The sequence below is a fragment of the Coregonus lavaretus genome, assembly GCF_964263955.1.
Source record: "Coregonus lavaretus genome assembly, chromosome: 33".
Taxonomy (NCBI): Eukaryota; Metazoa; Chordata; class Actinopteri; order Salmoniformes; family Salmonidae; genus Coregonus; species Coregonus lavaretus.
In genome coordinates, this window is record NC_140020.1 from 37,425,665 (window position 1) to 37,497,753 (window position 72,089).

General features: G+C 43.8%; 1 protein-coding gene across 1 annotated transcript; it reads left to right on the forward strand.

Annotated features, from left to right (window-relative positions):
* Positions 1 to 7,889: 7,889 nt before the first annotated feature.
* On the forward strand, positions 7,890 to 38,585 carry LOC311108720 (prospero homeobox protein 1-like; the record flags this gene model as incomplete). The annotated part of the gene is made up of 4 exons (XM_084151442.1): positions 7,890 to 9,848; positions 13,527 to 13,634; positions 23,133 to 23,327; positions 38,400 to 38,585. The coding sequence occupies 4 exons, from the start codon at positions 7,890 to 7,892 to the stop codon at positions 38,583 to 38,585; spliced, it is 2,448 nt and encodes an 815-aa protein (XP_084007568.1).
* Positions 38,586 to 72,089: the final 33,504 nt, after the last annotated feature.

Below are 72,089 nucleotides of genomic sequence, written 5' to 3' on the forward strand. Positions count from 1 at the left end.
CCTAGTCTTCCTTTTCCAAACACAGTCTCTTTAAAGTCCCGGCCTGTTTTTCCATTGAGTGTATGCACCGAGGGCACCATGGGGAGATGAAGCCAAATTAACTGGCCAAGTTGGGGAGCGGGGACCGGGACACCTGCTTTGTAAAAGAGACTCCAGACACTGAAGTTTGCTGACTTCGTTGCCATTTATTCGTCCTCAAAAACACTTGCTTGCTACATGGAAAAGAGACGCGCCTTTCCTTTTTGGCATTTGACAGAAAGACATAGGAAAATCACAAGACTTCTCATTAAGCACATCGGAATCCTGTTTATGTAACGGATAGTTTTATTATAGCAGGCATAATGGACTGAAAAAAGTGGACTGAAACTTTTCATCTAAGGGTTTAAAAAACAGCAACCGTAGCTCCATAAAAATAGGTGCAATTTATAGCCTATTTGATTCAAGATAGCCCAGTCTCAGTTGATAAATACTTTTTAGTTTCATAAGCATTAGACCTAGGCTACATAATAATAATAATAATAATAATAATAATAATAATAATAATAATAATAATAATAATAATAATAATAATTACACTTATGTTTAAAGCTCCTCTAGAAATATAAATAATTCAGGGGACATATGTCTTCACATTGATGGATAACCACATTCCTGATTCCGATAAGATCGTATTAACAGTGACTTCAGTGCATGTGAAAGTAGCGTCCGCCACAATAAGAAGTAGCCTACACTGTAACGGAAAACTGTAAATTATAGGTTATTTGGGGTATTATCAATCCTGTAGCTCAGTTGGTAGAGCATGGCGCTTGCAACGCCAGGGTTGTGGGTTCGTTTCCCACGGTGGCCAGAATGAAAATGAATGCACTCACTAACTGTAAGTCGCTCTGGATAAGAGCGTCTGCTAAATGACTAAAATGTAAATGTAAAATACTCTGAAACGGTTTACGGCAGCATACTGTAAATGATGGTGCATTGTGAGAAAATGTTGTTTGTGGGGAAATAATTGCTGATGTATTTCGAATAGTACTGTAATTCCATCCAACAGAATATGGTACAATGCCATATCATATCTTTGGAGCAACGAAAAACCTTTTGACCACTAGTTGGTGCATGGTATTGTTGTTTATGGCTCATTAATATATTTTGAGGCTTGCCTTGTAAGAGGCACGTGAGAATCTGACCGATTTAACTCCTATGTGGTTATAGTGCCACATCAATTTGTATAGGGGACATATTGGAGTGGCAGCAAGTCTTTAACCTTAAATGCTTGAGCATTTTGCAATGTCCTTTAGGTCTGTTTTGCCCTGTAGTCACTGCCAGTTTGGAAGCCTATGTTAAGGCCTCTAAAGGTGCAAGTGATATATATATATATATATATATATATATATATATATATATATATATATATATATATATATCATTCATATGCTGTAATGTGTAAACACTTTACCTAGCAGACAACCTGGTTGCATCAATCCCTTGTAATTAAAATAAAATACTGTGAAATACAAACCCCTCCCCTCCCTCAATGAATTTCATTCATTCATTCTTTCCAATTATGGTAGCATTTTTAAACTGTATAATACAGTCAATTTTACGGCATTGTAATGTGTGTCATTAGACAGTACTTTCTTTGATACTGTATTTATATTGCAGTAGGTGTACTGTAATATGAAATCCTGAATTTTACTTGCCACCGAGCTGCCTGTAAGCTAGCGTCCAATATCCATTAACGTTGCAGAATGAAGGTCATGGATACACTGCAAAATATTCTGCATTAAGAGGAGCCTGTTGAAAAATGTTCCAACACACGACTTAATAAACCATTAGAAATCATATATCAAAATAACAAATAATACTATTCACACATTATGTTTAAAATATATAGCCTATGAACACATATGGAACTAGGGCTAATGACATTTGATTATTTTACAGAAGACGGGTTCAGATATTAAATGTACACTACAAACATGCGTGAAAATTGTACACTGAAATCATTAGGCTATAAATCACAAATATGTTGAAGTGGATAATATGCCTATTCAATTGATTAGGTGCTGGTTAGGTGTTTAGTTTGCAAGAGGTTTGCTGCAGAAAGATTTCACTTTGTCCTTTGGAATTCTTGGCCTTACTTTTTCCCCTCTGTATATTTTAATTTGAGACACCTGACTAATTGCCTAAATGTCAAATGCCAAATATCAAACATAATATGTGAGGATTAAGTAGCCTATAATTGATCATCTAAATTGACCACTTAAATGCATAGGCTATACTAAAAGACACACATTGATATTTGCTCAGTTGTAAATATAGTATTAGCCTAATATGCAGTGAAACAGAGAGATGGAATTTTGTCTCACTCCGTGACAGAAATACCTGTGAATGAAATAAAATGTAACATAAACTCATATTTGAGATGACTCTGGACAGTGTTATCAGGCAATAACCTAATAATTACATAAGCTACGGTTTGACATTCCATGATATAGTGTATTCAAACATTAGCATGTTGGTCTGTGGTCCGAAAATCAAACGAGGGTAGTGCTATATCGACATCATGCCTTTCTGAGCCCCAGGGCGCAATGTCACGTTCAACCCCTGGACTCAGGAGACGCACAAATGTAATCTTATTTTTGGTACAAGGATGATGTTGCACAAAACACAACTCAATAAGCCTAATTGAGACACGAAAATGAATCTCTTATCGAATGGCAAACTTGGGAATAAAAAACTAATAGAAAATATGTTGCGTAAAATTAGTGAGTAATGTGTGTTTTTAATGGATATCGTTAAACATTAGTTTATAATTACATAAGCACGTATTCGTGACATTTTAAATATAAATGTTGTGTCTTAAAATATTAACTATTATCATATGTCCACAATAATATGTCCATAAAATGAATGTTTATGCAAACATTAGGCCTATTGACAGTATCACAATACGATTAGCTAATTCAAAATGAGGTTTTCTTACATATTCAATCACTTATTTCTAAAGAAAGCTATAAGATATTTGTTTGTCTGTCGAAGTCCCATTCCTCGGTCAAGTTCAGTGCATTGTACTCCTCCGGACACGATGGACAGTTCTTATTGGTAGGTGAGATCCGTTACATCACCAAGCTTATGACGCGCCGTCTTCCTGTTTCCTTCAGCTGTGTCTTAAAGTGAATCTTGTTGGTGGAGGAGAGCTCGAGCATCAAAGCTCTGCTTTGCGTGCGCCTCCGCAAGCTGCTATGACATAATCACCACGGTCTTTCAGTCTCGAGAGGAGAGGATAGAGGAGAGCGGAGCAAAAGCTCTTTTATATATATTTGTTTATATTCTACGGTCGAGCTCATCACTCACTTTACTCCTGCTCTTCCTTCCCTGAGAAATTATAATATTCAACGTTTCACTGGGAAGACTCCGTAGTCCGTATTCTTTTTCAGCAGTAAAAGAGAGCTTGCCTTTCCCTTCATCTGCGGGTAAGTAACCTTGTCCTCAGATACCTCCCTCTTGTTCTTTTACGTCGCGTGTGTTCGGTGGGCGGAAAAACAAATCAAAACGAGAAACAAAAGACAACGTTAGCTGCCTTTTATGATATTATTAGGCTGAATTGTTTTTCTTTCACCTAAAGTGTGACAAAGTTGGTCATTTTAATGAAGATGATGTGCATATTAATTTTCTCCTTCTAAATCACAGACAGTTCATTTCTAACTTTTAAAAGTAAGTTACTGTCTTTTTAAGTTTGTTAATTTTGAATAAATGTTTTTTTTGGCATATAGGCTAAAGACGTTCAAGGTTGTCGGAGTTGGTTTGATTTGATCAAAGGCTGAAGTCCATTATCTTTGAATCTGTGTGGGCTACACCTTCAAGTCTTGTATATGGTCTTTGTTGTGTGTATTCTTATTCATTCAGTGTTATAAGCTTGTGAATCGTTTCAATGTTATCAAGCTTGGCTTTATCACTATTAATATCATATATATATATATATATATATATATATATATATATATATATATATATCATATCAGATAAATGTAATCTACTCATTGAATTGTAGCCTAGGTTTCAGTCTAATAGTGGGGTAACTGTTTCCCTCGTATAATTTATTGTGGTTCGCTGGCTGCTTGAAATGTTGATGATAGTGCCAAGAATGAGCAAATGTTGCTGAAGGAAAAAACGTCCAAAGTGCACACTATGGAGACAACAGGGATATTTGGCACAGACGCACACAACCTGGTCATGGCTATAAAGGAAACAGCTTTTGTCAAATGTCTTTATTATTATTATTATAATTATTATTGTTTTGCATTTTAGCTAACCCTAACCCTTTTCCTGACCTTAACCTAATTATCTTAACCTTCTACTTAAATTATCCTAAACTGCTGCCTAAGTTCTCCAAAACTGCTAAGAATAGTCAAATCTGGCTAAATCTGCAGCCTATCCCCACTGGGCACATACTGGTTGACTCAACCTTGTTTACACATAATTTCAAAGAAATTACGTTGAACCAACGTGGAATAGAAATTAAATTGACATATGTGCCCAGTGGGTCCTTTCTAGTCAAAACCACCCTCATCACCCCGCTCTCACAATTTTTGTTGGCTAAAGTCTAGCAGGCTATGTTATTGTCATATTTTGTATTTTCAGTCATAGACTTGCTTGAATAGTTACTTTGCTCTGTTACAAATCCAAAGGGTTATGAACATATATATATATTTTACCTTCATGGTTCCCCGTTCTCTCTCTCTCAGAGTTGTAAAGATCCTGGGGAAAGGAGCGAGGGGGGATTAAAAGGGCTCGAGAGATGAGTGTAGCTTATTGTTCAACTGCGCTCATATTTCCTTGAAATCGTTGAAAGGTATTCCAAGTAAAAGACTGCGCATGGGCAATGGGGGGCAGGTGCGCCATCGGAAACGACAGGTGCTGGCGGCTTTATTTACATTTTAGTCATTTAGCAGACGCTCTTATCTAGAGCGACTTACAGTCAGTGAGTGCATACATTTTTTTTTTCATACTGGCCCCCCGTGGGAATTGAATCCACAACCCTGGCGTTGCAAACGCCATGCTCTACCAACTGAGCTACACGGGACTAAAAGTTATTTCAAGCGATAACGACATGGCCCATTGTTAAGGTCTTGTGGCACCCAAGGCAAAGTTTCTTGGAGATATATCACCCTTGTTTGAACTACTGGAGATGGATGGATGGAGAGAGTTGAGCCAGAGCCATTTGTCATATTCAGACACAGGCATGCTTTTAATATAGACCAATATTTGTTTAGTCTGTGTAATATATTTCCTTTTATTTTGCCAGACTTCTTTCTGCAATGAATTTTTTTTTTTAATCTGTCAAGCTTCCCCAACCTTGTTTGTTTTTCTTTTAGTTTCACCAATAATGTGCTAAATACATCTTACTGCATGTTTCTCTTGTATTGCTTGATAATACAGTAATACGCCTATCTCAAACAGTTTGCTGCACTTGTAATGATAAAAGTATTATAACACTTGAAATGGGTGTGATATGTGGTTTGGATGAATACACTTACTGTATTATAGGGTCGTTCCATTTGATTTCAATCACTTTTTGACCGCTCCCTTTTGATTTGAACAAAACTTTCTATACATATTTGCCCATGGTAGAAGTGGTCAGAAAGTAACTTATTGGACCTGAATGCCAAAACTTTTTGGAGATAGAGGTGCCCCACCCTACCATGAGATATCCATGTCTTCATCACTGTAAAATATAAACGGCTGAGTTTTATATAATTTAAAAGCTTACAAACAGGGTTGTCAAACTATTTTATAATTTATTTAAAAAACTGTTTTTTGTATTCATTTTTTTTACCTTAAACATCAATTATCAAAAAGATTGTACATTTAACATCATCTGAGTTGTTTGTGTGGTGCCCACCATAGGTTGAGAGACAGCATGTGTTCAACTTTCAAATGGTAGCACAAAGATGGTTGGAGGTCCACACATCAGAGAATGTTGACTTGAATGGGAATATCAGTTATAAAAAATTATACTGTCAATCTTCCATAGGAAACCTATTGAAATCATAGAAATAAAGATAATAGAATACACATCCCCATTTAAGTTGACATTCAACATTGGGTGGACCAGCGGCCATCTTTGTGGTAGCAATTTGAAGTTCAAATTTGAATTCAATTAAAATGTCAATGAGGTACCAGCTAAATTCCAGTGATCCGAAGGGATATACAGTATATGTCATTCTATGAATTCTATTTCTATGACTTAAATTACACCCACCCATCAAGAGAATTCTGCATCTCAAGCGATTAGCGGACACAACACAAACACCTAAGATTATGTAAAACCGGGTCTAATCTACAACATGGGAAAAGGAAAAATAAATCGGACTTCATGCATTTTTTGATAATTGACGTTAAAGGTTAAAAAAGTACATATTTTTTATTATTATTTTTTATTTTTAAGAAATTACAAAATAGTTTAACAACCTTGTTTGTAACTTTTTAAATTATATAAAATTCAACCGTTTATATTTTCAAGTGATGAAGAAATGGATGTCTCATGGTAGGGTGGGGTATGCATAATGGTCAAACTTTGAGCACCTCTATCTCCAAATATTTTTGACATTCATGTCCAAAAGTCACTTTCTACCATGGGCAAATACGTATGAAGGGGGGTGGTCAAAAAGTGATTGAAATCAAATGGAACGACTCTATATGCACTAAATAGGGTGTCTTAATTAAGTGCATATAGGGTCGTTCCATTTGAGTTCAATCACTTTTTGACCACACCCCTTTCCATACATATTTGCCCATGGTAGAAAGTGACTTTTGGACGTGAATGTCCAAAATATTTGGGTATGGGCAACTTCTAATCTAAATTACTAAAATGTAGCCTAAAATGTAGCCTAAAATGTAAATTACCTACTGATGACTGAGGAGAAGAGATTGTAATTAAGACAGCAATAGTTCCACTGTGTTTACTGTGTCGTTGTGGTATACTTAATCCAACCTCAGCCTTTCTCTTTAGTCTTTGAGTTAATGGTTTTCTGTGCCGGCTTGAAGCGAACAAACATGGAAATGAGGACAAGTACTTAAGTAATTATCATAATTTTATGCAGCTTTGTGTTGCGTGGGAACTGGTTCAGTGTTGCACAGGCAGGCAGTGTGGAACAGGGGACAGACAAGGGAAAATGTAGGGTGTGTCTGAAATGGCACCCTATACCACAGTTTCAGGAGCTGGACAAGACACCCTATTTTTGACTGATGACTGACACAAGGGCATGTACATGATAGGCCTATCTGGCCTATATGATTATGATGGTGATAATGCTTCATTTTCTTAGTCCAAGTAAAGTGACACAGGATGGTCATAATGCTTCATGACAGTGTCATAAAGTCTATTTTCTGCAAGTTATTTAAAATATGATGAAAAAAAAACCATGACTGTAAAGAATTCATTACAACAACAACAAAGGACTTAAGAAATACATTTTCAAACGAAATGAAGCTTCTTGACAGGGAAGAAACACATTACAATAAATGTGGGTTTTGACACTCTTATGTAGGTGTCATAACAAGCCATAAAATAACACAATATATGTCACAACAGGTGTAAATATATGGGTCATGACAGTGTTATGACCATGTTATGACAGGTTATGACAAGTTATGTCAGCTGTTGTGACATATTATGACATGGTTATGACAAGGTTAACGTGTTACCGAAAAGGTAATATTTCATGTCATGTTTTGATATCAGACAACATGGTGGCATTTTAAAGGAAATGATTAATCCTCTTCAATGAATCAATAAATGTTTCCTTTATGTTTTCATTCTACAGGTGTCATTCAGCAGTGGTCCTAGAGGAGTGGCTTTGTGGGATATGGCCCAATAGCAGCAGCCCGTGATGCCGGACCATTACAGTGACTCCCTCCTGAGCAGACAGACCAAGAGAAGACGAGTGGACATTGGCGTGAAGAGGACTGTGGGCAGCAACGCCGCCAACGCAGCAGCCACAACCAGCGCCGACATCGCCCGTGCCAAAGCAGCCATCTTCGGTGCTATGAACTCTCTCAACTCCTACCACCATGGCTCCGATGCAGACTCCATGGACTGCTCCATGGTGCAGCCGCACGGCCACGCCGGGGTCATCACAGCAACCGACAGCGAGTCCAAGTCCAACGTGCTCCGGAAGCTCCTGAAGAGAGCCAACTCGTATGAAGACGCCATGATGCCCTTCCCGAGTGCCACTATCATCTCCCAGCTCCTCAAGAGTAACATGGCCAAGAACGGAGGAGGAGAGAGAGGGGAGAGGGGGGAGAGAGGAGAGAGAGGGGATGGGGAGTTCCCCAGGTCGGGCCTCTCCAGTGGGGGTTCCGAAGCTCCCCAGGAGGACGCATGCAGTAATTCGTCCCAGGACAGCCCCCAGGAGTGCCTGTTCCCCTTTGGCCATCCCCCAGCTCTGGGCGCCTTCGACCTGGAGCGCCTCAACGACGAGCACCTCCGGGCCAAGCGCGCCCGCGTGGAGAACATAATCCGGGGCATGAGCCACTCGCCCAGCGTGGTGGTGCCCACACGCCACCTCGGAGAGCGGGACCACGAACTGGAACAACGTGAACGGGAGAGGGAGCGAGAGATGGACGCTGACAGGGACAGAGAGATGGAGATGGACTGCCCCCCACAGCCGCCCAGCCCCAGGGGAGAATTGTGCAGCCGGGAGAACAAAAGGAAGCAGCGCCTTCCCCAGCAGCAGCAGCAGAGCTTCACCCAGCTGGTGTGCCAGCGTAAAGAGCAGAAGCAGGAGGAGCGCAAGCAGCTGAAGCTGCAGCTGGAGGACATGCAGAAGCAGCTGCGCCAGCTGCAGGAGAAGTTCTTCCAGATCTACGACTCCACAGACGACTCAGAGCACGACCTGGCCCATGACCTGGGCAACATGTCTGAGGACAGCGCCGGGAGGTCTGATGCTGGGGGAGATGATCGGACACACCGTTCCGACAATGAGATGTCAGACCAGGATCCGGGACACTTCCTGGACCGGGCAAGGGCGTTGCTCCAGGAGCAGGCCCTGCTGACTGAGGGGGATAAGCTCAGGAGAGAGGTGCTGGTCCGGGGGAAAGGTCCTGGTCAGGGCCCCTCCATGCATCATGCAGAGGGCAAGCTGCTGGCTGAGACGCTGAAACAGGAGCTCAACTCGGCAATGAACCAGGTGGTGGAAACAGTGGTCAAGGTGTTTACCAAGCCCCCGCACCCCACACCCCCCCAGGTCTTCCCGCCCCTCCCCATGCCCCCAGAGAGGTTTGGTGTCAACGGCAAGGGCTCCAACCTCCATACAGCCAACCAGCGCCTGCAGTGCTTTGGCGACGTCATCGTTCCCAATCCCCTGGACTCATTCGGCGGCATACCTGTGCCCGGCGCCAATGACCAGACGGAGGCGCTGCCCCTGGTGGTGAGGAAGACCCAAACGGAGCACCATCACCAGTCCTCAGCCGTGGGCGCCCACGGGGGCCATCACCACCCCTCCCTACACCCCTCCTCCCTCTCTGCCTCCATGGGCTTCAGCCCCCCTTCTTTCCGCCACCCCTTTCCCCTGCCTCTCATGGGCTACCCCTTCCAGAGACCTCTGGGCCCACCCTCCGGGGGTTACCCAGGGAAGGACCGCTCCTCCCCAGACTCCATTGACCTGTCCATGGAGACCACCAGCCTGCGGACCAAAATGTCATCAGGGCACCACATGGGGCACCACCACCGGTCGCTCTCTCCGACCCACCCCGGGAGCACCGCAGAGGGGCTCTCCCTGTCCCTCATCAAGTCAGAGTGTGGAGACATGAGCGACATGAACGACATCTCACCATACTCAGGCAGCACCGTATCCTTCACCACACTGAGAGAGGGAGGAAGGCGGGGAGGGAGGGGCATGAGTAGGAGAGAGAGTTAGAGATGCTATAGAAGGGCTGCTTGTTCATCTTAGATAGTGTGACTATTGCATATTATTGCTAAATCACCACACTTTCAGTTCTCTCAAAAACACCCCTCTTTTTTATTTGATCATACCTTTCGCTCTACTAAATGGTTAAAAGCACTCTAGTCACTCTACCATTGGTCAGATAATGTCTCCACGACATTTCTAGCCCTGATTCCCATTTGAAACATGACTGAAAGAGCCAAAAGCTATAGGAAGCTGAAGTTGAGCACAATGGCTGTCTATATTGACATCTATAGTTTAACCCCTGTGTACCCCAATCATGGGCTGCAGATAAAGAGCTAAGGTTCCTATGGGAGGATCACATTCAACCCACTGGGACTGGGCCTAATAGCCTCAACTGATCCGTTCAGTTAGCCCCATTCTCCTAAATAGGCTACCCCTCTACCATTCAGATCTGTCTTTGCAAAGACCTTTCACTCATGAAGCTTCCGTAGCAGTTATTTTGTGTGATTACTATCACTGAAAATGTTATATCAATGACACACACATATACAGTATACACTGACTATACAAAACATTAAGAACACCTTCCTAATATTGAGTTGCAAGCCCCCCTTTTGCTCTCAGAACAGTCTCAATTCGTTGTGGGATGGACTACAAGGTGTTGAAAGCGTTCCACAAGGATGCTGGCCCATGTTGACTCCAACGCTTTCCATGGCACACATACACAATCCATGTCTCAATTGTCTCAAGGCTTAAAAATAATTATTTCACCTGTCTCCTCCCCTTCATCTACACTAATTGAAGTGGATTTAACCAGTGACATCAATAAGCGATCATCGCTTTCACCTGGATTCACCTGGTCAGTCTATGTCATGGAAAGAGCAGGTGCCCTTAATATTTTGTACACTCAGTGTATCTATGGTATTAAAGGCTTGGACATGTTTTGGCTGTCTGACAGCAACTACTGAGAATTGACAGTGAGCAAGTTTTTATTTTACTTGTCTGTGTCTAAAAGTTAGAAATTGATGAATGCATCTAACATTGATGCTACTGTATGGCTACTGTATGTTAGTGCTGATGTGTGTCACCTCAGGGCTCGGCCTTTGTGTGTGTTTGTGTGTGTGTGGGAGATAGGGTTCGCCTGAGGACTCAGTAAAAACGTTTATAAATGTTTTATCTTTCTCACCCCCTCCTCCCTGTCTTTTCTTTGAAACGGACGTTAACAGGTGTTTGCAGCGAGCTGTTTTACTTTCATTACGGTGCCTTATTTTGTCTTCTGACCAAAGGGGGAGCACTTCCCAGAGATCCATAATCCTCTGCTACTCTGAGAGAGAGAGAGAGAGAGAGAGAGAGAGAGAGAGAGAGAGAGAGAGAGAGAGAGAGAGAGAGAGTAAAACAATTAAAACAATAACTTCATATGCCAGATGCTTTTTTTCTAATGTGGCGTTTATAATTATGGGGCATTAATAGATGTACTCACTTTAATGGGAAGAATAGTTAGAACAACACGGCCATGTGTTACAAATTCATTTTATTTTTCGCCACAGGTTAATTTCACGGCTCCAACAACTAAAGACGGCACAGATTGTCAGACATTTTGTGGGGTTTGTTAAAGTTCATCGGTGTATATTGTCCTTACACCTGAAATGAGGAAGTGGAGCAGCTATTTTCTCTCTTGACTTTGAGGTTTTGGGGAAGTGCTGTAGAGAATGATGATGACTTGTAGGATGTGCTCAGAGAACACTAGGCCAGCTGGTACAAAGGCACCAACATGGCTAAATAATAGCCGTGTGTCACCCCAAGTCCAATCACTATTACATTTGCAAGCTGTGAGAGATATTAATTAATCAAGATTCACTGTTGCTTGATTGTGTGCTTGATGGTGAAGCATAGGGAGAAGATCCTGTGTTTATAGATTTTTGCGACTTAAAAATAATGTATTTAATTATATAGAAAAGTAATCTATGTAATGATGTGATTGTCATTAGTTTTGAATTATTTTGATTTAGAAGCGAGAGCGTAGTAGTCTCATTGGGAAAGCCCAGTCTTATGGGACTGACATGATTGTGTCTTTACAGCAGCAAGCCACCTTGCCCGCTTCTCTCTCTCTCTCTCGCTTCTCTCTCTCTCGCTTCTCTCTCTCTCTCTCTCTCTCTCTCTCTCTCTCTCTCTCTCTCTCTCTCTCTCTCTCTCTCTCTCTCTCTCTCTCTCTCTCTCTCTCTCTCTCTCTCTCTCTTGCTCTCTCTGAGGGGCCATTGTATCCCTCGCTCTTGGAGCAGATGGTGTGGTGTGGTGTGGAGAGTGGAGGGCTGCTCTTTTGGCCAGGCCTGTCGGAATACGTTTAGCCTGCCAGGGTTCTCCCCATTGGCCCTCCCTCCCTATTGTTGGACATACATACAGACCTACAGAGTAGCCCTTTATTTGTCGGTTCAAGAGATAATAGTTACTACTGATTGCTTTCCGCTCGAGGACAGAGACCTTTTTCATTCTGCTCTGGGTTTTATATGTAGCTCATCTCTTTTCAATGTCTTAGCCCCAGATTGATATTAGCTGAATTATACAGCCGTTAATTCACCGTGGAAATGGCTTGGGCCCGTCCGCAGCACAGATGTGTTCCAGGGATGCAGCGCCTATCACTGGATGGGTTCACTGCCTTGGAGGCCCTCTTCCTCCTCCTCCCTCCTCCTCCTCCCAAGGTTTGGCAGCACTATGGAGGCTGGAGGCTGTGGGAGGAGCAGGGGGAGGAAGGGGGTGTAAATGAGGTTGAAACAACTCTATCGTTCAATGTGCCCCCCCAACCACCCCCTCCTTCCTCCTGAGACTTCCCTTGGAAAACCTTAGTTTCTAAAATCTATGACGTGTGTATTTTAAATGAATAAGGTCTACAGCTCTGTTATAGAGAGACAAGGCACTTAGAAACTTCGTACGGGTTGTCCCTTTAAAACCTTGTTTTTACATCAATATGAAGCCAATGTTACGTCAGTAGATCCTGTCTTTAGTTGTAATGTCTTGTCGCCAAGCCATTAGGCTCCTCTCTCATAACCAGTGTTAACTGCTTTCTTTGTCTGTGATATGCAAATTTCTCATTTGTTTCTTCCTTTTTTTGGGTGGAGGTTGGAGGGGGGTATGATGAGGGGAAGAGGGAAAGGCGTTTGCTTACTTTGACTGTGAAATGAGCTCCTTATGTAAAGGCACCAGCTGTGGCGCTGGCCAACGTTTTATTTACTGTGACGCGCTCACACCTGATTCGGAGTGGATGCTAATCGCAAGCAAATGGTTTGGCCCTGGTTCACTCACTACTCCCTAACAACTAACAACTGATTCAAGATCAGCCCTACCCTTCTCCAGTGCTATTGTTATCCTAAAACAATGAATGTTAAACGCATAATATTGGTTTGGCCTATATATATTATAGTCTTCAAGGAAAACAATGAACTAGCTAATTATTGTACATTAAGTGCATGTTAATTACACATTAGTTATATTAAAAACACATAATCTGAAATAGCAGTGGTTGTAGGTCAAGTTTACACATTGCTCAGATTGCAAGGTCAGCCATTTTAATTATAATTTCCCCTCCAAAGAACGGTATATTTCCTTGACGGCAGCCATGTTCAGATTCAGGAGGGTCTCTCCCCCAACCACCTGAAGAAGGCGAAGCTCATGTTCTTCTACGCTCGTTACCCCAGCTCCAACATGCTCAAGATGTTCTTCTCCGACGTCAAGGTGAGCCACACCCCGGCACCCCAACCTTTCACCTTTCACCTTTCCACCTCTATCATCATGAAAGGAGTAGGATGACGTAGGCCCTAGACTAATGTTGCTCCTTGAAGTAGAAGTTGCCCTTGGGCACTGATCTAAGATCAGTTTACCCTCCCAAAATCCTAAACTTAATTATTTACCCAGTGGTTATGGTAGGAATTTGGTGAGTGTAAGCTGATCCTAGATCTGCTACATGAAGCTCATGAAAACATACTTTGGGCTGGCACTCCTCTGTCTACCTGTAGCTGTCTCCATAGTTATCTACCTGTCCAGGTGTGTTCAACACCGTCTTTGTGTCTGTCCTTTGTCTTTCCAGCGGAAGTGACTGTCCTTGCCCCCGGTGACAACTGTAAAGACAGATCACCATGCCTGGTCTTTTCTTCCTTTTTTTTTGCTCTTGTGTTTTTCTATGCCTGTGCACTTACCTCAGACTACAGTTAAAAGTTGAGTGAAGCGATTACTCTTCTCACTGAGATGTTCTTCCAGGATAGTGCTGTACTAACGTGAAGTGCCTGTTGTAACATGCATGGTGTATGGAGTATGGAGTATTCTTGTGTGTCTTGCTGCAATGCTTCTGTATGAGGATCTTTCCCCTATTAAGTCATGGCTTTATGCAAAAGAGAGAGGATGAGGAAGTTGTAATAGGTAATATTTAGAAGGGAGAGGGACTGGGGGAGCATGTAAAAGGGTTGGAGAGGGTGCGATGAAGGAGGGGTAGACATGGGGTAGATGATAGGATAGCGTGCAGAGAAACAGGAGGGGTTATCTGAGCAGGTGTAAGGGTGGGAACGGAGTGAGGGAAAGAAGGAGAGAAGGACGGAGTAGGGAAATGGTAAGGATGAGCATGAGGTATGTGGGGTTAGAGGACAGGGCCAGGGTGTGAACAAACAAAGCACAAGTTAGCAGCACAACAGAGAACAATGCAACAAGGCTACACAAGAGATGTGCTGGTGTCTTGTTTGTTTTGTTGTTGTTGTTGTTGTTGTTTTTGTTCCGTCCCTCTCGGACCATAAGGAGGGTAAACACTGTGACAGATCCAGGTTATCTTATTCAAATCAGCAGAATAAGGTCCCTTTTTTTCCCCCAGCTGCCCCCTCTGTCACCATAGTGACCAACTACTAACCACAACCCCCAGGTCACGTGACAAGCTCCCTCGTCGAGTTTTAGGAGGGGCGATGATGTGTGTTTTGTGTGTTTGTGATGAGGGTGGAGGGGTGGGGGTGGCACTCTCACTGTCAAGGCGGGCATAGGCCGCTTTCACTCCCTGAGTTTAGATGATAGATAATAGAATCTCTGCCACAGTATTTTTTATGACTGGATGATAGTCTCTCCTATTTTTGTTGGTGGTCCAAAATTCACCTGGTATGGTAGCTAGTGCGGTTAGCACATTTGAACCCATTGTTTATCAGTATCCTAGTCCGACTAATTTCTTTTGAAGGACGTATCTCGGTAATACTTTATTTAGATAGTCCATCTGTAGATGCTCTACAGACCATCGGTTACATTTCAACTAACTATCTACTAACCCTAGCCCTAACCCTTATCCTAACCCTAAACTTAACCCTAACCTTAACCCTTACCCTAAACCTAACCCTAACCGTAATCTTATCAAGCATTTGCTTGTCAACAGATAGTTTGTTAATAGTATGAAAATCTGTAGAGCATCTACAAATGGACTATCCGGACTATCCAAATAAAGTGTGACCGGTATCTCAAATTGAATGGCATTACCATACACTTAAACAACAAGGTCAAATAGTTAAGGGGATTAAGATTGTAGTGTCTTTGTCTTGGTTAACAGTGGAGGACAATGGAGGTGGCATGGCTAAGATAGTCTCCATATATGGGAATGGGAGCTGCCAGTTCATAAACAGTCAATGAACTAAACAGACCAGACCCAGCTGCTATCGGATTGGTGCCTATGGGAGAGCCACCCCTTAATTATTTTCAATGGTAAACGGCATGAGTGGGACATCTTCATTCATCCACCATCTTTGGAGTCGCTAGTGACTAACTAATTAGGCATGGCCAGCTGATGCAAGGCAAGGAGAGTGGCATTATTAGACAAATGTGCTCTAAGAGCTAATAAGATCTTGACTAATAAGGTCCCGACTGTAGAAGTATGTAATGAACGTGGGAAGTGGGTTGGCCTGACAACGGCGTGACGCTGCGCCGTCTTGACGCTCGTTAACTAGGGATGGTGGAAGAGCGTTCTGACTCCTGACCTGATAGGTAAATGTTGTGACAGATGTAACATAATATGATTGTTGTTGTCGCTGCATCAGTTTAGCATCACACTATCCTTTCACTTACTAGGTATGGTAGCTAGTGCGGTTAGCACATTTGAACCCATTGTTTATCAGTATCCTACTACTTGTGGTCCTCTGTAGCTCAATTGGTAGAGCATGGCGCTTGTAACGCCAGGGTAGTGGTTTCGATCCCCGGGACCACCCATACGTAAACATGTATGCACACATGACTGTAAATCGCTTTGGATAAAAGCATCTGCTAAATGGCATATTATATTATTATATTATATTACTACAGATCATGATTGATCAACTTGTGTGTTTTGACATGGTTCAGTTAGCCATCACTATTGATCGCCAATCACCAGCTTCTCTGTTTTGACCCAGACAGGTCATAGGTTATTGTTATGGTGTGATGGATGAACAATAGGCTAAACACAACCTTAGCATTATGTCTGGTTTCTATATTTCAGTGGATGTGATGTCAGAGACAGTAAATGTCAATGTTGTTTAAAAATGTTGGGTTCATAAATGAACTCTGAATACACAAACGAGGAAGCAAAATTATTCAAATGACGTCCCAAACTGATGCTGTTGTGAAAATTTCTCTCTCTCTCTCTCGCTCTCTCTCTCTCTCTCTCTCTCTCTCTCTCTCTCTCTCTCTCTCTCTCTCTCTCTTTTCATGAGAGCTCTTGTTTTGGACACTCTCACTGCCCCCCACTCCCCCCCCTCTCTCTCTCTCTCTCTCTCTCTCTCTCTCTCTCTCTCTCTTCTCTCTCTCTCTCTCTCTCTCTCTCTCTCTCTCTCTCTCTCTCTCTCTTTCTCTTCATCTCTTTATCTCTCTTTCTGTCAGGCCGTTGTGTGTATTCGGCACACATGCCTCACTATTTGTGCAAGTGGTGCTGTGGAGTGGATGAGGTCAGGAGGTTTTTCCTTTCTATATCTCATTCCTTGTCTTGTCTTTTTTTTTGCTGATGGTGTGGGATGCTCGCCCTGCGCTACGAAAAGCCAGGCTCTGGATTCCAGGGCCGGTTTGTGTAGAGTCAGCCAATAGGCAACGAGAGATTACCTCCCACAATTCACCCCTGCAAAAACAGGAAGCGGTAGAAAGCCCTTATGACTGTGGAGGGGCTTTAATCAGAGAGAGAGAGAGCGACAGAGAGGCCGCTTCTGTTTCTGCTCCTCTTGTTGTTTTTCAAATAGCTTGGTTGTCTGAGGTCATGTGATTCTTCCTCCTCTCCATTGTTTGGCAGGCAGGGAGATGGACGGACACAGAGCAGAGTGTACCTGTTTTTCTGTCTGTCCTGGGCAGAGCTGCTGGGTGACTTTACTGTCAATGTCATCACAATGTGCAGGAGACACCTTGTTGGTGTGTCTCTCTCCTTTGAGGTCTTTCAGTCTGCCGTATTTGTGATGTCATACGATCACTGATAATACAGAATGGGGAATTAACATGATCTAACAAAGTTTACTCAGCAGCTCTCTAAAATATTACTGGATAAGCTTATGACATGTACAATACATGACCAAAAGTATGTGGACACCCGCTCGGCGAACATCTCATTCAAAAATTATGGGCCACGTTGAAAGTCATATGGAGTTGGTCCCCCTTTTGCTGCTATAACAGCCTCCACTGTTCTGGGAAGGCTTTCGACTAGATGTTGGAACATTGCTGCGGGGACTTGCTGCCATTCAGCCACAAGAGCATTAGTGAGGTCGGGCACTGATGTTGGGCGATTAGGCCTGGCTTGCAGTCGGTGTTCCAATTCATCCCAAGGTATTCGATGGGGTTGAGGTCAAGGCTCTGTGCAGGCCAGTCAAGTTCTTCCACACCGATCTCAACAAACCATTTCTGTATGGACCTCGCTTTGTGCACGGGGGCATTGTCATGCTGAAACAGGAAACAGCCTTTCCCAAACTGTTGCCACAAAGTTGGAAGCACAGAATCATCTAGAATGTCACTGTAGCGTTAAGATTTCCCTTCACTGGAACTAAGGGGCCTATCCCGAACCATGAAAAACAGCCCAAGACCATTAGTCATTCTCCACCAAACTTTACAGTTGGCACTATGCATTGGGGCAGGTAGCGTTCTCCTGGCATCCGTCAAACCCAGATTCATCCGTCGGACTGCCAGTTGGTGAAGCATGATTCATCACTCCAGAGAACACGTTTTCACTGCTCCAAAGTCCAATGGTGGCGAACTTTACACCACTCCAGCCGACGCTTGGCATTGCGCATGGTGATCTTAGGCTTGTGTGCGGCTGCTCGGGCCATGGAAACCCATTTTATTTTGCTCCCGACTAACAGTTCTTGTGCTGACGTTGCTTCCGATTTTTACACACTATGCGCTTCAGCACCCGGCGATCCCATTCTGTGAGCTTGTATGGCCTACCACTTCGTGGCTGAGCCGTTGTTGCTCCTTGACGTTTCCACTTCACAATAACAGCATTTACAGTTGACCGGGGCAGCTCTAGCAGGGCAGAAATTTGATGAACTGACATGTTGAAAAGATGGCATCCTATGGTGCTGCCACATTGAAAGTCATTGAGCTCTTCAGTTAGGCTATTCTACTGCCAATGTTTGTCTATGGAGATTGCATGGCGGTGTGCTCGATTTTATACACGTCAGCAACTGGTGTGGCTGAAATAGCCGAATCCACTAATTTGAAGGGGTGTTCACATACTTTTGCATATATAGTGAATGTCCCTGTTGTCTTATAGAAAATGAATAGGATTTTGTTTCTGTGTTGAAAAGAGTTTAATCGTTGGGACTTGAGTGTTTTCCTTCTCTGGTGCTGTGTGTATAGTTTTATGTAGGTTGCATGATAGGGTAGAGTGTGTGTGTGTGTGTTTTGTTCCTTTGTTGATAACGTTTAAGGTTGACCTTTTGCAGGCTCTCGAGTGTGAGTGTGAGTGTGAGTGTGAGTGTGAGAAACACGCTCTCGCCGTCCCTCTTAGCCAATCACGCCTACACATACACGCGCACACACACACTCCAACAGGCCATGGACATCTCATGTCTCTCTTGGCTGACCCCTGCCAGCTCAGATTAAGGAGTCCCGGTGATGTGTTGCTTTGAAATAGTTCCCCACAACAGAACACTGACGGAACTCCTGAGTGGCGCAGTGGTCTAAGGCACTGCATCGCAGTCCTCGCTGTGCCACTAGAGATCCTGGTTCGTATCCAGGCTCTGTCGCAGCCGGCCGCGACCAGGAGACTCATGGGCGGCGCACAATTGGCCCAGCGTCGTCCAGGGTAGGGGAGTGAATGGCCGGCAGGGATGTAGCTCAGTTGATAGAGCATGGCGTTTGCAACGTCAGGGTTGTGGGTTCGATTCCCACGGGGGGCCAGTATGAAAAAATATAAAATATGTATTCACTAACTGTAAGTCGCTCTGGATAAGAGCGTCTGCTAAATGACTAAAATGTAAATGTAAAATGGAACACTGAACACTCTGGTCCTTTGTCCCCCCACAAGCAACTTAATGAAACAAGAATGGGACCTGATTTGCAACAAATACCTTTAGTAGACACACTTAAATTGAATCTCTCTCTTTCTCTCTTTGTATGCATGTAATGTGTGATTTAACCACATTTCATCCTCGTACAGTAGATATTCCATACAGTAGATTGAAACATGCATTGTGTCAGATAGATGTTGAGCTATAAATCCTGTATAATGAAGTGATCCTTGTCCAAAGTGACAAATCTATCAGTCAGAGGGCTGGAGTGACACTAAAGGTCTCCAGTGTGAGTGATGACATCTCTTTCACTGACTTTAATCTCAGTATGCAGCCCTCAATCACACACACACAAACACACACATACACACACACAGGTACCGCTCACCCCAACCCATCCAATAGAGAGTGATGTGTCTGAGTAGTGACGTATCTGTGATAGTGAACGCACAAGTGTATGTGCATGAGTGTGTGTGTATGTCTCTTTTTGAGACTACATCAAATATGTGTACAATAATAGCCCCTGTGTGTGTGTAATTGTAAGAGTCAGTTATTTGTTTGTTTGACACTTCGATGTCATGACCCTTGCCTGCTGACAGTTCACGTTCCTACGCTGCCCTGGTCTATTGTCCAGCCCTGCTGTTCTCTACACCCCTCTCCCTCCCCCTACTACCCCCCCCCCCCATGCAAAACAATGTCAGGCAGACTTACTCTTTCAGTCCTCCCCCATTATGTCATCCACAGACCATTCCAGAAAATAATGACCCCTCCTTTGCCCCCCCCCTCCAATCCCTGTCTCTCTCATCCTCTCCCTCTCTCACTTTATCTCTCCCTTTTTTTCTCTCTCCTTCCTCTCTGTCACAGCCCATGCCTAGCTCAAATGAGGCCGTGTGTGAGCCTGCGCTAGTGTGTGTGCATGTGTGTGTGTGTCGGCCCGGATCAGATGAGAGTGTGTTCTGGAACAATAGTCAGAGCCTAATCTCCATGTCAAAACCGCTCTCCCTCCCCAGCGAGTGGCTGCTCGGCATTTAGTAATGTTTTCTCTCCTATTCTCCCAGAATCACAAAAAGAGCAGAAAGGAGGCATGGAGGGTGAGAGTGGGGGAGTTGGTGTAGGGACGGGGCAGGGATATGGGGATAGGGGAGTGTAAGGCTTTTAGGGAGGGGGCTGAGGGATGAGTTAAAGGATTTGGGGGGGCTGAAGGATGAGGTAAAGGGTTTTGAGGGATGTGTGCGTGTGCATGTGTGTGCGTGTGCATGTGTGTGCGTACCCGCACGTGTGTGTGTGCGTACGTTTGTGTGATGGTCCAGGCTGGGGACTGTTCTGGGCCCTGAGGTCCTTATCTTCCTTTCTGTCTGTTTGGACAATGTGTTTTCAGTAGCGAGGCAAAACGGAAGACAGCTCCAGCTCCACTAGGCCTTTAATAGGTTTATGTCCTATTGAATCCATGCAGCCACACAGATCAGATAGCCAGGCCTTCTCAGCACTAATCATCTCTCTCTCTATTCTTCTCTCTCTATTTTTTTCTTTTCCCCCTTTCTTTTCTTTTACTCTAGCCTGAGAGGGGTGGAGAGGCAGGGTGCAGTGCAGGGTAATTGGTGAATGGGGTTAAGTACATGTTTGAGCCCCCTGCGGGCAAGGGAGCTTTAGATGATGACTTAATCGTTTTTCTGGTCAATTATGTGTTTGTGGTTGCTCCCCTCCCAGCCCAGCCACGTTTACGATAGGGGGAGGTCCAGTCCCCCAGGGAAAAGAACAGAATAGCAGACACACACTCTCACTCTTTTTCTTCTCTCTTCCTCTGTCTTACTTTATGTCTCTATTTATTATCTTCTCTCTCCGTCCTGCTGCGGTCTTTCTCTCTCTTGTCTTTTATCTCTTTCTCTGTTATCGGCCTACCTCCAGACTCCCTGATGTGATATGAATCCCCCTATGCCCCCTTAACTACACCTTAACTACACTCAACAATGATGTCTTCATCACAGAGCCCAGAAAGCCTTAAAACGCTTGGTTCTGCACAATAATGTGGCCCTATATATTTTATAATTTCATGGCATTTTGGACATGTCAAATAAAATCTAATCCAATATTATTAGTGTTGGTATTATCATGATGTCAATTAATTATCCAGGTTAAATAAATTACCATTATTTATGAAATAATTATTTTCATAATTATGATAATTATTACTCAAAATCTCTCTGACCCTTTATCTCTCATAGTTTAACTACCAGGGTTGGGCTCAGTTCCGAATTTAATTGAGAATGCCTCCTAAATTCCAATTCAATTCTTGAATTTGAATAGAATTTGAAGTAGTAAAAAGGATACAGAATCGCAATTCGAATTTGAATGAAAGGAAATATAATTAAATTCAGTTAAACTAAATGAAATTCAAAAGCCTCTTCTATTTTATATTAGGTCTTGTCTATACAAATAAACATCTTGTACAATTTTCAGGACAAACTCTTCAAATGAATGATCACGGAAAGCGAAACCTGTATATTATCCTAAATTATTATATTTCATGAATCACCTACATTTTGTTCAATATGGGGAAAACACTACATTTCCAAGAATGCATTAGTTTAACCTAAAATATATAATTAGAAAATTAAGACAAAATGGCTGCTTGTCACAAAAAGCTTAGAGATGTGATCTGAATAATGTTATTTACCACCCTCAAATTCACTAACAGGGCTTTGGACTCTTAGGCCCAATTGCTCTGTCATTAGCTTAGCTGCATGTTAAGCATCAAGCTGAGTTTTAGCTAACATTTTTGTAAACAAGTCTATGCTGTGACAGAGCAATTGTCCCATATGTTTTAAATTGGTTGTTTACATTATAATTGTTTGTAAACATTTAAATAAAAGCCTACAAATATAGTGGGAATGATCAGTAGTTCTAAGCTCATGAGGCATAAACAGTATGAGTGATTTTCTCCAAGAATCAATGGCTTTACATTATATCCAAAAATGTCCGCAAAATCTTTGCACCAATCACGGAGGTATGGTCTAATATAACTGCATTGTTTGTCGAGAAAATATAATTGCCTTTCCACTCGCTAAGGTTAAAAGAGTATATGAACATTGTTTCCAGAGAAAAGTGATATATTCTTTGGTATCTGGAAGTGTAACCTGTCAGATTCAATGAAACACTCATGTTCTATGACTGAGTGGAATTTCTTTGAATTGCCCTGAATTAAATTATACTTCCTGTCACAAACTCAAATTCAATTTGAATTTCAACTCATGAGTTGAATTGAGGTTAATTCCAAAATGCTGAATTTATCCCAACCCTGTTAACTACTATACTGTATATTATTATTATTATTTTTTTGGTCATTTAGCAGACGCTCTTATCCAGAGCGACTTACAGGAGCAATTAGGGTTAAGTGCCTTGCTCAAGGGCACATCGACAGATTTTTCACCTAGTCGGCTCAGGGATTAGAACCAGCGACCTTTCGGTTACTGGCACAACGCTCTTACCCACTAAGCTACCTGCCGCCCTATATAATACATAGGGCATATATAATACATTATAACATTATAACATTATTATCATATAATCCTTATTATTAAAGCCCCTCTCTCCCATCTCTCCTATCTCTCCTATCTCTCCTATCTCTCCTATCTCTCCTATCTCTCCCATCTCTCCCATCTCTCCTATCTCTCCTATCTCTCCTATCTCTCCTATCTCTCCCATCTCTCCTATTTATCCTATCTCTCCTATCTCTCCTATCTCTCCTCTCCCGTAGTTTAACCGCTGCATCACGTCCCAGCTCATCAAGTGGTTCAGTAACTTCCGGGAGTTCTACTACATTCAAATGGAGAAGTTTGCCCGGCAGGCTATCAACGACGGTGTCACCGGGGTGGAGGAGATGAGCGTCAGCCGCGACTGCGAGCTCTACCGAGCCCTCAACATGCACTACAACAAGGCCAATGACTTTGAGGTAGGACCACTTTTAGTTCGACACCCATTTACTGCTATGTGACCATAGTCTTGCCTGAATACTAATGTGATGCACGGTTTAATAAGGCTAATGATGTTGCGGTAGTACACCATTCAGTGCAACACTTATTCAGTACTACTCACCACTGATTAGCTCACTCAGTATTTTTTGTAATGTACAATAAAAGTGTCCTGATACCAAACATAAAGTATACATACACTACCTGGGAAGGGTGAGTTCCCCTTAGTGGACTAGATAGATAGATAGATAGATAGATAGATAGATAGATAGATAGATAGATAGATAGATAGATAGATAGATAGATAGATAGATAGATAGATAGATAGATAGATAGATAGATAGATAGATAGATAGATAGATAGATAGATAGATAGATAGATAGATAGATAGATAGATAGATAGATAGATAGATAGATAGATAGATAGATAGATAGATAGATAGATAGATAGATAGATAGATAGATAGATAGATAGATAGATAGATAGATAGATAGATAGATAGATAGATAGATAGATAGATAACTCAATGACTTATCAAAAACAAAAAAAGCTAATTAAAAAACACCCTCTTGTGTTCCCTGAGAGAGAAGTACAGTAAGGGTGTTCTAAATGCTTATGAAATGTTTGCAGAACGTCGAGTCCAGCACAATAGGTCTTCAATGTCAGCTGACAATAGGCCTTTAAAAGTCTGCAGCTGAGAATGGCCTGGAGTGGTGTGTGTGTGCGTGGGTGTGTGTGTTTTGTTGTTGCTGCATTTCCCAGTGTCCTGCTCACCTCGAAGGGTACAGCCGTCCCTTAGACCGGCCGCCGTGCTGGCGAAGCACTTCTCCAGTGTGTGTGTGTGTGTGTGTGTGTGTGTGTGTGTGTGTGTGTGTGTGTGTGTGTGTGGTGTGTGTGTGTGTGTGTGTGTGTGTGTGTTTGCATGCATGTGTGTTTGTGTGTCACTTTCAGGAGGGAAAATCTCACTGTTATCAAGGTTAAGTGTCCCACTGTTTTAGCAAGAGGAATGGGGAGAGAGAGAAAAAAGACAGGCAGAGAGGGAGATGGATAGATAGGGGAGCAAGGGAGGGAGAGAGCATGGGGAATAGAGAGAAGATGGAAAGGGGAGAAAAAGGGTAGAGAGAGGGAGAGGGAGAAAGAAGGATAAGAGAAGGAGAGAAAACGCTATGCGGAGAGTGCCCTTGTGGCAGGGGAATTCTGCAGCGCTCACATTTAAAGTGCCTCTCTCTCCCTCTCCTATGTCCGTTATGTGTCTGTTTGGGCTCTTCTTCTCTCCTCACACCCACGCACACACGCACACACACACCTCCCCCATCCACCCTAGGCCCATTTCGGGATTTGATCTACTGTAGAGGAACAGAAGCACTTCCATATGAATTCATAATGCCAAAATGTACAGCATAACAGCAACCCAAGTTCCCCAACTCAAATCAGACAAGACAGACCAGGCATTCTTCTCCTGTACCAGGAAACTAGCCTTGGTTAGAAATTTGCAAGCAGACAGAGAGAGGGAGAGGGAGAGAGGGAGAGAGAGAAATGGTGCAGGTGAATAAGTATTCTATTGACTGAGGAGCTGGGACGGTGGTGTGGGGGAGGAGGGTGTAGACGTTTTGCATATTAAGGTTTTTCGCAGCAGGTGTCTGGGAGATATAAGAGCTGATTACAGAGGAGCACAAGAAAAATTTGCCCAGCGATGCAAATACACCACCCCGACACAAACGAACTGCCTTGGCCAGTGTGAAGTCTTCCGGTGTGTGCGTGTGAGGGTGTTTTGTCTGTGTGTGTGTGTGCGTGCCTTGTGAGTCAGAGATGTGAGGTGTAGATGGAAATATACTGGATGTGTATCTAGATGCCCCCAAGGAGGAGAAGGAAGGGCAGTGATCTATAGAAAAGGGCCTTGGGGGCACCTAGATACACATCCAGTATATTTCCATCTACACCTCACATCTCTGACTCACAAGGCATGCACACACACACACATCTGTGTTTTTTCTTGTTTGATGATAATCTGCTCTGTCACTGTGCTCCACTAATACGCTCCCGTCTCCCTCTGAGCTCCTCTTTTGTAGTTATTGTTTCCTCTCTCCTTTCATTCTTTCTTCCCCCTTTTTGCATGTATTCTGCCCCCCCCCCCCCCCCCCCCCCCCCCGCCCTACATCCCCTCCTCCACCCCTGTTCTGTTTTCCCCCCTTTAGGAAGTTTTTATGGCATAATTGCCACATTCCTTCTGGCACAGTGAACCCCAGCTGTAATTAAAGAGCCTGTGTTAATTACCTGCCCCAGCTCTTTCTCTCGCTCTCCTCTTTTCTCAGCCCTATCTCTTTCTTTCTTCTCCTCCTCTCTCTTCCATAACTCTCTCTTTTGCCCCATCATCAAATACCCCATCTAACCACCGTCTTCCTCCCACATTTGTTCTAACATAAAAGTCCAACTCCCCCATTCATAAGGCAACTGTCCTTTCTGTGCTTCCCTGACACCCCACAAACATCAAAACGCTCTTTCTCTTCCTCTCTTTCTTTCTCTCTGTTACCATCTCTTCTATATCTCTCCATTTCCTCTCCCCCTTTCATAAGGCTGTGTGTGACCACAGAATGGGATGTTGGGAGAAAAAGAGGAATTCCCTATGATCTCTGTCTTTAGAGAGTGAAGTACCAGTGAAAGCACACACACACACACACTCATCCTCAGGGTATCATGTGTCTACCCTTATCAGCTGCTCCCTCATATTGGAAAGACGTTTCGCACTACTTTTGTCTGTCTTCCTCTTTTGTCTATCTATCCATCTGTCATCGCTCTGCTTGAATTGATACGGCCCTCCCACAGTTTTTACTCTCTCATATCCAGGGGGTTTTCTTTTCATGAAAGACAAAATTCCAAAATTCTAGAAAACTTTATTGCCGGTTCAAGTGAAGCTTGGCTTTACCTCTTTCCTCTAAACCGCTCCTTCCTTCTCTTCTCCCTTGTATCCATCCCTCTCTTTTTTCTCTCTCTCTCTCTCTCTCTCTCTCTCTCTCTCTCTCTCTCTCTCTCTCTCTCTCTCTCTCTCTCTCTCTCTCTCTCTCTCTCTCTCTCTCTCTCTCTCTCCTCTCCTCTCCTCTCCTCTCCTCTCCTCTCCAGTCCCTGTCCATTAATAGATCCATAAGAGAGGCTAAGACCAGATGCTGTCTTAAGACCTTGGGACTAAAAGGTTCTATCTGCGCAAAGCATAGTTTTGCAGACGACACAACAGTCGTAGGCCTGATCACCGACAACGATGAGACATCCTATAGGGAGGAGGTCAGAGACCTGGCCATGTGGTGCCAGGATAACAACCTCTCCCTCAACGTGATCAAGACAAAGGAGATGATTGTGGACTACAGGGAAAAAAAGAGGACTGAGCATGCCCCCATTCTCATCGACGGGGCTGTAGTGGAACAGGTTGAGAGCTTCAAGTTCCTTGGTGCCCACATCACCAACAAACTATCATGGTCCAAACACACCAAGACAGTCATGAAGAGGGCACGACAAAGCCTATTCCCCCTCAGGAGACTGAAAAGATTTGGCATGGGTCCTCAGATCCTCAAAAAGTTATACAGCTACACCATCGAGAGCATCCTGACTGGTTGCAACACCGCCTGGTATGGCAACTGCTCGGCCTCCGACCGCAAGGCACTACAGAGGGTAGTGCGTACGGCCCAGTACATCACTTGGGCCAAGCTTCTTGCCATCCAGGACCTCTATACCAGGCGGTGTCAGAGGAAGGCCCTAAAAATGGTCAAAGACTCCAGCCACCCTAGTCATAGACTGTTCTCCCTGCTACCTCACGGCAAGCGGTACCGGAGGTCCAAAAGGCTTCTTAACAGCTTCTACCCCCAATTCATAAGACTCCTGAACAGCTAATCATGGCTACCCAGACTATTTGCATTGACCCCACCCCACCCCCTCTTTTACGCTGCTGCTACTCTGTTTATTATCAATGCAGAGTCACTTTAACTCTACCCACATGTACATATTACCTCAATTACCTCGACTAACCGGTGCCCCCGCACATTGACTCTGTACCGGTACCCCCTGTATATAGCCTCCCTACTGTTATTTTATTTTACTGCTGCTCTTACATTTTTTGTAATTTAAATGTTTTACTTATCTATTTTTTACTTAAAACGTAGTTTCTTAAAACTGCATTGTTGGTTACGGGCTTGTAAGTAAGCATTTCACTGTAAGGTCTACACCTGTTGTATTCGGCGCATGTGGCAAATACAATTTGATTTGATTTGATTTTAGATATTGAGCATTAAAGCGTTTTCACATTTCAGATTTCAGAAATGTTTTGTAGTCAATTCTTCTTTCATAAGAAGACACATTAAGGTCCTCACCGTAAAGGTACCTAAAGTGCAGAGTATCAAAATCCTAAGACATTTGTAAATTCGTTTTTCTTTGGGGGGGGGGGGGGATATGTCAATCTGGGTTCAGCCTTAAGGTTCTATCTGGCACAGAATGTTTAAAATTATTTCAATTTCAATAGAAAAGTACAGACATATAATGATTAAATAATGAGAATACCCTTCCTTTTTTCTAGTCTCATCATCAAATATATTCATACATTTTCATCACACATTTTGTAAAGCAATAATTCCCTAACATGACAAATACCCTATATCCTAAGGATAACTAGCAATGTTGCTAAAGCTTAGCTCTGGATGAGTAAACTGATATATTGGTCTGGTCTCTGACACCCAAAGGCAGTAAATTACTTGATAGTTGTCCAAAAAATTTTGGTAAGTTAGTAATTTTTGTGAAATACCGCTTCCATGGAGGTTTTCATATTGATATAGAACAAGACAAAAACACGAATGCCTCTCCTAAGGGCCATAAACATGCTCTAAGGCACGTGTATTTATTTGTTTCTACCATAAAGAGCATAAAGAACATTCTTCTGAAAAAGTGGTGAAAAAAAAACGAAGTAATTTAAAAATAGGACCAGAACCTATGATATGAATAATCAAGGACTTGGGACTATAAGGTTCTATCAGCAAAATGAATAGTTTTGAGATAATGAGTGTATTTCAAGTCCCAGATCTCAGAACTGTTTTGTTTTGTCTTCCTCTTTCATGACTCAATAAGTACAGTGGGGGAAAAAAGTATTTAGTCAGCCACCAATTGTGCAAGTTCTCCCACTTAAAAAGATGAGAGAGGCCTGTAATTTTCATCATAGGTACACGTCAACTATGACAGACAAATTGAGGAAAAAAAATCCAGAAAAATCACATTGTAGGATTTTTTATGAATTTATTTGCAAATTATGGTGGAAAATAAGTATTTGGTCACCTACAAACAAGCAAGATTTCTGGCTCTCACAGACCTGTAACTCTTCTTTAAGAGGCTCCTCTGTCCTCCACTCGTTACCTGTATTAATGGCACCTGTTTGAACTTGTTATCAGTATAAAAGACACCTGTCCACAACCTCAAACAGTCACACTCCAAACTTCACTATGGCCAAGACCAAAGAGCTGTCAAAGGACACCAGAAACAAAATTGTAGACCTGCACCAGGCTGGGAAGACTGAATCTGCAATAGGTAAGCAGCTTTGTTTGAAGAAATCAACTGTAGGAGCAATTTATAGGAAATGGAAGACATACAAGACCACTGATAATCTCCCTCGATCTGGGGCTCCAAGCAAAATCTCACCCCGTGGGGTCAAAATGATCACAAGAACGGTGAGCAAAAATCCCAGAACCACACGGGGGGACCTAGTGAATGACCTGCAGAGAGCTGGGACCAAAGTAACAAAGCCTACCATCAGTAACACACTACGCCGCCAGGGACTCAAATCCTGCAGTGCCAGACGTGTCCCCCTGCTTAAGCCAGTACATGTCCAGGCCCGTCTGAAGTTTGCTAGAGTGCATTTGGATGATCCAGAAGAGGATTGGGAGAATGTCATATGGTCAGATGAAACCAAAATAGAACTTTTTGGTAAAAACTCAACTCGTCTTGTTTGGAGGACAAAGAATGCTGAGTTGCATCCAAAGAACACCATACCTACTGTGAAGCATGGGGGTGGAAACATCATGCTTTGGGGCTGTTTTTCTGCAAAGGGACCAGGACGACTGATCCGTGTAAAGGAAAGAATGAATGGGGCCATGTATCGTGAGATTTTGAGTGAAAACCTCCTTCCATCAGCAAGGGCATTGAAGATGAAACGTGGCTGGGTCTTTCAGCATGACAATGATCCCAAACACACCGCCCGGGCAACGAAGGAGTGGCTTCGTAAGAAGCATTTCAAGTTCCTGGAGTGGCCTAGCCAGTCTCCAGATCTCAACCCCATAGAAAATCATTGGAGGGAGTTGAAAGTCCATGTTGCCCAGCGACAGCCCCAAAACATCACTGCTCTAGAGGAGATCTGCATGGAGGAATGGGCCAAAATACATTTACATTACATTTACATTTACATTTTAGTCATTTAGCAGACGCTCTTATCCAGAGCGACTTACAGGAGCAATTAGGGTTAAGTGCCTTGCTCAAGGGCACATTTACGTCATTTAGCAGACGCTCTTATCCAGAGCGACTCACCAATTGGTGCATTCACCCTATAGCCAGTGGGATAATCACTTTACAAATACCAGCAACAGTGTGTGAAAACCTTGTGAAGACTTACAGAAAACGTTTGACCTGTGTCATTGCCAACAAAGGGTATATAACAAAGTATTGAGAAACTTTTGTTATTGACCAAATACTTATTTTCCACCATAATTTGCAAATAAATTCATAACAAATCCTACAATGTGATTTTCTGGATTTTTTTTTCTCATTTTGTCTGTCATAGTTGACGTGTACCTATCATGAAAATTACAGGCCTCTCTCATCTTTTTAAGTGGGAGAACTTGCACAATTGGTGGCTGACTAAATACTTTTTTTCCCCACTGTATATCACCTTACATACAATTATTTTTAATTGACAACCCAGCATTGTGTGATTGGATTGCAGATGGAACCTTATAGCACCAAGTTAAAAGGTGTTGGTGCAGATAGAACTTTCTGATGTAAAATAAAAATTCATCTTAAATGTACTCAAAAATCTCACATGTAAAGGACCACCTAAAGAGCAACTCTATGTCAATAACTCATTTTTGACCAAAATGTCAGATTTAACTTTATAGTCCCAGGGTCACGGTCTCTCCAACTGCCATGCCCCACAGCATTGTCTAAGCTTCACATCTCCTTCCCCCTTGCCCCCTCGCTCGCCTCCCCTCCTCCCTCTTGGGGCCACATTTGCTACCATGTTGTCATGTTGTGTTGCTACCATGCTGTGTTGTCATGTGTTGCTGCCATGTTATATTGTTGACTTAGGTCTCTCTTTATGTAGTGTTGTGGTGTCTTTCTTGTCGTGATGTGTGTTTTGTCCAATATTTTTTTGTTTTTTTTGTTTTTTTATCCCAGTCCCCATCCCCGCAGGAGGCCTTTTGCCTTTTGGTAGGCCGTCATTGGAAATAAGAATTTGTTCTTAACTGACTTGCCTAGTTAAATAAAGGTTAAATGAAAAATACAAAAAAAAACATTTGTTCTCTTCAAAGAGGGTAATGTTTGTCATCTTCCCTTCTGTCTATCTCATTCTCTCATTCCTCTCTGGTACACAGCAGGTGTGTTTGGTTTAGTGTGTGTGTTTGTGTGTGCGTGTGTGTGTGTGTGTGTGTGTGTGTGTGTGTGTGTGTGGGTGTGGTGCGGTGTGTTTGTGTGTGTGTGGGTCATATCATTGACCTGCATTTGACCCTGGGGGGTGTGGGGCTAAAAGTTTATGTCCAGTGGACACAGAGCAGACAAACACAGGTGTAGTGTTTTCAAAAAAGAGCCTTACGTATTGGTGTCTGTGTGTGTGTGTGTGTGTGTGTGTGTGTGTCTGTGTGTGTGTGTGTGTGTGTGTGTGTGTGTGTGTGTGTGTGTGTGTGTGTGTGTGTGTGTGTGTGCATGAGTGTGTGACAAAAAGGGTTTTAGCTGTTAACCTTACAGCATTTAGTTTAAGGCACCAAAACAGTATTAGCAATCTCTGTGTCAGCTTCTAGTAGAAAGGGGGAAGAAAGAGGGTAAAGAATGAAGGAGAAGAAGAGGAGAGAAGAGAGCTGCAGGCCACTCTTCACTGAGTGCCCTGCAGCTACTAAGGCCTCTGTTTGAGAAAGATGGCAGGTCCCGTCTTTAGTGTGTATGTGACCGTGTGTGTGTGTGTGTTTGTGTGTGTGTGTGTGTGTATGTGTGTGTTTACTTAATGGGAACAACTCCTTGTGGTCTGACATCTCTTGTCTCACACACACATACACACACTATATCTCTCCCTACACACTTCATACTCCATAGCCATATATTAAATGAGAAGAACTGCATACTCCAGTCCATTTGATCCATTATTCTCTCCCCCCCTCCCCTCACCCCTTCTTCTGTCCCCTCTTCCCCCCATCCTTCTGTCCCTGGTCACCTTGTGAGGGGCAGCCTGCCTTGTGGCACAGCTGCTGATTATGTCATTATTCCTGGATGTTTTTGGTGTGTGACTAATGAAGCATGGCAAAGGGACCCATGCCAGAATGACCAGGGCGTGCATCAGCGCTGCAGATGTGTCAAATACCCCCCCCTTACACTCACTCACACACACACACACACCTGTCCCATTTCCCAGTCAAATGATTGCCAAGCTCAATACTTCCTCCAATCTGCACCATTATTCCCCCTCTCTTTCTTTCTCTCTCATCCACCCTTCCTTCGTTTCTCCCTCATTCCCCTCCTTCTCTCTGCTCCTTACTGCCCCATCTTTGTCAACCCGCCCACCCACACCCTCCTTCGCCCTGGCTCCCCTATTCTTCCAATCTCTCCTCCTCCCCTCCCTCCATTCTCCTCCTCTCCAGATGTCCCTGTCCTATCTTCCAGATTCCCTCTTTATTTCCAGCTACTGGCCTCTCTCTAGGAGCTGGCCTGGCTTACTGATAGAAGAGGCTCCAACACACCACTCCCTGACCCCCATTTAGATCACCGGCTGGGTCTCTGCTGGGGTGGGGAGCATATCAAATAGATAATGAAATGTGTGCTGTGTGTTTCAATCAGAGAGGATTGTGTCTTTTGCTCATCTTAATAGGCATGAATCAGAAAGCAGCGTTTCACTCCTGTATTGCATTATTGGTTGTGTTCCTTGAATTTTGCCATTGTGTAAAGTAGATGACAACAGACATGAATAGGTTTTTCATGATGGACAGCTCTCTCTGACTAGCCTACTACCCATCTGGAGAGAGCGAATGAGGAAGGGAGGGGATAAGAGAGATGTCAGACAAGGCCCTGATATGATTGCGGGAGATGGGGGGGATGAGGAAAAGGAATGATGGGAGTTTGTCAGCAGCGTCTTCGACCCTGTCACGTCCTTCACTCCCTGCCTGTGGTACACCTTGAGAATCAGAGAGATGACGCTTGCCCAGTGTTTTCTCCTACAAAGAAAAACACACGATGCAACACCCAAATGCAGGAAGGCAGCAGCCCCTCAAGGCTTCAGCTAAGGCCCCAAGGCCACCTCCTCTGTCTCCCTCTCCCTATCACTAGGAGCGTATTTACACAGTTTTCAGGTTGGTTTCCCCTTCACTTCGCTTTCTTTTTCTTTCCATTCCTTTCATTTAATGTCCTTCTCTTCTCTACTCTCCTCTTGGACTCTTCAGCCATGGCGTTGTTTTATCAGCTAAAGTGGGGGTGGCGGGAGGAAGGGGGAGGAAGGGGGAGGAAGGGGGCATCGGTTCTGTTTGCCCAAAGTGACAGTGCAGTCCAAGAGCATATCAAGGCCGTTGTAGATTATTGATTGGAGTTTTACTCAACAAAGATCTTATATTTTCTCAAGTTAAGCTATAAAATGCTATAAAATGCTATAAAAGCTATAAAATGTTGATAGAAACTGTGTTCCGTTGTCAGAGCTCAACGTCCACAGAATTCCGTGTATAGTAAAATCCTGGAGTGTCCCTCAGCCAGAGAGAAAGACAAGTGTTCCTATTCCCAGGCCAGGAGCGGGTTAGGAATTAACCCAGGGGAACTCAGAGCATGTGGGCTCCGTGTGTGTCGTGCATCCTTCAAGGCTATCCCAGCACACATCGTGCTTATCTTCTAGGGTCTCTTTTTGTTTGTCCAGCGCTGAGCAAATAGAAGGTGCAATACATCTCCTGACAGTTCCCAAAGGCAGGCTTAAAACACTTTGGCCAAACAACACTATACCCTGAATCACCAAGAGGGGCATTCTCAGGCTTTGCAGAACACAGATTCCCACCCCTTGAATAGTAGTGGATTTAGGCCCCCTGGCTGGCTACCTTTCTGCTGTTGGTTTAAGCAGTCTTAAGACAGCCTGGATGATGTTGTGTGAATATCCCCCAGCAAGCAGTCTAGGAACTGCCATTGTCCTCTGTCATATTTTATTATCTCATCAAAAAAAGAGGAAATCCGATTCCCCCTTTCTGCAAGAGAGCTTATCCCGCTGTCTTAAAGCAACCTGTCATGAGAGAGAGAGAGAGAAGGGGAAAGAGAGACAGAGAAAGAGAGAATGAGAGAGGAAGGGAGGGAGTAAGGGAGACAGAGGATGAATGAGAGTGATTAAATGCCTCATCTGTGCCGCTTGTCCACGGAACCCCCTCCTTTTCTCGTCTCACCCCCTCCATCCTCGGTAGAGGGGTGATAGGTCCACTTGTCTCCTTGATCAATATTTACTACACTAACAGCAGGACTTGTGTTGGGCCATGGAGGGGGGAGAGGTGGAGGGTGAGCGACGTGTGTGTGAGAGAGTACACAGTGGGATGAATGAATGCTGGATAAAATATTACAGCTTTGATTGTCGCCAACCAAACTCAGTTGCTTTTTTTTCCCCTTCCTTTCTCTGGCTCCCCCTCTCTCCTCTGCTCCTATACCCTCCTCCTCTCATATTGTGTTACACTGGGGAAGAGCAGGATAATATCTCTTTTCATAAAAGCTCTTGTTTTGGACCCCCCCCATGAGCTCTATGAAATATGTATGAAGGAGCGACACGAGTGACTCGATTGGCCCTGTTTACTGGCCAGCCTAGTGAATGAGCAGCCACACAGGATAATCCCCCACAATGCCTCTGGAACAAAGGTCCAACAGCTGACCCAAGGGAGGGATGGAAAAGGAGGGGGGACGGAGAGGGGGACAAAACAGTTAGAGCTCTCTGCTGGCCACGACAAGCAGACAGCTCGTACACACACACACACACACACACACACAACCACAACCACAGACAAAGGGCTCAGGGACAAGAATAACTCTCTCTCTCTCTCTCTCTCTTGCTCCTGCTGTTTTTATTCAGTCTCTCCACTTCCCTCTCTCTCTCTCTCCCCTTCGTCTCTCACCTCCCTCCCTCTTCCCTCACCCTCTCTCTCACTCTCTCAGTCAAGAGGATCTGAAATACCAATACCCTTTTCTCCTTGACATTGCCTTCTCCTTGCAGTCAGCATTTTGCTGTCCTTTTATAGTCAAAACGTCAGGAGAAATTCCATGTAGGAATATTCTAAGTAATGCGACACTCCCTGCATCTTGTACTGCACTGGACCGCTGCCTGCCTGCCAGTCTGGTGTCTATAGGGACACAGTCACAGTCTCCTGCCTCCCAGGTCATTGTTAGCCCTGGATGGCACACATTTACTGAACCTGCACACATACAGTGAGGGAAAAAAGTATTTGATCCCCTGCTGATTTTGTACGTTTGCCCACTGACAAAGAAATGATCAGTCTATAATTTTAATGGTAGGTTTATTTGAACAGTGAGAGACAGAATAACAACAAAAAAATCCAGAAAAACGCATGTCAAAAATGTTATAAACTGATTTGCATTTTAATGAGGGAAATAAGTATTTGACCCCCTCTCAATCAGAAAGATTTCTGGCTCCCAGGTGTATTTTATACAGGTAACGAGCTATGATTAGGAGCACACTCTTAAAGGGAGTGCTCCTAATCTCAGTTTGTTACCTTTATAAAAGACACCTGTCCACAGAAGCAATCAATCAGATTCCAAACTCTCCACCATGGCCAAGACCAAAGAGCTCTCCAAGGATGTCAGGGACAAGATTGTAGACCTACACAAGGCTGGAATGGGCTACAAGACCATCGCCAAGCAGCTTGGTGAGAAGGTGACAACAGTTGGTGCGATTATTCGCAAATGGAAGAAACACAAAAGAAGTGTCAATCTCCCTCGGCCTGGGGCTCCATGCAAGATCTCACCTTGTGGAGTTGCAATGATCATGAGAACGGTGACGAATCAGGCCAGAACTACACGGGAGGATCTTGTCAATGATCTTGTCAATGATCTCAATGAAGGCAGCTGGGACCATAGTCACCAAGAAAACAATTGGTAACACACTACGCCGTGAAGGACTGAAATCCTGCAGCGCCCGCAAGGTCCCCCTGCTCAAGAAAGCACATATACAGGGCCGTCTGAAGTTTGCCAATGAACATCTGAATGATTCAGGAGAACTGGGTGAAAGTGTTGTGGTCAGATGAGACCAAAATCGAGCTCTTTGGCATCAACTCAACTCGCCGTGTTTGGAGGAGGAGGAATGCTGCCTATGACCCCAAGAACATCATCCCCACTGTCAAACATGGAGGTGGAAACATTATGCTTTGGGGGTGTTTTTCTGCTAAGGGGACAGGACAACTTCACCGCATCAAAGGGACGATGGATGGGGCCATGTACCGTCAAATCTTGGGTGAGAACCTCCTTCCCTCAGCCAGGGCATTGAAAATGGGTTGTGGATGGGTATTCCAGCATGACAATGACCCAAAACACACGGCCAAAGCAACAAAGGAGTGGCTCAAGAAGAAGCACATTAAGGTCCTGGAGTGGCCTAGCCAGTCTCCAGACCTTAATCCCATAGAAAATCTGTGGAGGGAGCTGAAGGTTCGAGTTGCCAAACGTCAGCCTCGAAACCTTAATGACTTGGAGAAGATCTGCAAAGAGGAGTGGAACAAATTCCCTCCTGAGATGTGTGCAAACCTGGTGGCCAACTACAAGAAACGTCTGACCTCTGTGATTGCCAACAAGGGTTTTGCCACCAAGTACTAAGTCATGTTTTGCAGAGGGGTCAAATATTTATTTCCCTCATTAAAATGAAAATCAATTCATAGCAATTTTGACATGCTTTTTTCTGGATTTTTGTTGTTGTTATTCTGTCTCTCACTGTTCAAATAAACCTACCATTAAAATTATAGACTGATCATGTCTTTGTCAGTGGGCAAACGTACAAAATCAGCAGGGGATCAAATACCTTTTTCCCTCACTGTACATACACACACTCTGTATTTCTTCTCACACTTTCCTCACATGTACACTTTCTTATTCATGATTCACCTTTTCACACAAAGAGCAGTGGACATACACACATACACACACACACACACACTCCATTCATCACACTGAGGAGGGTGTTTGGCTGTCCCTGCCTGTGTGTGTGTGTGTGTGTGTGCATGCGTGTGTCCACGTGTGTGAATTCCGGTGGCCACTAACCTTGCTGTGTCCTGACACTCCTGATGAGTATCTGCAGGACACAGGAGGAGAGGAGCGGAGTGCGCACTGTCAGGCGTTTGGGTAAGCTGCTAGGTGTGTGTGTGTCTGAGCATGTGTTTGTGTGTGTGTGTGTCTGCCCGCATGCCTGCCTGTGTGTGTGTCTGCCTGTCTGTGTGTGTGTGTGTATATGTGTGTGTGTGTGTGCGTGCGTGCGTGCGTGCGTGCGTGCGTGCGTGCGTGCGTGCGTGCGTGTGTGTGTGTGTATATGTGTGTGTGTGTGTGTGTGCGTGCGTGCGTGCGTGCGTGCGTGTGTGTGTGTGTGTGTATATGTGTGTGTGTGTGTGTGCGTGCGTGCGTGCGTGCGTGCGTGCGTGCGTGCGTGCGTGCGTGCGTGTGTGCGTGTGTGTGTGTGGCTGCAGAGGGAGACAGTCAGCATTATCCAAGCAGGTGACCCCTGAAGGCTGCATTAATCTGGGGCTTTGAGTGAAGGAGAGAGGTTGCCAAATATGCCAGGGCTGTATGTGTGTATGTGTGTATGTGTGTATGTGTGTGGACGTGCATGTGTGTGTGCTCCTAAGCGTGTGTATGTGTGCTTGGGTAAGGTGTCACAGATCTTTGCCAGACAAATAATCTCTATGGTGTCAGTGAGCTATGCTGTCATGGACACTAAAGAGCCTGTGTGTCTGTGTGTTCCCAAAGCATTTAGTACTACTTCCTCTTTTCAGGCTGTTGTGTGGGCTCGTATTTACAGTACACTCATAAAGACGTATTTCTGAAGCTGGTGGGAGGAGGGAGGAGGGTGGGGATATAAACCTGAGAATTTGCAAGAAATGAGCCGTCATAAATCACAACACAAGTGTACTGTATATTTCAATTGATTTTTTTAGGAAGTTGCGACTAAAGAGACAGGTGGTACACAATGTTACAGAAACCACAGGGCTTCTCATCACAGCCACGAACTCAACCCTTTATTGTTGTGATAACGCTGTGTTACTGTAAATGATACAATTACTTTCTACCACACTATTACTCTCACCTAAGTTGTGATATAATAGTATTATTAATGGAAGGTCTCTGATAATATTATAATATATTATTAGGTATTATATATTTAAGCAATAAGGCATGATGGGGTATGGTATATCGCCAATATACCACGGCTAAGGGCTGTTCTTATGCTCGACGCAACACACAGTGCCTGGATACAGCCCTTAGCCGTGTTATATTGGCCATATACCACAAAACCCTGAGGTGCCTTATTGCTATTATAAACTGGTTACTAACGTAATTAGAACAGTAAAAATAAATGTTTTGCCCTACCCGTGATATACGGTCTCATATACCACGGCTTTCAGCCAAACAGCATTCAGCGCTCGACCAACAAAGTTTATAAAACAAAATATATACAAAAAATGTTACAATTCATACATATATTCCGTGTATGTGGCCATTGCAGTCATCAGACCCACAGCTATGGTGTTGCTATCACCATGCTCCAACTAACCAAGCCATCAGGAGAACCTGAACTAACGCCTTCTGTCTGTGTTGGTGCAGGTTCCAGAGCTGTTCCTGGAGGTGGCTATGATCACGCTGCGTGAGTTCTTCAATGCCATTGTGGCGGGCAAAGACGTGGACCCATCCTGGAAGAAGGCCATCTACAAGGTGATCTGCAAGCTGGACAGCGAGGTGCCCGAGGTCTTTAAGTCGCCCAACTGTCTCCAGGAGCTCCTACACGAGTAACCAATTACGACCTGCCTCCGCCCCCTGCCCCGACGCTTTGTACTTTTTATTTTATTTTGATAGGATTTTATTTTTTATTTTATTGATTTCTTTCTCAGATTTTCCTGCTTTTTTTAATGTATGAAGTATGAAGTTGCATTCCTCCCGATCTGAAGCCTACTGGGCTGTTGAAATGATCTAGCTATTGTGTTGTTGTTATTATTATTATTATTATTATTATTATTATTATTATTATTATCATGACTATGATTATTATTTGTTTTTTAAATGATTCTGCTGATCTGAAGAGAGACTTTGATCCTATTGGGCAGGGGTGTCAAACTGATTTGATGGAGGTCCTAGTGTCTGCAGGTTTTTGTTTTTTCCTTTCATTTCAGCCCTAGACAACCAGTTGTGGGGAGTTCCTTACTAATTAGTGACCTTAATTCATCAATCAAGTACAAGGGAGGAGCGAAGACCCGCAGATACTCGGCACTCCGTGGATTGAGTTTGACACGTGCTATTTTGTGTTTTGGACTGTGTGAACCCTGATCTATCTGCCCTGATATACTAGAAACACTAAGGAGGGGTCCTCACTATGCGTAGGCAGGGGCTTCCCACTAGCCTGTACCCTACCTACTCTAAGGATGACCCTACAATGCTAGTGCGGTCACCAATAGACTTTGGCCACTACACTACGGAGGGGTCCTCAATAGGCTCTCCTCACTATGCGAGGTGGCTCCCCAATAGGTGCCCACTACAATGGATGTCCCACAGAGGACAACACTACATTACGCTTTATTAACTACTGAACTATACTGGAATACTAGTACTGGTCTGTATTGGTATACTGAAACTAGACTGGTGTCAGTCATCTACTGAGCTCTACCATGATACTTTGAAGTGTGTTTTCTGCGATTAGGACATTGTGTTTATTGGGTGTATATTATTATTATTATTTGTCATCATTGCTTTATAAAGATTGGCACTTGCAGAATTGTTTGTCCCTTGACAACGTTACAGAAAATAAATTATTATTATTATTCCAAAATAGTATAAATTCGTTACGTATAATTACTTTGCTCTCAGCAATTTGGGCAAAAACCTCTTGCTCATCTTCATATCCCCCATCCCTCCTCTTTCTGTTTGTGTGGGTCCAAGTTTTGTTTGAACTTCTCTGCTGATAGGGAAGACACTGGGGAGAGAGTAGGCTTCAGTCCTGGGGCTCAAGTAAAAACACAAGGGGGACATGAGTCTCAACCCTAAGCTTTGCACAAATAGAAAACAATGCTGTAAAATGTAAGAGGTGTTGGTTTGGAAGAGCACATGGTGCAACCAGTGGCAGTGCACAAATGCAGAGGTGTGTGTGGGCAGTGACACACACACACACACACACACCTACAAGTATACACAAACACACACAGAAACACACAGCTTGTGACCTTTTGGCATTAAGACAGACCAGTTACTGTTTGAGTTGATGACTTATTGTTTCAAGGCTGAATTTCCACATCGACTCCAGCATTGAAATATCAACAGAGCACATGTTAACTACACACATTTATGGGCCATTCATTCAGGATTACATCATATATTCATTCATTCATACATACATAGTTTTCGATAACAGTGTGTGGATAAAAGTGAAGGCAGAAATTCTTTATTTTACAGTCCTATGAGGTAACGGGAGCTACTTACTGCTTCTTGTGGTTATACCAAGTAAATGTTGGACCTTAAAATAACTAAAATAAAGTGTAACCACAAAGGCCCCAGTTTTGTCTGTAATGATTGCTTTTTGCAGTGGAGTTTATCCCAACAACAAAGAGTATTTGTTAAACTCGTTAATTCTGTGATGAAGCTAATGACAATTAACTAAGAGGATACAATATGCAGCTACTTTCCAAGCAAATTAAAAGTTTATGTAATATTTTACTACAACAGCACTGTACTACTCTTTGATGGATTTTTTTGTTTTTTTGTTTGACAAATAGATAGCTAGGTAAATAAATAAATGGCTAGCTGAATATTAGAGAGAGAGGAGAGATGGGAGGGAGGACGAGAGGGATATTTCCCTGACCATGTCACCTGACCAGAAAAAAATTCATAGTATGGCTATAGCCTAAAACTGGGGCCTAGAGTCTTGCCTTGTCAGGTCACAAGGTCAGGAAAAAACAGAGAGAAACAATACAGACATTCATTAATAGAAATTGTACGGACACAGACACCTTTCTCCTCCTATATCGTCCTCTCTTCTCTTCTTCTCTGTATCATTCACCTGGCTCAGCGCTAGCTGCTCCTTTCTCCCTGAACAATACAAGGTTAGAGTTCACCACTCAGCCTAGGGGGAAATGTATAACCTCTCAGATCCATAAAGATTTGAGACAAAGACTCTGATACAGTATCATTTTATTAGAGTCCCTATGCACAGTTTATTCAGTAATTGATACATTAATATATAAACACCATTCCTTGATTTGTTTCCAGTGAAATACATTGACATTCAATATTTTGCATTTTGTTTTGATCCAGTTTTTTCATCTAGTTGAATCCTGGCTCTGGCTTTGTTACTGATAAAAAATAGTTAGTAGTAGTTCCCTGACCTTTGATTAAGTACATTCTAAGCACTGAAAGATCACATACTGTATTCGTGTGTATGTATGTGTGAATGTATGTATGTATGTATGTATGTGTATGTATGTATGTGTGTGTGTGTGTGTGTGTGTGTGTGTGTGTGTGTGTGTGTGTGTGTGCTTACTTGTCATTGCCCCGGCCTCAGCCACGTCGGCTTTGGTTCACTGTGTGTCACAAAAAATCCAAAGGAGCAGCTTGCTTAACCTGCTGACTTGTAAAGGCGACACAAAGCGTTTGAAAAAAGGAGGCGAGAAAGATGGGGAGCTACTCCCTTCATTATGTTCACCCCCAGACACTGTTCTTCTTAAGATCCAAGCCCTGAGAGAGGCCAGGAGGGGATGAGTTTGTCTTAGAGTCTCAAGGCACCAGCCAACGGCTTAAAAGAACCTGTAACACAAGACAAAGGAGAGGAAGGACACTTTTATCTGATAGATGGATTAATATCCCACCCTCCCTTCCCTCCTACAACCCCACCCTAAGAAGTAGTTCCTGTGCGTTGTGCAGCTACAATAAACAGATTATTCCTGGTTAATAAGGACTCTTATTTAAATGGATTATCAGGACCTTAATTGTTTGGGTTTTTATTTTTGGTTTGTTTGGTTTCTAGAATATTGCTATCGAAATGCATATAAATATGGTATTTTTTAAGAATTGTAAAATGTAAATCTATTTTAAGAAGCAAATAATAGAGTGAACCTTTGGGAAGGATCTCTGGCAGGAATTGTGTCATGAAGCATAAAGTTTTGATGGTAATTTTTGTGATTTCTTTGTTTTGATCTATTACAGAAAAAAGCGATTTGTTAGTATCTTAAAAGTAGAATAGAAGCGATAGTACCGGTAGTTGTTTTTGCAGGTTTTGTGAAGACATTTAATTTGATTTCTTTGCATTTTGTTTTGAACGGGTGTGTTTTGGAGATAAAAACACACTTGTGTTTTTAATTCCTTTTTGAGGAACATAAAATGTGATGCTGTAACTGTACATATTGAAAAAGGGAACGATCGCTTAGATCTTTATCAGTGTTCTCCCGAGTCTTATATGACTCGGAAGGGGATAGAGGGAGTGAGGGATGAAAAGAAAAAGACAGAGTGAGCGAGTGAGAGAAAGTGAGATTTGACATACTCTCTCTATCTGCTCTCCAATCTCTCTTCCCCAAAGACACCGAGGAGACGTTTTTTACACCACGCCACACCCTAAAAGTAATGTCTGTTCCCCTCTGTGGGCGATGCCCTTCAAACTGCACAAGCATCCCTTTTCTGCTGACGGAACATGGCGTAGTTGTCCCTTTATTATGATGTCATAATTGGCAGTGGATCCAGACTGGTCCACACAAGGGCGTTGGTGTCTCTCTTTACGACCCAATAGAGGCCTTAGTGAGAGGAAAACTGGAACTTATTGTCCCCATAGACTACTGGTGAAAGAATGGAGGGGGAAACTATATTGTAAACATACTGTATGACAGTCAGTTACCCAACACTCACTGGATTCTGTCATTGGGGTAGAATAGGACTGGTCTAAAAACTGGAGGTACAGAATTAAGAAGGGTTTTGATGCACACACACACTCCATTCATCACACTGAGGGGGGTGTTTGGCTGTCCCGTGCATGTGTGTGTGTGTTTGCGAAGTTTCTGCCTATCGAATTATGACTCTTCTTTTGTAAATATCAAGTACGTGGAATTTAAAGTGATAAATACTGCCTTTGTATTATTTAGCAATATGTTGTATATAGCGTTTGTTTATGCTTTTTGTATGACATTATTATTCAAATCTAGTGCAGTAATTCCAACAAAAATTGCCATGGCTCATATATACAGTATAATTTATTACATGTTTTTTAATTTTTTAATTTTACCTTTATTTAACTAGGCAAGTCAGTTAAGAACAAATTCTTATTTACAATGACGGCCTACACCGGCCAAACCCGGACGACGCTGGGCAAATTGTGCGCCGCCCTATGGGACTCCCAATCACGGCCGGTTGTGATACAGCCTGGAATCGAACCAGGGGGTCTGTAGTGACGCCTCAAGCACTGAGAAGAGATTAATCTATTCTAGAAAAAAATAAAACTAGATGGGTGATTTTAGCTTTTTTGTTGTTTTTGTTGGTGGTGTCTATTTGCCTTGCAGATTTTATGTAATTTATTGGTTTAATTTATCCTAATTTATTCGAAGTTTTTACCTTGGGAAGGTTGTATTGTATGTCATGAAGTAGAACCAATCCAATATAACATACACTATATATCCAAAAGTATGTGGACACACCTTCAAATAGTGGATTCGGCTATTTCAGCCATACTTTTGGTCATGTAGTGTACTTACAAAAAAAGAAGATACTTGAGAGCACTCAATCAATTCTCTGAAATTGTTACATGAAGATTTTGGCAGCTAAATTGAACTGGAAAAATGAATAAAAGTTTATGTTTTGTTTGGGGACAGGTAGAGGGCGTAAAAAACAAAATAGTTTGAAGCATTTTTGTATTTTCTCCAGACGTTTCCCACTCTACTGCTTTGGCCCTCCCCACAGACACAGTAGTTGAATTGCCTTTCGTGCCTTCATCCTCAATGAACTGAATGTATGTGCAGTATAAGTACAAGTTTGAGCAAGCGTGTGCAAAATGATACAAAATAAAAATGCAAAAGAGATTACAGAATGTCTGACTCTCCAAACTCATTTTTAAATTCAACCTAACTTTGTGTGTGTGTGTGTGTGTGAGAGAGAGAGAGGACAGAGAGAGAAAAAAATAAGTAGTGTATTTATTTGTGCATTTGTAACTGTATGCTTGCTTGACTGTGTGTGTTATCTATGATGCTTTTAATGAGAACCAAAAAAAACTGGAGTCGATGTCCTCGCCCGCGCGAAATTCGAATTAGCATAATATTAATCCCCATCAAAAAGCCTTCATGGGCTGCGTATCAATCAACCGCATCCATCGATGTCGGCCTTCCGCATCTGCGGTGGAAGGTGGCAGAACTACAGCGCTGTTGGTCAAACCAGGAGACATCCCGAAAATCGGTTTTACTAATGTGAATAACTAATACTAATATATAACTAATATGACCCCACCATTGAAAGCAGAGACTGCCAAGAACACGTTTATGTCATTTGTTTTGTTGTACGACGCCCACAAGCCTCACAAGACTCGTCTGAAGGTATCCCGGTATCAGTTTAAAACATTTATGGAATTATGGAAGTACTTTAGTGCCCCAAAAAAAGGGGTTAAATATGGGTAAAACATGTATGAATAAAAATCATAATTTTGGCATCTTTTAAACCTAACAAACCATTTTTTAAACACTTTTAAAATAGGCCAGGCCCTGTTGTTACCACATATCTGAGCGATAATGAAAACACTTATTTTTGCTTAACTTGCCATTGGCTCAACCATTGGCTTAATTTACCCCATGGCCATTGGCTCAACTTACCCCAAGGCAAACATTTTGACTATATTATTCTACACAGCTACAAGGATGCACTTTCATGCTAGGTTTAGGATCTCATATTGAAGCTTATATCCCGACTGATGTACAGTGGGGAAAAAAAGTATTTAGTCAACCACCAATTGTGCAAGTTCTCCCACTTAAAAAGATCCAGAAAATCACATTGTAGGATTTTTAATTTATTTATTTGCAAATTATGGTGGAAAATAAGTATTTGGTCAATAACAAAAGTTTCTCAATACTTTGTTATATACCCTTTGTTGGCAATGACACAGGTCAAACGTTTTCTGTAAGTCTTCACAAAGTTTTCACACACTGTTGCTGGCATTTTGGCCCATTCCTCCATGCAGATCTCCTCTAGAGCAGTGATGTTTTGGGGCTGTCGCTGGGCAACACGGACTTTCAACTCCCTCCAAAGATTTTCTATGGGGTTGAGATCTGGAGACTGGCTAGGCACTCCAGGACCTTGAAATGCTTCTTACGAAGCCACTCCTTCGTTGCCCGGGCGGTGTGTTTGGGATCACTGTCATGCTGAAAGACCCAGCCACGTTTCATCTTCAATGCCCTTGCTGATGGAAGGAGGTTTTCACTCAAAATCTCACGATACATGGCCCCATTCATTCTTTCCTTTACACGGATCAGTCGTCCTGGTCCCTTTGCAGAAAAACAGCCCCAAAGCATGATGTTTCCACCCCCATGCTTCACAGTAGGTATGGTGTTCTTTGGATGCAACTCAGCATTTTTTGTCCTCCAAACACGACGAGTTGAGTTTTTACCAAAAAGTTATATTTTGGTTTCATCTGACCATATGACATTCTCCCAATCCTCTTCTGGATCATACAAATGCACAGCAAACTTCAGACGGGCCTGGACATGTACTGGCTTAAGCAGGGGGACACGTCTGGCACTGCAGGATTTGAGTCCCTGGCGGCGTAGTGTGTTACTGATGGTAGGCTTTTTTACTTTGGTCCCAGCTCTCTGCAGGTCATTCACTAGGTCCCCCCGTGTGGTTCTGGGATTTTTGCTCACCGTTCTTGTGATACTTTTGACCCCACGGGGTGAGATCTTGCGTGGAGCCCCAGATCGAGGGAGATTATCAGTGGTCTTGTATGTCTTCCATTTCCTAATAATTGCTCCCACAGTTGATTTCTTCAAACCAAGCTGTTTACCTATTGCAGATTCAGTCTTCCCAGCCTGGTGCAGGTCTACAATTTTGTTTCTGGTGTCCTTTGACAGCTCTTTGGTCTTGGCCATAGTGGAGTTTGGAGTGTGACTGTTTGAGGTTGTGGACAGGTCTCTTTTATACTGATAACAAGTTCAAACAGGTGCCATTAATACAGGTAACAAGTGGAGGACAGAGGAGCTTCTTAAAGAAGAAGTTACAGGTCTGTGAGAGCCAGAAATCTTGCTTGTTTGTAGGTGACCAAATACTTTTTTCCCACCATAATTTGCAAATAAATTCATAAAAAATCCTACAATGTGATTTTCTGGATAATTTTTTCTCAATTTGTCTGTCATAGTTGACGTGTACCTATGATGAAAATTACTCTCTCATCTTTTTAAGTGGGAGAACTTGCACAATTAGTGGCTGACTAAATACTTTTTTCCCCCACTGTATAGAACAATCTGAAAATTATCTACTTTTAGATGCAATAAATTAATTTGACACAGGCTCCATTAAAAGATGACCTCTTCCTACATATTTGGTAAAATGAATCATTTTGTGTATGGTTTCCTAGAAACAAGGGTGGCTCAACTTACCCCTTTGGCCCAGCTTACCCCACCAAATGTAATGTTTCATCAAATGATTTTTTTACATTTATTGTTTTATACCTACAGGTAGATAAATAATCTTTGGTATTACGATCTTAAAACGATTACATATGATAGCATAGTAGAAACCCAGCCCCGGGCCATTAGACTCTAGGGGATACTAGTGGATTGGTTGGGAAGCTGAGCTGAGGCCTCTCTCTTGCCCTTTCACCGCTGCTGCCGTCCACAGGCATCACAGACGACTACAGATGCTGCCTCGGGCTAAATGCAGTAATCGACACACAGATCATGATTTCCAACATTGAACACAGCCTTCTGCTGTCTTATGGATGTAGTATCTGAGGATTCTATGACTTTGGCTGAGGTTTGCATATTCTGTTTGTCGGAAACATCTGGAAAACATTACTATAGGGGCCCCCTAAAACAGAGGAGAGTCTGTTATATGAAGGCCAGGGAATGGTCTATGAAAAACCACCCATATTATGTTACATATTATAAATACCATGGTTGGAACAAAGGAGGGGGAGAAATAACATATTAGAGATTGGGTCAGTTGTTCTCCAGATGTCTGCAGGAGTCTGTAAATTGATATTGTTATCTTTGATGTAATAAACCATTATAATCAAGGATAGTATCAGCGTATTTCTTGTCATCACAGCAAATCAGCATCGTTTTCTCGACACTACGTTAATGGCAACGAGGATTTGGGCCGTGTTGCGTCTTTTCTCAGCGTTGCATCATGGGCTCCGAGCTGACTCGCTCCAGAGTCCGGCAGATAAGGGTGAGTTTTCTCACCACTTTGGGCACTGGTCGGTTCGTGTGCGTGTGTGTGTGTGCGTTGAAGGAATGCACCGTCAAAGGACTTGTGTGTGCACTTTGCTGTTATTTGCTGTGTGATGAGAATCCGTTCTAAAATTCTAAATTTGTTTGCGTTGGGAACAACGCAAACAGGGGGGAGTGTCTATAGGAATTGATAACACTGGGCACAGGGATATTTGGCTTGAATAAAATTAAAGGGAAAAGGAATAGAATGAAGGAATAGAATAAGGAACTAAGGAAAAATGTATACTAATTAGGACGTCGCAGATTTAAGGAAGCCCTCAAAGAGGCGATCGTTAAGATGGGCCGAAAATCCTGAAACTCACTAGGTTGATTTTAAGGTCAGTTCTGGGAACTGGAGTTTGTGGTAGATATATTCCATTGTAAGTTACCCCTCGACATATAGTTGACGAGGTATATGTTCGAAGTAACCTCTCATTGAATATCTGCAACTCGAGGTAGCAGAAATTTAGGAAGGAACGATGAGAAATAAGGAGCGACGGTAGCATGCTTTAGAGTATCGTATGAATGAATGCATTCTTGTTGATTGTTGAATTCTTTTCATGTGTGTGTTTGAGGAAAGAGAGTGTGTGTGTTTGCGCAAAAATAAAGACATCTCTCTTGTGTTTCAGCTGTGTGTCGACTCATGTTATGATAAGATTTATGTTAGAGATATATACATATATATGTTTTGGTTGAGAACAGGGGTTTTAGTTTTTTGTAAGGAAATATAGGAAGTTAAGGTTAAAACCTTGTATGAGTCTCTAATAAAAGAGAACGTTTAATAATTGTTAAAAGACTATGAGCACCCAGGGAGGATATTATAATTGTATAGATATGATTTGTAATGGATAAGAAAATAACTATAAATCTGCAGATTAGGATAAGTGAAGATAAGAAACTTCTAAGTAGGATTTGTGTTCTATGTTTTGTGTTGGTTTGTGAGTTTTGTTAAGTGTTACTGTTTGTCTGGGTTGGAAATAACGGAGGGACAGCTGGTCTGTCTGCTTTCTGTTGTTTAGCTTGGAGAGAGCTGCTTGGGAGCTCCTTTCGCTTTGAAATCGCTCTGGTGAATGAGCTGCGCATGCGTGGGATTTTATGAGTTTAGAGTTACATAGAGCAAATATGCCACTCCCCTGCCTGCACTGAGCTGCAGGGAGATGCAGACTTAGAGCTGAAAAAAAAGGAGAGGGAGACTTACACACGAATAAAGTATTCTGTTTGATAAATGGCTGTTGCTTAACTATGAAACTATTTGCTTGAGATCTATTGAATTTATAAATGAGAGATATGTTGACGGATTAAAAAATAAATAATTAAATAAATAAGTAAAATAAAATGTTATTGGGCTATTTATAATATTCCTGAGTTAAGCTGGTTGCTTATTTCTTAGAGCGAATGTGAACATAGGTATGTCTAAAAGGGTATTGTATGGTTGAAATAACCCAGTGAGTGCATAAAAGACTAAATTCTTTCTGTTCCTTTTGTTCTTCTGTGATGTGAGAGACGAGAAGAAGGAGATAGAGAGAGAGAGGAGAAGCTGACCAGTGCGTCACGCGACAGTGTATGCTGCCCCGGATCCAGTCCAATCAAGGCCAGTACTGCTCTGTTCACAAAACTTACTTTCCCATACAGGATATTGTGTGTGCCTAGCATATTTCATGTTGTGACAATTTAACAGGGACTTGGCAACAGATTGATCAATTGATGTAATTAAGAATTGCACATTGGAGTTTTTGTGCATGGGTTGGTTTGATTAGAGTTGTGTTGGAAATCCAGCACTGACATTATTCTGTAAAATTAAGGTAATTGGGTGATTATTAAGCAATTGGTTTGTGAGTGCTGTAGTGTTGCTGGATTAAACGTTTTTCTTTTTTGGATTGCTCTGAAGTTGACTACTTTCCTTTACTTTTCCTGATCGGATGTGGTAAGATTGCCACTAATCAATAATTTGGTAAAATAAAATAAAATAATAAAATAATAAATTAAAAATAAATTTAAAAATATATTAATTAATAACCACACAAAAAAGGAGGGAAACATAAGCTACGTAGACAAAAGTATTTTTTGGTTTACAAATTAATTGGTTTAAAATATTAATAATAATAAAATAATTCACAATAAAGGAATATAAAATAGTTGTTACAATGGGGAAAAAGGACAAGCAGAACAACAAAAAGAGTTTAAGGACGTCTATCCTCAGCTTCCAGTGATCATTCAGGAGGGTGATTATTGCATCAGAGATGAAGATGAACGAATAATAGAGAGAGGACAAGCAGAAATGACCATAAAGATGAATCCAAACTCCAAAAGTAAGAAGAAAACGAGATGTCTGGAAACTACGGGTGGAGTGAGGTTCAGGAGGATGGAACTTGAAGATGATGATGATGATGATCAGAGTGATTCAGAAGAGATCATGGGTGGATATGACCCTGTGATCAGACGGAGGTTGGCCAGAGTGGAAAGAAGGGGTGATGGAAGTTGGAAGAAGAAGAATACAAGAGATTCGATCTCTGATGAAAATGAAGATGGAGACAGCGATGAAGATTTGGAGATTAAAGGTGCTTCATGTTCAAGAGGATTTTATCCTACAAGACAAGGGAGCACAAGTAAGAAGATGATGCCAGTGATAATTCGAGGACAGAACCTGGAGTATAAGCCTTTGCAGAATACCGATATGTCAGATATACTTGAGAAGCTGCCTACTCTTCAAGATGGAGCATATCCTTGGATTTCAAAATTGGAAGAAATTACGGTGGGAACACAGTCTGCCATAGGAGACATTAAGAGACTTTTTGCTAATCTCCTTGGGATTCCAGGTATGGAAGACATTTTTCAGAGAGCTGGACTTAATCGATATTTGGGGACTGCGGTGAATGATCCTGAATTGTTGGCTGCAAGTAGAAATCGGCTGTGGAGAGCACTGAAAGATATGTTTCCAACAAATGTGTATCCTGACAACATTCTGATTGACCCACTAGGACAACAAAAAAATCAGAGAGCCTATGTGTCAAGAGTTCATCAAGTGTGGAGAAATATTACCGGAAATGATCCAGATGTGAGTCAAATTGAGCAGTCCATTTTGAGAACGAAACTGCAGATAGGACTGCCCTCACCAGTAAGGAGCAAACTGGCAGAGGTGGTTGGACTTGGAAGCATGACAAAAGGTGTCTATACAGATCATATAGCCCATCAAGTGGATCTATACAGGAAAAAGGAACACAACCAGAAAGAACAGGACCAAGAAACTCTCAGAAAACTCAATCAAATACAACTGGTGGAGAATAAGAAGGAGAAGAAACAAGCTTTGTTTATGCAGAATCAGTGTGCACCAAATCAACAATCACTGCCACAGCTTCAACTGAACCAGGTCAAATGCAATTGTACCAGCCACCAATAGCGGTACCAGTTGTTTCATATCCACAGCCAGTTTCTGGACAGACACAGAATTGGAGAGGAAGAGGACGAGAAGGCTTAGAAAGAGGAAGAGGAGGAAGATTTAAGCCATACTTCCAGCAATCTTCAGAAATGTGTTATAATTGTGGACAGGTTGGTCACTTTGCTCGTGAGTGTAATGGGCAAGGAGGAAACACCAGAGGAAATTTCAGAGGAAGATACAGGGGCCAGTCAAGATCATCTGGAGGACCGGTGAACCCTTATAGGAGCCCGGAGCAAGGATTCTAGGGGTGCCCAGAAGATCCGAAAGGGGGGTGTCAGCTGGTAGCATCAGGACCGGAAAAAGATCCAACAATTGAGGTGAAAGTAAACAAACGACCATTGGAAGTGATGGCGGATAGCGGAGCTGCTTTTACCTGTGTTCGGCCTGAAGATGCTACACTTCTCCCTATGTCCAATCAACTAATTAGGACAATTGGATTTGAGGGAGTGAAACAGCTGATTCCTCTTACGGAACCAATTGAGCTCTGCTATGAAAATCAGAAAATTACAATACCCATAATGGTATCAGAACATACACCTATTGCATTGTTGGGAAGAGATGCATTGTGTAAATTGAACTGTACAATAAAATGTACACCAGACGGCTGTCTGGTAGAAGTGCAAAAGGAAAAGGTTTACCAATTGTTGATGACGACAGAGATGGATTCTTCTTCAGTATTCTGGATTGGAAATCTCAGTGAAGATTTTTTGAAGCAGGCTAAGATATGGGAGAAATTCATTGTGGCAAATATGCCAGATGCGAGGCAACCGGAATATCCATTTCATTGTACGCTCAAGTATTTCAAGAATGCTTCCCAATCGAACTGAGAGGAATGGTTGAGTCATCAACCAAAGAAAGTTCAACTCAGCTCATGTTGCATAATTTTAGGACCACAAGGAGCAGCTATGAAGATAAACACAGACGATTATCTTGATAAAGAATTTGAGATTGAGAAGAGTGTGCCACATGTGACCTTGTTGGTTTCTGAAGGCTTTGAGCAGAAGCAAATAGAAGAAATGATGACTGAAGCAGAGAAAGCTGTTTTTGTACCGATTAAAGAGAATTTGGGGATTTGGAGGAGTGAAGATCAGCGATTTCTCAAAATCATGATTTCGGCTCAAGGACAAGGAGAGCCATAAACTGTACGGATGACACATGAATCTATTTGCAGTGCGAAGATGGATTCAGACCCTATGAAAGAGGAGATGTTGCAACAAGTTCCAGAATGTTTGTGGTCTCAACACAGTACCGATATTGGACTTGTGAGATCAGCCCAACCGGTGAAAGTTGAACTTCGACCAGGAGCCAGACCTCCTTGGAAGAATCAGTATCCATTGAAAGATGAAGCAATCCAAGGGATTGAACCACAAATTGAAGGTCTTTCGAAAGCAGGTGTTTTAAGGACAATAAAACATCCTCAGAGTAACAATCCTTTGTTGTCTTTGGAGAAACCATGAGGGGTTGATAGTAGCGCCCCTAGACCTATTAGGTCTGATGATTTAGGAGGCACATGGGTTACCTAATGTTGCAAGGGGGGAGGTTAGGAGAAAGATCACAAAGGAGTATGGTTTTTGCGAACCATATTTGCTTGAACAGGTTGACTATGTCATAGGCAGGTGGACAATCTGTCTGAAAAATAATGTTCGCAGGGGTGTGACTGTTTTTCTTGGTTACATTCCTACACCAAGAGGTCCTAATATGTCCAACTAAGCAAAAATATGCTCAGTCGGTTGCAAAGTTCTTGTGTAAAGAAGTTATAAGCAGGTGGGGACTTCCCGATTTAATATCCTCAAATTAGTGGGAAAGAGTTTTGTGGATAAATCAGTGAAATGGTTTTTGAAAAAATTGGGGAAAAGTCAGAAAAAAAAAATAAAAATATGAAAACTAGGGTTCACATGTCTTTACATATTATTGTGATATTTAGTATTTTCTTATGAATCAGAGGGGGGAAATGGAATGTGATTCATTTTATATATCATTTTCCATATCATTTTCTATATCATTTTTATATTATTGTTGACACTGATGTTTTAATTTGCATGTGTTTTTTTTGAAAAAGATACTGGTTGGTCTTTTCTTTTCTTCCAGAAGCATATGGGGGAATGTGTAGAGTGGATTCAAATACTCAAACATGGACAATATGAATGGACTGGAGGAAGTGGAACAAGGAAGGTGTGGAAATGTTCAGATTCCATCATCGACGTTGCATTGAAAGTCGACACTGCTGAGGAGATGCAGTGTAGTGAGGAGATGCAGTGTCTGCAATGATTTATATACATATTTGCATGTGTAATATATATAATTTGTGTCATATTCTTTCTGTATTAATTTTTGAAGAATGATGTTTTCTGTTGTTGGGTACATGTGGGGACCTCAGATGTTTTTGTTTTTTTCGTGGATGCTTAGGGATATTGGGTCTAGGCAGGGACAGAGAGAATCCACAGGAGGGTCCGATGGGTCGACCAGCCTGAATGTGGACATTTTTTATTGTATTTTGTTTTCTGAGGCTTGCATGTGTAATCAATTGCATCATAGTTTAAAATGCATTGATAAAGATTTATAAATTGATCTGGAGTACTTAGGTGGTCGCCTGGGGCAGAGGGGCCGTGAGATAATTTTACTGTCTTGATTGATTGATGGATATTTGGAAAGAAAGCTGCCAGACAGGTTTTTCGCTCTTACACTCCATAAAGATTTGTTCATATTTCATATACATTTATTTACTCTCCATAAATTTTGGTTTATTGCTAAAGTTACTCAATAAGAAAAATTGTTATTTGTCATAATCCTATTCTTTTTGTTTTCGAGACTTAATTAGTCTCGAAGGGGGGAAATATGTAGTATCTGAAGATTCTATGACTTTGGCTGAGGTTTGCATATTCTGCTTGCGGAAACATCTGGAAAACATTACTATAGGGGCCCCCTGAAACAGAGGAGAGTCTGTTATGTGTAGGCCAGGGATTGGTCTATGAAAAACCACCCATGTTATGTTACCTATTATAAATACCATGGTTGGAACAAAGGAGGGGGAGAAATACCATATTAGAGATTGGGTGAGTTGTTCTCCAGATGCCTGCAGGAGTCTGTAAATTGATACTGTTATCTTTGATGTAATAAACCATTATAATCAAGGACAGTATCAGCTGATTTATTTTCATCACAGCAGATCAGTATCGTTGTCTCGACACTACACGGACATGCAGACTCACACACGCAGAGGCAGGGAGACAGGCATTAGAGAAAAAATATGTACAGTGGGGGAAAAAAGTATTTAGTCAGCCACCAATTGTGCAACTTCTCCCACTTAAAAAGATGAGAGAGGCCTGTAATTTTCATCATAGGTACACGTCAACTATGACAGACAAATTGAGAAAAGAAAATCCAGAAAATCACATTGAAGGATTTTTTATGAATTTATTTGCAAATTATGGTGGAAAATAAGTATTTGGTCACCTACAAACAAGCAATATTTCTGGCTCTCACAGACCTGTAACTTCTTCTTTAAGAGGCTCCTCTGTCCTCCACTCGTTACTGTATTAATGGCACCTGTTTGAACTTGTTATCAGCATAAAAGACACCTGTCCACAACCTCAAACAGTCACACTCCAAACTCCACTATGGCCAAGACCAAAGAGCTGTCAAAGGACACCAGAAACAAAATTGTAGACCTGCACCAGGCTGGGAAGACTGAATCTGCAATAGGTAAGCAGCTTGGTTTGAAGAAATCAACTGTGGGAGCAATTATTAGGAAATGGAAGACATACAAGACCACTGATAATCTCCCTCGATCTGGGGCTCCACGCAAGATCTCACCCCGTGGGGTCAAAATGATCACAAGAACGGTGAGCAAAAATCCCAGAACCACACGGGGGGACCTAGTGAATGACCTGCAGAGAGCTGGGACCAAAGTAACAAAGCCTACCATCAGTAACACACTACGCCGCCAGGGACTCAAATCCTGCAGTGCCAGACGTGTCCCCCTGCTTAAGCCAGTACATGTCCAGGCCCGTCTGAAGTTTGCTAGAGTGCATTTGGATGATCCAGAAGAGGATTGGGAGAATGTCATATGGTCAGATGAAACCAAAATATAACTTTTTGGTAAAAACTCAACTCGTCATGTTTGGAGGACAAAGAATGCTGGGTTGCATCCAAAGAACACCATACCTACTGTGAAGCATGGGGGTGGAAACATCATGCTTTGGGGCTGTTTTTCTGTTAAGGGACCAGGACGACTGATCTGTGTAAAGGAAAGAATGAATGGGGCCATGTATCGTGAGATTTTGAGTGAAAACCTCCTTCCATCAGCAAGGGCATTGAAGATGAAACGTGGCTGGGTCTTTCAGCATGACAATGATTCCAAACACACCGCCCGGGCAACGAAGGAGTGGCTTCGTAAGTAGCATTTCAAGGTCCTGGAGTGGCCTAGCCAGTCTCCAGATCTCAACCCCATAGAAAATCTTTGGAGGGAGTTGAAAGTCCGTGTTGCCCAGCGACAGCCCCAAAACATCACTGCTCTAGAGGAGATCTGCATGGAGGAATGGGCCAAAATACCAGCAACAGTGTGTGAAAACCTTGTGAAGACTTACAGAAAACGTTTGACCTGTGTCATTGCCAACAAAGGGTATATAACAAAGTATTGAGAAACTTTTGTTATTGACCAAATACTTATTTTCCACCATAATTTGCAAATAAATTCATTAAAAATCCTAAAATGTGATTTTCTGGATTTTTTTTCTAATTTAGTCGGTCATAGTTGACGTGTACCTATGATGAAAATTACAGGCCTCTCTTATCTTTTTAAGTGGGAGAACTTGCACAATTGTTGGCTGACTAAATACTTTTTCCCCCCACTGTACATCTCTAAACAAAAGACTCCACTATGCAAGTAACTATTTCAATAGAATGTTTATGATGTCACTGCGACAACTGTCGATAGACGTAGATGGTAAATTCGCTATGGCTAACTACTCCAATTTCAGAGCACTCTCATCTGAGTGTGCAAATGCGCAGAATAACTGACTAATTTACGAACGCTCAACACCCGTTGAATACGTGAAGATGGCGCAGGAGGGGATGGCTGCTGTTTTATGGACTCTTAACCAACCGTGCTATTTTGTGTGTTTTTTCGCATTGTTTATAACTTACTTACTCACCTTGAAAATAACATTTATTTTTTCTTCTATGAGTCAGACGAGATGGATTTGCTCCAGACACCCGACAGGGCCCTCATCCTCGTCATTTGTAGTAGAAAGAAAAGGATATATCACTGAAGGAGATCGGGGTGCTTGGTAAGGAGCCGGCGACGAATGGCTAACTTTTGGCCAACTAACAAATTGCTTGATAATAAAGTGGACAAACTACAGGCACGAACGTTATTATCTTATGTTTCATCGAGTCGTGGATGAACGAATTCATGAATAACATATAGCTGGCGGGTTACACAGTCGTGGTCAAAAGTTTTGAGAATGACACAAGTATTGGTCTTCACAAAGTATGCTGCTTCAGTGTTTTTAGATATTTTTGTCAGATGTTACTATGGTATACTGAAGTATAATTACAAGCACTCCATAAGTCTCAAAGGCTTTTATTGACAATTGCATTAAGTTTATGCAAAGAGTCAATATTTGCAGTGTTGACCCTTCTTTTTCAAGACCTCTGCATTCTGCCCTGGCATGCTGTCAATTACCTTCTGGGCCACATCCTGACTGATGGCAGCCCATTCTTGCATAATCAATTCTTGGAGTGTGTCAGAATTTGTGGGTTTTTGTTTGTCCACCCGCCTCTTGAGGATTGACTACAAGTTCTCAATGGGATTAAGGTCTGGGGAGTTTCCTGGCCATGGACCCAAAATGTCGATGTTTTTTCCCCAGAGCCACTTAGTTATCAATGTTTCCTTATGGCAAGGCACTCCATCATGCTGGAAAAGCCAATGTTCGTCACCAAACTGTTCTTGGATGGTTGGGAGAAGTTGCTCTCTGAGGATGTGTTGGTACCATTCTTTATTCATGGCTGTGTTCTTAGGCAAAATTGTGAGTGAGCCCACTCCCTTGGCTGAGAAGAAACCCCACACATGAATGGTCTCAGGATGCTTTACTGTTGGCATCACACAGTACTGATGGTAGCGCTCACCTTGTCTTCTCCGGACAAGCTTTTATCCGGATGCCCCAAACAATCGGAAAGGGGATTCATCAGAAAATGACTTTACCCCAGTCCTCAGCAGTCCAATCCCTGTACCTTTTGCAGAATATCAGTCTGTCCCTGATGTTTTTCCTGGAGAGAAGTGGCTTCCTCACTGCCCTTCTTGACACCAGGCCATCCTCCAAAAGTATTCACCTCACTGTGCGTGCAGATGCACTCACACCTGTCTGCTGCCATTCCTGAGCAAGTTCTACACTGGTGGTGCCCCGATCCCGCAGCTGAATCAACTTTAGGAGACAGTCCTGGCGCTTGCTGGACTTTCTTTGGCGCCCTGAAGCCTTCTTCACAACAATTTAACCTCTCTCCTTGAAGTTCTTGATGATCCGATAAATGGTTGATTTAGGTGCAATCTTACTAGCAGCAATATCCTTGCCCGTGAAGCCCTTTTTGTGCAAAGCAATGATGACGGCACGTGTTTCCTTGCAGGTAACCAACAGAGGAAGAACAATGATTTCAAGCACCACCCTCCTTTTAAAGATTCCAGTTTGTTATTCTAACTCAATCAGCATGACAGAGTGATCTCCAGCCTTGTCCTCGTCTACACTCTCACCTGTGTTAACGAGAGAATCACTGACATGATGTCAGTTGGTCCTTTTGTGGCAGGGCTGAAATGCAGTGGAAATGTTTTTGGGGGATTAAGTAAATTTTCATGGCAAAGAGGGACTTTGTAATTAATTGCAATTCATCTGATCACTCTTCATAACATTCTGGAGTATATGCAAATTGCCATCATTGGGTTGTGGGTTCGATTCCCATGGGGGGCCAGTATAAAAAAAAAATGATGTATGTACTCACTAACTGTAAGTCGCTCTGGATAAGAGCGTCTGCTAAATGACTAAAATGTAAAATGTAAATGTTAATAAAAACTGAGGCAGCAGACTTTGTGAAAATTAATATTTGTGTCATTCTCAAAAGTTTTGACCACGACTGTACACTGTATCGGCAGGATAGAACAGCAGCCTCTGGTATGACAAGGGGTGGCGGTCTATGTATATTTGTAAACAACAGGTGGTGCATGATATCTAAGGTAGTCTCAAGGTTTTGCTTGCCTGAGGAAGAGTATCTCATGAAAAGCTGTAGACCACACTCTCTACCAAGAGAGTTTTCATCAATATTCTTCATAGCTGTCTATTTACCACCACAAACCGATGCTGGCACTAAGACCGCACTCTATCAACTGTATACGGCCATAAGCAAACAGGAAAATGCTCATCCAGAGGCGGTGCTCCTAGTGGCCGGGGACTTTAATGCAGGGAAACTTAAATCCGTTTTACCTCATTTCTACCAGCATGTTAAATGTGCAACCAGAGGGGGAAAAAAAACTCTAGACCACCTTTGCTCCACACACAGAGATGCGTACAAAGCTCTCCCTCGCCCTCCATTTGGCAAATCTAACCATAATTATATCCTCCTGATTCCTGCTTACAAGCAAAAACTAAAGCAGGAAGCACCAGTGACTCAGTCAAAACAAAAGTGGTCAGATGAAGCAGATGCTAACCTACATGACTGTTTTGCTAGCACAGACTGGAATATGTTCCGGGATTCTTCCGATGGCATTGTGGAGTACACCACATCAGTCACTGGCTTGATTAATAAGTGCATCGATGACGTCGTCCCCACAGTGACTGTACATATTCCAACCAGAAGCCATGGATTACAGGCAACATCCACATTGAGATAAAGGGTAGAGCTGCCGCATTCAAGGAGCGGGACTCTAACCCGGAAGCTTATAAGAAATCCCGCTATGCCCTCCGACAAACCATCAAACAGGCAAAGCGTCAATACAGGACTAAGATCGAATCGTACTACACCGGCTCCGATGCTCGTCGGATGTGGCAGGGCTTGTAAACTATAACAGACTAGAAAAGGAAGCACAGCCGTGAGCTGCCTAGTGACACGAGTCTACCAGACGAGCTAAATTAACACTGAAGTAACACTGATACATCCATGAGAGCATCAGCTGTTCCGGACGACTGTCTGATCACGTTATCCGTAGCCAATGTGAGTAAGACCTTTAAACAGGTCAACATTCACAAGGCCGAAGGGCCAGACGGATTACCAGGATGTGTACTCCGAGCATGCACTGACCAACTAGCAAGCGTCTTCACTGACATTTTCAACCTCTCCCTGACTTAGTCTGTAATACCAACATGTTTCAAGCATACCACCATAGTCCCTGTGCCCAAGAACACTAAGGTAACCTGCCTAAATGACTTCCGACCCGTAGCACTCACGTCTGTAGCCATGAAGTGCTTTGAAAGGCTGGTCATGGCTCACATCAACACCATTATCCCAGAAACCCTAGACCCACCCCAATTTGCATACCGCCTCAACAGATCCACAGATGATGGGGCCCCTCAGGGGTTCAGAATAACTTTCCCATTGTCTCTACTTTTATCCAATGTAAAAAACACAAATTTTGCTACATAAGAGTCGGTCGGTCACATATGTTGTAGCTTGGACCTTATTTCACATCCAGCCAGGTCACCCGTGATTCATGTCAGTATTCGATATCCATCCATGTCTGAGGACGTCGGGAGATGGCGTGGAAACCATCCACTAGGGGCAACAGTGAGCACTGTTGCCTACAATTAGGTTTCGGTTTTGCTACGGTGGACAGGGATGGTGGATTTGCATAAGCATATGCCTCTGATTCTGAAGGTTGAAGTTTGAATCCAGCGATAGAAAGTTGTTTTTGTTTTAGTCCTATCCCAAACCTTAACCCTTACCTTAACCATTCTGAGTTAATGCCTAACCTTAACCTTAAACACTTCGAAATTTGACGTTTGGAACAACTTAGAAATTGTACATTTGTGGGTAAACATCTAATTCTGACGTGAGACTGTAAGAGCTGGTTTTTCACATCATCTTAGGTTTTTGTGTTGTGCCCGCCTTCGGTTGCTCTAGAATACATAGGGTGTCATTTCAATCATAGAAATAGAATTCATAGCCTCCCGAGTGGCGCAGCGGTCTAAGGCACTGCATCGCAGTGCTAGAGGCATCACTACAGACCTGGGTTTGATCCCAGACTGTGTCGCAACTGGGAAACCCATGAGGCGGCGCACAATTGGCCCAGCGTCGTTAGGGAAGGGTTTGGCTAGCCGGGATGTCCTTGTCCCATCGTGCTCTAGCAGGAGCATGTACGCTGTCTTCGGTCGCCAGTTGTATGGTGTTTCCTCTGACACTTTGCTGCGGCTGGCTTCCGGTTTAAGCGAGCAGTGTGTCAAGAAGCAGTGCGGCTTGGCAGAAAAGCAGCCTACAAGTGCTCAGCATATGTGGGAACTCCTTCAAGATGGTTGGAAAAGCATTCTAGGTGAAGCTGGTTGAGAGAATGCCAAGCGTGTGCAAAGCTGTCATCAAGGCAAAGGGTGGCTAATTTGAAGAATCTCAAATATAACATATATTTTGATTTGTTTAACACTTTTTTGGTTACTACATGATTCCATGTTTTATTTCATAGTGTTGATGTCTTCACTATTAGTCTACAATGTAGAAAATAGTAAAAATCAAGAAAAGCCTTGAATTAGTAGGTGTGTCCAAACTTTTGACTGGTACTGTATTTTTATCTCAAATTTTGTGCACACATTTGTTTATATCCCTGTTAGTGAGCATTTCTCCTTTGCCAAGATAATCCATCCACCTGACAGGTGTGGTTTATCAAGAAGCTAATTAAACAGCATGATCATTACACAAGTGCACCTTATGCTGGGGACAATAAAAGGCCACTCTAAAATGTGCAGTTTTGTCACACAACACAATGCCACAGATGTCTGAAGTTTTGAGGGAGTGTGCAATTGGCATGCTGACTGCAGGAATGTCCACCAGAGTTGTTGCCAGATAATTTAATGTTAATTCCTCTACCATAAGCCGCCTCCAACATTGTTTTAGAGAATTTGGCAGTACGTCCAACCGGGCTCACAACTGCAGACCACGTGTAACCACTCCAGCCCTGGACCTCCACATCCAGCTTCTTCACCTGCGGGATCGTCTGAGACTAGCCACCGGGACAGCTGATGAAACTGAGGAGTATTTTATGTCTGTAATGAAGCCCTTTTGTGGGAAAAAACTCATTTTCATTGGCTGGACCTGGCTCCCCAGTGGGTGGGCCTGGCTCCCATGTGGGTGGGCCTATGCCCTCCCAGACCCACCCATGGCTGCACCCCTGCCCAGTCATGCAAAATCCAAAGATTAGGACCTAATTAATTTATTTCAATTGACTGATTTCCTTATATGAACTGTAACTCAGTAAAATCCTTAAAATTGTTGCATGTTGCGTTTATATTTTTGTGCAGTATATTTAACACTAATTGGCAATACATCCTAAGTCATTAGCTTGGGTTTTATAAAGTATGAAACTTAATGGAATAATCCACTCAAAAACTATCTTTTGGTATTTGTTTCATTAGTCCACTGTTGATACGGTCCCAAAATGTTTTTCATGTCAGCAATCAAGTTTTCAAGATATATGACTTTGAAAAAGCAAATTGTAACTTGCCACATCATGATTATCCAAATGCATCATATGATGAAAAACTCATCATCATGATGATGTGGCAAGGGTGTACTGTATGTGTGGGCATGGGGTGTGTGTGTGTGTGTTCTCCTAAAATAAAAAAATACTAGGCGCCTGTAAATTCTATTGTACAATATGTGTGAGGCACGTTCTCAATAAGCAAAATATAGCCTAGGCCTACCATTGATACTGCATTATAGGACTGAGCAATTTTAAATACGTTTGGAGGAGTGCATCTTTGGTAACCGAAAGAGATGCTCTCTTTGGAGATGAGATGGATACTTGAAAAAGCAAAATGAATGACAGTATTTTTATTTTTTTTGGCATATGTGTGTATGTTTTAGGATGTGCAGTATATTTTCAATTCAGCGAACTCTGACGCACAAATCATTTAAAGAGCAAATGCCCCTAAAAGCCAACTAATCCCTTTGAAAATGGCCTATCTGGCATCGATATGTGTCAGAAACATGTATTCTAGTGTCAAAATTACTACAAATTGTAAATAGGATAATTTTGTTCATGAAGTCAGTCTTGTCTAAAACGGAGTTTGGAACCTCCGTGTTTCACAGCAAGTAAATGAAGGTTGGGTTTGGATTAAAAGTATTAACAGTATATCAACAAATCATGCCCCCTTTCCAGGCTCTGTCGTAGCCGGCCGCGACCGGGAGACCCATGGGGCGGCGCACAATTGGCCCAGCGTCGTCCAGGGTAGGGGAGGGTTTGGACGGCAGGGATGTCCTTGTCCCATCGTGCTATATCGACCCCTGTGGCGGGCCGGGCGCAGTGCACGCTAACTCGGTCGCCAAGTGCAAGGTGTTTCCTCCGACGCATTGGTGCGGCTGGCTTCCGGGTTAAGCGTGTCAAGAAGCAGTGCGGCTTGGTTGGGTTGTGTTTCGGAGGACGCACGACTCTCGACCTTCGCCTCTCCCGTGTCCGTACGGGGGTTGCAGCGATGGGACAGGGACTGTAACTACTATCAATTGGATACCACGAAATTGGGGAGAAAAGGGGGAATATCATGCAAAAAAACTAATAAAACTAATAAAAACAAACAGAAAAAAAATTGATACGATTTTTAAAAAATCATGCCCCTTTTTAACAAGCGAAATCGCCCCTCCGCCCACTCCGCTTCCCTTCATTGAATGGGCCCCCAACCAACTGTAAATCCCTATACAGATTGACCATGAAATCTATGTTTCCAGCAGGATGCACAGCCAACAACTATGGTTTGCATGCCCTGCCGAAGGTGGCTGGAGTTTGTTGGTCCCCAGTGGTGAGCATACCGAATAATTAGTAAGAAAACCCATTGTCATGATTGTGATGTCACCAGATTGACTTTGAATGCAGTATAACTTTAGCCAGCACACTAAGATTGCGGAGACCACCGTATTTTAGCTAGTTAGCTATTTTTGACTAACATTACTAGTATCAGTAATGGCAACATTGCCATCTCTCAAAAGTAAATTTGGCGACATCGTACTATGGCAAAGTTGTTTCCTACTAATTATTTACTGAGTTTAGCAATGTCATCGTATTTACATTTTACATTTTAGTCATTTAGCAGACGCTCTTATCCAGAGCGACTTACAGAAGCAATTAGGGTTAAGTGCCTTGCTTAAGGGCACATCGGCAGATTTTTCACCTAGTCAGCTCGGGGATTAGACCCAGCGACTTTTCGGTTACTGGCACAACGCTCTTACCCACTAAGCTACCTGCCGCCCCTGCCACTCTAAGTTAGTGTAATTTAGACGAAACAGTCACATTATCCTCCGAGGTCCAACCCATGTCTAGGGCACAAATAAATATTGGATGCAGCTATAGTGGTACTAGCTAACTCATGTCTGACTGCAACAGTGTAGTAACTAGAAGCAACAAACTCAAACCAACCCAGGGCCATAGCAAAATATGCCACAGTGTGTTGCATAGTGTAACAGCGTCACAGGCCTGAATCTAATTGAAGCTGGAGCCTGTCAGTCTACATCTGTAAAGCATAGAATTAGCTTCCAAATAAGATTACGTTATTTCTCAAGCTATGTTTATAATTGAGGGATGATTACAATAATTGACCCTGTTTTTCTGTTAGATAAAGTGCAGTTAGGTGCCAGACTGATCTTCTGCTCATGAACGGATGCCGGAACCTTCTAGAAGGAGCAAAGGTGAGTATCATAACATGTCCAGCAATGTGATTGCAATGGTTTAGTGAGATCCAAAACAATTTCATTTTCTGTTCACTTGCTATTTTCACAGCTTGTCAGGCAACACCTCAGAATAAAAGTGTGTAATCCGACACAAGTACCCTTGTGACACCTCGTTCGTTCTTGTCAGAGTCTCCCTCCCTCCATCATGAGGCCTCTGATAGTGACCCGAGTTACTGCCCTGAAGACACAGACAGTTTCATCAACCATTACAGGTAATATGTGTTATGTGAAAAGTGAAAGTTGTATTAAAAAATACCCGGCTTGATAAAATATTAGGCTAATTCCCCAGCCAAGCATGTACAACTAGTTGTCACACCGTGATTTGTTTCACCTGTCTTGTACTTGTCTCCACCCCCCACCAGGTGTCTCCTATTTGTCCCCATTATCCCCTGTGTATTTATACCAGTGTTTTCTGTTTGTCTGTTGCCAGTTCGTCTTGTCTCGTCAAGCCTACCAGCGTTTTTTCCGTGCTCCTGTTTTTCCGGTCCCTGTTTTGTAGTCCTCCCGTTTCCGACCATTTCTGCCTGCCCTGACCCTGAGCCCGCCTGCCATACCATTCTGCCTGCCCTGACCTCGAGCCTCTACCTATGAGACTCGGACCTGGTTTACGAACTTCTGCATGTCCTCGACCTGCCTCTTGCCTGCCCCTTGTCTATTAATAAATATCAGAGACTCAAACCATCTGCCTCCTGTGTCTGCATCTGGGTCTCATCCTGTGTTGATATAGTACAAACTAGCCATGACTGACCCAGCAGACTCGGACCAGCTCTGCAACACTGTCTCCCTGCATTGAGACACCATTGGAAGACATGAGGAGCTACTCCAGAACCTTATGGAAGGATTCCATACTTTGGGGGAACGCCAAGACCAGGGTTTCAAATCATTACTGGAGCAATCCCGTGGACTATCTATCAGGCAGAATGCCACAACGGAGACCTCCCAGACCCTCAGTAATCCCCTTACCAGTGGTGATTTTGTCCAGCCTACCCATGCTTCCCGAGAACCCCGCTTACCTCCTCCGGAGCGCTATGCTGGGGATCCTGGAACCTGCCGGGCGTTTTTTTCCCAGCGCTCCCTCATCTTTGAGTTGCAGCCCTCTTCGTTTCCTTTGGATCGTTCGAAGATAGAGTATCTCATAACGCTGATGTCTGGAAGGGCGCTCACCTGGGCTACACCTCTCTGGGTGCAACAATCTGCCATTTGCCTTCGTCTGGAGGATTTTGTGGCGGAGGTGAGGAAGGTGTTCGATTCTCCGGTGTCTGGGAGGTCGGCCCAAAAGCTACTTCTACTTCGTCAAGACTCCAGTAGTGTGGCAGACTACACGGTAGACTTTCGGACGTTGGCTGCCGAGAGTCCCGGTTCGACGTCTTCCTTCATGGATTATCGTAGGAGATTAAAGACGAGCTCACAGCTTGGGAGTTACCCTTGGACCTCGACTCCCTCATAGCCTTAACCATAAGGACCGATGGGTGCGTACGGGAATGCAGGAGGGAGAGGTTTGTTCTCGTCCACACTCTCTCGCCCACGGCTGCTTTCTCGCCTCCGAAGAACTCTGTAAGTCCCCGACGCCCGCATCCCCAATAGGATCCGAAGACACCCGAGCCCCATCGGGAATCATCGGGGACGGGCGACTCGTTTACTCCAGAGCCTATGCAACTGGGCAGCGCTAGATTGTCGCCTAAGGAACGATTACGCAGGCTGAGCTCCAACAGTTGCCTGTATTGTGGTGCTACAGGGCATTACATATCCACCTGTATAGTAAAAAAAAACAGTCTCATCAGTAGGTACGAGTATGCTGGTAGGCCATTCTGGGAGTCCTCTAACTCCTATTACTCGTATCCCTTTCCATGTTATCCTGCTGTGGGGTGACCGGTCTAAATCTCTCCGGGTGCTCATTGACTCTGGGGCCAACGAGAGCTTAATGGATGCTACTCTAGTATCTGAGCTGGGTATCTCCACTCAACTCCTCTCCGTTCCCATGGACGCCAGAGCACTGGACGGACGCTCCATTGGCAGGGTCACTGACAGCACGGTTCCCATTAACCTGCGAGTGTCGGGTCAATCACAGTGAGTCCATATCGCTTCTACTTATTGAATCTCCCAATGTTCCTGTTGTTTTGGGATTTTCATGGCTCCAGAGGCACAACCCCCTGATTGACTGGACCACTGGTTCTATCCTGGGTTGGGCCCATTCTGTCACTTACATTGCCTTTAGGCGGCGCAGCCTGCCCCGGGATGTCCTCCTTCGGGCTCTGGAAAAGCCTCGGATTTCTCTGCCATTCCCGCGGAGTACCAAGACCTCCTGGAGGTTTTCAGCAAGGCTCGCACCACCACCCTTCCTCCGCATCGTCCCTACAATTGCCCTATTGACCTCCTCCCAGGCACCACACCGCCTCATGGGTGGCTATATTCCCTGTCTGGCACTGAGACCAAGGCCATGGAGGAGTACATTGAGGACTCTCTGGCTGCTGGGAGCATTCATCCTTCTTCCTCCCCTGCCAGCGCAGGTTGTTTATTTGTGGAAAAGAATGACAATACCCTGTGTCCATGTATCGACTACCGGGGCCTCAATGACATCACTATTAAGAATTGTTACCCTCTACCACTCCTCTCCTCAGCTTTTGAACCTCTCCAGGGGGATACTATCTTTTCTAAGTTGGACCTTCGGAACTCCTACCACCTAGCTTGGAAACGGGACGGAGACGAGTGGAAGACAGCCTTCAACATGGCTAACAGGCACTACGGGAACCTGGTCATGCCATTTGGACTCACCAATGCTCCCGCAGTGTTCCAGGCCCTGGTCAACGTTGTGCTCTGTGACATGTTGAATCGTTTTTGTGTTTGTCTATCTCGATGACGTCCTTGTTTTCTCCCGTTCTGATCAAAAGCATGTCCTCCATGTCCGCCAAGTCCTCCAGCACCTCCTGGAGAACCAGTTGTTTGTGAAAGCAGAGAAGTGTGAATTCCATCGCTCCACTATCTCTTTTCTGGGATATGTCATCGCTGAAGGGAATGTTCAGATGGATCCCGACAAGGTGAGAGCGGTGGTGGATTGGCCCCAACCCACCTCTAGAGTGCAACTGCAATGTTTTCAGGGATTTGTCATCCCACTCCCACCGGATCTTGGCTTTCATCCGACAATCGTTTTTGGTGGCCCACTATGGTTTCTGACTTCTCCACATTCGTCGCCGCCTGCACTGTGTGGGCTCAGAACAAGACTCAGTGGCAAGCTCCGGCTGGCCTCCTTCAACCACTCCCTATACCTCATCGCCCCGGTCCCATATATCCCTGGATTTTGTCACTGGTCACCTCCGTCTGATGGCAACACCACCCTCCTTACAGTGGTGGATAGGTTTTCTAAAGCCACCCATTTCATTCCTCTCCCTAAGTTACCTTCAGCCAAGAAGACGGCCCAGCTCATGGTGCAGCACGTCTTCCGAATCCATGGACTTCCGGTCAACATGGTCTCCGATCGTGGTCCTCAGTTCTCGTCCCAATTCTGGAAGGCGTTCTGTAATCTCATTGGGTCGTTGGCCAGCCTGTCCTCCGTGTTTCACCCTCAGTCCAATGGCCAGTCAGAGCGTGCCGATTAGGACTTGGAGACGACTCTTCTGTGCCTTGTCTCGGCCAACCCCACCACCTGGAGCCAGCAACTCATGTGGGTGTAGTACGCACGGAACACCCTACCCTGCTCGGCCACTGGGCTCCCGCCTTTCAAGTGTTCCCTGGGTTACCAGCCTCCGCTCTTCCCAGAGCAAGAGGAAGAGGTCAGCATCCCGTTAGCCCAGATGTTCATCCTTCGCTGTCGGCATACCTGGATGAGAGCCCGGTCCGCTCTTCTTAAGACCACCTCCCCACTATCGTCTCGGGCAGAGGGTATGGCTCTCTACTCGGGATCTGCCCCTCATAGTGGAATCCTGTAAACTTTTCCCCCACTTTATTGGCCCTTTTCCCATCTCTAAAATCCCTTAGTCCCACTGCTGTCCATCTTCTGTTGCCCCGCATCCTCCATATACATCCCACTTTTCATGTGTCTAAGATTAAACCTTTGTCTCACAGCCCTTTGTCTCCTGTTTCCAGGCCCACCCCCTCTCCCCGTCTCATTGACGGCCATCCAGCGTACACGTTGCGACGCCTCCTGAGTGTTCGACCTCGGGCTGGGGTTTCCAGTACCTGGTTGACTGGGAGGTTTATGGCCCGGAGGAGAGGTGCTGGGTCCCCGCTAAGGACATCCTGGACCCGGCCCTCATCGCTGACTTTCACCGCCAGCACCCCGGTCAACCAGGTATGCGCCCAGGTAGGACGCCAGGTGACGTCCTACCTGGGGGTACTGTCACACCCTGATCTGTTTCACATGTCTTGTGCTTGTCTCCACCCCCCACCAGGTGTCTCCCATTTGTCCTCATTATCAACTGTGTATTTATACCAGTGTTTTCTGTTTGTCTGTTGCTAGTTCTTCTTGTCTCGTCAAGCCTTCCAGCATTTTTTCCGTGCTCCTGTTTTTCCAGTCCCTGTTTTCTAGTCCTCCCGATTCCGACCATTTCTGCCTGCCCTGACCCCGAGCCCGCCTGCCGTCCTGTACCTATCTGACACTGACCTGGTTTACGAACTTCTGCCTGTCCTCGACCTGCCTCTTGCCTGCCCCTTGTCTATTAATGAATATCAGAGACTCTAACCATCTGCCTCCTGTGTCTGCATCTGGGTCTCATCCTGTGTCGTTATACTAGTAGAGTAATTTTGGTTGTGAAGTGCATTAGCAAAAGGTTTTGTCCTTTCTTTAGAACAAAATGCTATTTACCACTTGGCTGTCTATTATATCACCCTGTCACAGGCCCTACCCCAGTCATTTTACATTTTTACATTTTTGTCATTTAGCAGACGCTCTTATCCAGAGGGACTTACAAATTGGTGCATTCACCTTATGATAGCCAGTGGGACAACCACTTTATAATGTGTTTTTTTTTTTTGGGGGGGGGGGTAGAATGATTACTTTATCCTATCCCAGGTATTCCTTAAAGAGGTGGGGTTTCAAGTGTCTCCGGAAGGTGGTGAGTGACTCCGCTGTCCTGGCGTCATAAGGGAGCTTGTTCCACCATTGGGGTGCCAGAGCAGCGAACAGTTTTGACTGGGCTGAGCGGGAACTGTGCTTCCGCAGAGGTAGGGGGGCCAGCAGGCCAGAGGTGGATGAACGCAATGCCCTCGTTTGGGTGGAGGGACTGATCAGAGCCTGAAGGTACGGAGGTGCCGTTCCCCTCACAGCTCCGTAGGCAAGCACCATGGTCTTGTAGCAGATGCGTGCTTCAACTGGAAGCCAGTGGAGTGTGCGGAGGAGCGGGGTGTTGTGAGAGAACTTGGGAAGGTTGAACACCAGACGGGCTGCGGTGTTCTGGATGAGTTGTAGGGGTTTAATGGCACAGGCAGGGAGCCCAGCCATCAGCGAGTTGCAGTAATCCAGACGGGAGATGACAAGTGCCTGGATTAGGATCTGTGCCACTTCCTGTGTAAGGCATGGTCGTACTCTGCGAATGTTGTAGAGCATGAACCTACAGGATCGGGTCACCGCCTTGATGTTAGCGGAGAACGACAGGGTGTTGTCCAGGGTCACGCCAATGCTCTTTGCACTCTGGGAGGAGGACACAACGGAGTTGTCAACCGTGATGGCGAGATCATGGAACGGGCAGTCCTTCCCCGGGAGGAAGAGCAGCTCCGTCTTGCCGAGGTTCAGCTTGAGGTGGTGATCCGTCATCCACACTGATATGTCTGCCAGACATGCAGAGATGCGATTCGCCACCTGGTTATCAGAAGGGGGAAAGGAGAAGATTAGTTGTGTGTCGTCTGCGTAGCAATGATAGGAGAGGCCATGTGAGGATATGACAGAGCCAAGTGACTTGGTGTATAGCGAGAATAGGAGAGGGCCTAGAACTGAGCCCTGGGGGACACCAGTGGTGAGAGCACGTGGTGCGGAGACAGATTCTCGCCATGCCACCTGGTAGGAGCGACCTGTCAGGTAGGATGCAATCCAAGAGTGAGCCGCGCCGGAGATGCCCAACTCGGAGAGGGTGGAGAGGAGGATCTGATGGTTCACAGTATCAAAGGCAGCAGATAGGTCTAGAAGGACGAGAGCAGAGGAGAGAGAGTTAGCTTTAAGAGTGCGGAGAGCCTCCATGACACAGAGAAGAGCAGTCTCAGTTGAATGACCAGTCTTGAAACCTGACTGGTTTGGATCAAGAAGGTCATTCTGAGAGAGATAGCAGGAGACTTGGCTAAAGACGGCACGCTCAAGAGTTTTGGAGAGAAAAGAAAGAAGGGATACTGGTCTGTAGTTGTTGACATCGGAGGGATCGAGTGTAGGTTTTTTGAGAAGGGGTGCAACTCTCGCTCTCTTGAAGACGGAAGGGACATAGCCAGCGGTCAAGGATGAGTTGATGAGCGAGGTGAGGTAAGGGAGAAGGTCTCCGGAAATGGTCTGGAGAAGAGAGGAGGGGATAGGGTCAAGCGGGCAGGTTGTTGGGTGGCCGGCCGTCACAAGTCGCAAGATTTCATCTGGAGAGAGAGGGGAGAAAGAAGACAAAGCATAGGGTAGGGCAGTGTGAGCAGGACCAGCGGTGTCATTTGACATAACAAACGAGGATCGGATGTCGTCAACCTTCTTTTCAAAATGGTTGACGAAGTCATCCACAGAGAGGGAGGAGGGAGGGGGGGGAGGGGGAGGAGGATTCAGCAGGGAGGAGAAGGTGGCAAAGAGCATCCTATGGTTAGAGGCAGATGCTTGGAATTTAGAGTGGTAGAAAGTTGCTTTAGCAGCAGAAACAGAGGAAGAAAATGTAGAGAGGAGGGAGTGAAAAGATACCAGGTCCGCAGGAGTCTAGTTTTCCTCCATTTCCGCTCGGCTGCCCGGAGCCCTGTTCTGTGAGCTCGCAATGAGTCGTCAAGCCACGGAGAAGGAGGGGAGGACCGAACCGGCCGGGAGGATAGGGGACATAGAGAGTCAAAGGATGCAGAAAGGGAGGAGATGAGGGTTGAGGAGGCAGAATCAGGAGATTGGAGGGAGAAGGATTGAGCAGAGGGAAGAGATGATAGGATGGAAGAGGAGAGAGTAGCGGGAGAGAGAGAGCGGATGTTGCGACCGCGCATTAACATCTGAGTAGGGGCAGAGTGAGTAGTGTTGGAGGAGAGTGAGAGAGAATAGGATACAAAGTAGTGGTTGGAGACATGGAGGGGAGTTGCAGTGAGATTAGTAGAAGAACAGCATCTAGTAAAGATGAGGTCAAGCGTATTGCCTGCCTTGTGAGTATGGGGGGACGGTGAGAGGGTGAGGTCAAAAGAGGAGAGGAGTGGAAAGAAGGAGGCAGAGAGAAATGAGTCAAAGGTAGGCGTAGGGAGGTTAAAGTCACCCAGAACTGTGAGGGGTGAGCCATCCTCAGGAAAGGAACTCATCAAGGCGTCAAGCTCATTGATGAACTCTCCAAGGGAACCTGGAGGGCGATAAATGATAAGGATGTTAAGCTTGAATGGGCTAGTGACTGTGACAGCATGGAATTCAAATGAGGAGATAGACAGATGGGTCAGGGGAGAAAGAGAGAATGTCCACTTGGGAGAGATGAGGATTCCTGTGCCACCACCCCGCTGACCAGATGCTCTCGGGTATGCGAGAACACATGGTCAGACGAGGAGAGAGCAGTAGGAGTGGCAGTGTTTTCTGTGGCAATCCATGTTTCCGTCAGCGCCAAGAAGTCGAGGGACTGGAGGGTAGCATAGGCTGAGATTAACTCTGCCTTTTTGGCCGCAGGACGGCAGTTCCAGAGGCTGCCGGATACCTGGAACTCCACGTGGGTCGTGTGTGCAGGGACCACCAGGTTAGAGTGGCAACAGCCACGCGGTGTGAGGCGTTTGTATAGCCTGTGCGGAGAGGAGAGAACAGGGATAGACATACGCATAGTTGACAGGCTACAGAAAATGGCTACAATAATGCAAAGGAGATCGGAATGAAATGAACTAAACATCTGGGAAAGCGAGAGAGCGGGGCCTCCCTCACTTACATTTCACTGAAACACTCAAATATAACTCTCCAAACTTCCACTTTAGAAATTATAATTGTTGTAAACTACAGCGGTTCAATGTTTTCTAGGAATAGACTAACTTAGTTTATTCAGGAAGCTAACTTGGTACAGTATTCTTCAGTGAAAACCGTCCAGGGCACTGAATCCTATGACGCCATAGCCAACTAGCATGCCAGGCTCCAATAACACGGTTTAGCACCAATACTCAGTTACAACAAACCACCAGTGTGTTAACACGCCAAGCAGATCATTCGTGTCCGTGTCTAACGTTGTGTAAAGTTTTGGGTTAGTTTTGACAGTTTGAGTGAGTTGGTCGTCAACTTATTCAGCCAATTAGTTAGCTAGAATAGTTAGCATACTAGCTAGCCATTGCTTTCTGCCAACGAAAAAAAAAAAACTCCTCCCATGGCACGAACACACAGAGAGAGCCAAGCTAACGTTAACTAGTCACTCATGT